General features: G+C 36.5%; 1 long non-coding RNA gene and 1 pseudogene across 1 annotated transcript; one reads left to right on the top strand and one right to left on the bottom strand.

Moving 5' to 3' along the window:
• The first annotated feature begins 42,971 nt into the window (after nt 1-42,971).
• LOC132298824 (uncharacterized) lies at nt 42,972-48,034 on the top strand. The gene is made up of 2 exons (XR_009479970.1): nt 42,972-43,451; nt 47,126-48,034. It is a non-coding gene; the product is annotated as an uncharacterized LOC132298824 (long non-coding RNA).
• Nucleotides 48,035-50,088: 2,054 nt separating this feature from the next.
• On the bottom strand, nt 50,089-50,187 carry LOC132302022 (small nucleolar RNA R71; annotated as a pseudogene).
• Nucleotides 50,188-72,089: the final 21,902 nt, after the last annotated feature.

Here is a 72,089-nt window from a genome sequence, read left to right as displayed (position 1 = left end):
AAACTCTATGAATGAAAAAGAACCAAAATGAGAAAAGATGAATAACAAAAGAAACAGCGTCGAAAATTGAGTCCCGAGCAAAGGGATATGCCTTGAACAAGTTCGGCGGTAATTGAGGCCAAAAACCCTACAACAGGGCGAAAACGACCAGAAGGCAATTCTAAGAGTACACGACTCAATGAAAAGTGAAAATGAATCCCGTATGAGGATCCAGGCTCAAAATGAGGGCTTTTTGCTATAACTTTCATTAATTGCACAATGGCCCTTCCAAAAAGTGAAAACTGTACTAATGACCCAGAATGAAAATATCTTCCAAAAATATTTTCTTAAAAACCCCTAAAATAAAATACCTTGAAAATATATTTACGAAAAATACCCTAAGAAAAGAAAAAGATTCTGAAAAATTATGCATCCATGCCCATATGGACACCGGGAGTAACCAGAGTACTTTATTGCAAAAGTAAAGATAAGTATTTTGTGGAAACCACTTAGAATGAAGATACGTGAAGTCAAAAACCAACTCCGAACACAAAAAGTGAGGTTATGCCAACAAAGTGACAAACGGGGAAAAGACAAAATAGGGAAAAGGACGAAAAGTGAATAGTGTCGAAAAAATGAAAATGTGAAAATGACGCGGTCCTCAAAGGAAGTTGTCAATCCAAATAAAAGAGTATTGGAAATCATTCCATTGCACCCGAGACAATACTAAGTGATGAGAAACTGAACTCAAAAAGGAAAAGATCAACGAAAAAAAAATATCCGTGAAAATCTGAGAAAAAGGAAAGGAAGGAAAATGACCGGGTCATTACAAATACACAGTTTATAGACCATCTAGGTCGAGCCTTACCCCAGAAAATCTTGGACTAGTCTAGCTCTGAATAAGTAACTCTGCATTGCTGCCAAGAAGTTTTAAAAGAAAAAGGGTCTCCAGCCCATGTGAATCTGTCTTATCTGGCATGAACATTCAAAGTTTGAATATAATCTCTGATTGGTATAAAAATACGATCCTATAATAGCTCCAAATTCCAACTACCATTATCTATGAGAGCAGACAAGGTAGTATCGCAAGAGAACCCCAACCTTCTAACAATTTTGTTACCAAATCTCGGTAACAAAGTCTGCCCTTCACACCATGGATTTGCTAGAAGATTAAATATAGTCCCAGTACCAATTGAAAAATTATTATTAAGGTGCATTAGATCCGTATAGTTGATCATATTTCTCCACAGAATAGAGTGAGAGCTTTTTAGAATTGCATTCTAATATGTTGAATGAGAGGCATACCTGTTCTTGAACTAAGGGACCCAAATTCTATCTTTACTCGGCAAGAAATAGCCAGAACATATTGAGAGGTTGTCTACAAATCAATCAACTTTCTGATATCCAACCCTCCTTCCAGTTTAGTTCTACACATCAAATCCAAATTCATTAGATGTAACTTCTTCGGATTATCTCTATTGCCCCAAACAAATTCTCTGCACAACTTCTGAATATGATTAATAACATCTACAGGCAATAAGAAAACACTACACCAATATAAACAGATAGGAGTGATTACTATCTTAATTAACTCAACCTTACCAACTACTGACAGCAGATTATTACTCCAAGTGTTGAGCTTTTTTGAAATTTTGTCCATGAGAACAATACAATCAGATTTCTTTAAGTCTGTGGAACATAGAGGAATAACCAAATATTTTAAAGGTAAATTCTCCTCTTTGTATTGTAACAGATCAAGTACAGCTCTTCTCCTTCTAACTGCCTTGGAAAAAATAACACTTATTTTCTAAAAATTGACATGCAAACCAGAAGCCTCACCAAATGTTTTAAAAATTCCTTGAAGAGACCTAGCATTGGAAATGGAGGCTTTACATGTAACCAAAAGATCATCTACAAAAAATGTGTGACATGTACTAGAATTGGCTTTCCGAGCTGTGTTTGACAGTTGAACCCTCCCATTAACAACTTCAGTGTTGATAAGTTGAGTAAACTGATCTGTTACTAGTGTGAAAAGAAGAGGGAGAGGATACCCTTGTCTCAGGCCCTTTGTAGGATGAATGAAACCATAAGGTGAACCATTAATTAAAACAGAATATCTGGTAAAGCTCAGCAGAGTTGAAATCCAATTTATCCAAGTGTTACTAAAACTAGTAGTAGTCAAAGTTGTTAAAAGGAAGCTCCAAGAAACTGAATCAAAGGCTTTGGAAATATCTATTTTCAATGCCACGATAGGGTGTTTAGAATTGAACTCACTTTTCGTGCCCCATGATAATAGCATCTTGACCTTTCCTACCTTTTATGAAGGCATTTTGTTTAAAACCAATAAGCTTAGGCAACACCAAAGATAATCTATCAGCCAATATCTTAGTGATAATTTTGTAAATTAAATTATAGAGGGTAATAGGCTTGTATTCTTTTGTTTTAGAAGCATTACCTACTTTGGGGATCAAAGTTAAGAAGGAACTACTAACCCCAATAGGCAAATTACCTTAAACAAAGAAGTGATGAACAACTGCACATACTTCATATTGCACAATGGTCCAAAAGGTTTGAAAAAACCTAGCTGGAAAACCATCTAGGCCTAGGGATTTATCAAGTTTGAAATTCATCACCACAACTTGAATTTCTTCATTGGTTATAGGTGTATTTAACAACATCTTATCTTCTGTTGTCAATTAAGTCACATAGATCACAACACACAAATGCACACAATTTAATTCATACCAACAATTTATTCAAATAAATAATTTAAGCACACGATTCCAATTAAACATGTGACGGCCCTGGTTTTTAGGCCAGTACGTCAGTGATCAACCGAAAGGATGATCCGATAATGGATTCGAATGCGGAAGCGAAAACAGAAAAAAAGACTCTAAGAAGTCAAAGTGACCTTGCATGAGGTCGTGGAACTCAACAAGAACTGATGCGGAAGTAAAAGATCAAAAATATGACAAATAAGCCCCTAGGGGCAAAATAGTCATTTCTAAAAACTATAGATTCGGGTGCCACCGAGCATACCGTTGGAAAGACAATAAAAAAATAATCAGGATGGACTCAAGAATCGCATGATTCGGAGTCTGGACGAAGGAGAAACGGCCTGACGAAGAAAAATGAACACTTAAGGCTAAAAAGGTAAACTGGTAATTATTTAGGAAGATCTGGGTGCAACTGAGCACACCGTTGGAAAGACAATGAAAAATTAGTCAAGTTCAAAAAAAAGTTCACTCGATTTGGAGTCCGGACAAGGGAGAAACGAAGGTTTGAAGTTGAGACGTTGCGGCGGCCTGATGAAGGCTATGGTGCACATGGCGCCCATGCACGAGCCCATCGGCGCCTATGCCGGCGCTTAATGGCATGCACAGGCTGATAGCAAGGAAAAAAAGTGAGATTCCAGAACTGAGGCTTGAAACGGAGGCCAAGACGAGTTTTTCTGGAAAAACACGAAAAAGAAACCCCCCCTAAAATCGAGTTTTCTACCTGACATCATGGACGGAATCGAAAAAAACTCACTGTGAAATCTGCAAAATTCTCTTAGATCAGAACTGGACAAAAGGGCAAAAAGCTGCTACAGGATCTGTCTACATCTGAGATCAAAAGTGGGCAAGAAGATTAATTTTTCTGGAAAAACACAAATAAAGAAACCCCCCTCAAAATTGAATTTTCTAAGTGACTCACAAGATAATTAAAAAAAAAACGCAATGTAGAATGCTCGAAATGCCCCTCCATGAAATCTGGTCATGGAGGTCCAAAAAGCTGCTAAATAAAAAAAACAGAAATCTGAACTTTACGATGGATTTCTGATACCAAGACGATGTTTTCTGGAAAAATACAAAGAAGAAACCCCCCCTAAAATCACGTTTTCTAAGTGACCATTTTAAAAGAAGAAAATAAAACTGATGTAAAAAGTCTATAATCCCCTAGAACAGATTATGCAACAAAATTGAAAAATGATTCTATAGGAGGCTCAAATCACAAAGGAAAGGGTTTTTGCCAAAAACAATCATGAACGCAGACGTAAATGGTGATTTTGAGGGCGCGGGAATGGTCCGCAGCTCCAGGAAATGGCCGAGTCAAAATCTGACCCCCCAACGGCCAAAAAGGCGAAAATAAACTTGAAATGGAAAATATGAAAACCAAAATTAGGAAATGGTTTCAAATGACCGTTTGGCCCTTGGCCACACTTCATACAAGATAAATGAGATCTAGTGGAGGTGCCGGAACACACTTTGCACCACTCGATTTGAAAATGAACCCTTAAAGGCTCGGATTTTACTATTTAGCCCAAAAAATGCAATATGTGAACTAAAATGCAAAAATGAAAACTAAATGGTGTTTGGCCTTTGGCCACACCTCACATATGGCAAATGAATGCTAAAGGATGAATTACATACACAGTGAATGCACCGGTGCGAAAATGACATAATATCTCATGAATTTTCAATATTTCCATAATGAAGTTTATAAGTAAAAGTGCATAACATACATAATATATGATATTGGCCTTCGGCCTCATTACATACACATCAAAAGAGTGTCAAAAGGTGCACTTAAGTGCACATTACATGGCTTAAACAATAAGTACAAGTTTTGTCAAAATAAACAAAAGTAAACATGATATGCTACCATGTGCATATTCAATGTCATAAAAAATACTTCAAGACTTCTAGCATGTCTAAGAGTGTTGTGTATCCCACAACAAAGCTTCTTTACCTGTAAAACACCCAGTAACTTTGGGGTGAATAAACAAGTCTAACAAGTTTATTCGTAGGGGACGAGCATGCATGACTCGATTTCTTTAAGATTTTTAGACAACATGAATCATTTCGAAAAGGGATCATATCACCTAACGTCTATGTCAAAGATTAGACTCAGGGATCATCCTAAGCTATCTTAGATCATTTCTAACATAAATCACATCATCTATGCAATTCAAACAATATGGAAGCACGTTATACAAAGCAACAAGATAAAGGTTCTTAGAGGTATCAACTTGCAATCTAGAATACAGAAATAACTAAAGTGATCATGCCATCTAACGTCTATGTTCTAAATAAGTCTAAGGAATCATCCTAGACCATGTTGAACAATCAAAACATAAATTACAATTTCAATGCAATCTAGCCACATAAAAGCATGTTATACAAGGCAACAAAATACAAATTCTTAAAACTATCAGCTTGAAATCTAAAACACGAAAACAACAGAAGTGGGTCATGCCACCTAACATCTATGTTCCAATTGAATCTATAGGATTATTCCTAAATTACATTAGAATATCAAAACACAAATCACAATATCGATGCTATCTAACCAACATTAGAACTTCTAATACAACGCGTAAAGCATGGTTTCTCAAAGTAAACATCCTGAAACTTAAAACGAGAAAACCAGAAACAACAAGTCATAACATCATCTAGTTATCAACTTGAAATGAAATGCGAAATCAAATAAAGTGGATACTTGGACGTCACGCCGGATCAAACCGATAATGTGGTTACTTTAGGGTTACTAGCCCATAGGTAACCTCCCTATGTGCGCACTAGACTATATAGAGGGACTATCCCCCGTACTAGAACCACGTCCTAGCCGTAGCCAAACAACGACATCCCCAAGTTTCCAAAATCAACAAATTGTGCAACAACGTATATATCACCATGTATATACAAGATAATCAACTATCTACCATGCACAACCAAATTTGGAAACCTATACAATACATGCTCTAAGTCCACAACTAATATGATATGATGAATGTCGAATCTTCAATGTGCGATTCGTTACACGCTATGCATGAAAGATGTTAAATACGAAATGTGCAAATCATTACACAAAGCAACAATATATTCAATAAGGAAAACATATTCTCATGAGTATAAACATAGCAACTATGTTATCCAATACTCAAAACATAACCAAATGAATATACAACAAGTCCATGTCCAAGATTTTTATATAGAAACGACTTTCAAACACAATTAAATCCATGGCTCAATTAGATAGAATTTAATTAAATAAAAATAATTAAATTCCCTAAATTCTAATTCAATTCCAAATAACATCAAATTAATACATATTAATGAACATGGCATGGTCACCACCTATATCCATTCTAAAACTCAATTGGGTTATTGGAACAACAAAGTAGAACTCTAATTAAATCATGCTAATTTAATTACCAAGGTTCTAAAGCAACTTCAAATGGTCCACAATTAATATATATTAGTAAACAAGTCATGTCCAATACAAATATCAAGTTAAAATCTTAATTAACCTAATGGGACCACAAAATAGATTTTAATTAATTCTTTTAAGTAAAATCTCTAGATTTTCAAACTTAACCAAATGCTCTCAATTTAACATATCTTAGAGAACATGCTAAGGACTAATGTAATATCACATTACAAGTTTATTTCATTCAATTTACGACCATGTGAATTAAACTTTCACTAAAGTTAAATATAAAATAAAAGTTGCAATTCTCATGCAATTAATCCCAATTTAATATATGTGGACAATCATACCAAAGCCTAATTTTCTAGCATGCCACAATTCAATTCCAAGTTGTATATCACCATGAGGATTAAATCTTAAACAAGGAAATTAATTAAATAAAAGGGTTCAAAATCTCACCGAATATTCTAAATCAAATATATGTGAAGCTATATAGCATGTAAATCAAGAATATCAAGTCGGAATTCAAATGGAGTGAATAGTGCACTCGGGGCAAATTAATTAATCAAGTTAATTAATAATTACTAATTTTCAAAACACCTCCAATTACTTTCAAATTCAACTATGTTGAAGAGCATGCTAAGGCCAAATATAATATGCTATCATACATTGATTTCAAGCTAGTTAAGGCCACATGAATTAATATTTTATTCAAGATAAATATTAAATAAAATCTTCATTTCTTATCCAAATGCTCCAATTTTAATATATGTTAATCAACATATCAAGGTTTAATATAATGTCAAGCCACAAGTTTAAAACATGCTATAACTCACCGGGAAAATTAAATTTCATACTAGAAAATAAATAATCAAAAATTATAGATTTAATATCCAAGCATGCAATTGAGTTGAATAAGCATCACAAGCATGTAATAGAGCAAGGAAGTAAATTATAACACCCCTTACCTCAATTTGAGATGCAAACCTCAAAGGCCCACCGAAAAAGTTCCGAATCCGCCGAAACCGAAGGGTTTCGTCAGGGACAACACAATCTACATGAATCTGAAGGAAACCCCATGAAAATCACAACTTGACCTCAAACCCAAACTCAAGAAATGGTCAAAAATGAATTCTAATAAGGGGGAATGGTAAAACACGTCGAGGGAAACAAAAAATGTGAAAGTCGAAGACTTTTCACTTAGGAAAAGTAAATTAAAGGAGGAGAGAGAAGGTGGTAGCTCCATGGGCATCCATTGCTGCTTCAGGTCGTGCAAGGGGAGTGGGGAAGATGAAGAATGAAGTATCTTGTGACGGCCCAAGTTTTGTAAACCCGGTGAGTCAATGATGACCAAAAGATGACCCGATAACGGATCCGAAATGCGGAAGCGAAAGGTGAAACAACGGTCTCTAGAGATACAATGCATCTCTAAGACACCAATGTGACCCTCAATGAGGTCATGGAACCCAAAGGAAAACAGATGCGGAAGTGTCGTTTCAAAAACAGACAAAAAGGAACCTAGGGGCAAAATGGTCATTTTGAAAAAAAGTGGATTCAAGTGCTATCAAGTACACCACTAGGAAAACAATGAAAAACTAATCATGATGGACTCAAGAATTTTATTATTCGGATTCCAGACGAAGGAGAAATGACAAAACAAAGAAAAACGAGCAATAAAGCTAAAAGGGGTAAAATGGTAATTATCCAAAAATATCTGGGTGCAACCGAGCACACCGCTGGATAGACAATGAAAAATTAATCAATTTCAAAAATTTTTTTACTTGATTTGGAGTTCAAATGAGGGAGAAAGGTCAAAAACAAAATCGACATCACGGCGGCCCGACGAAGGCCGTGACAGCTACAGTGCCGTCAACCCACTATTGCTGCAACTGAGAGTAAAAACGGGCATCTAAACGGACATTTCTAGAAAAACTCAAAGAAGAAACCCCCCCTAAAATCAAGTTTCCTACCCTAATAGTGGACGAAAACAAAAAAAATGCATTATAAAATGCCCAGAATGCCCCCAAGAAAATCTGGTCAAAGGGGTAAAAATTTCTTCGAGCTGCTGCCCAAAGAAAGGTAATAGGGCTTCCGGAGGTTTTTAAATTGCCTAAATTGAAAATGCAATCTTAAAATACATGCACAAGACCCCCGAAAGTTTCGGATCGGTCATCACACTTTTCAAAAAAAAGTCGATGAATAGTACCAAGTACATTTGCACTAAAAATCTGCAAAATCTGGCAGCAAGGATTTTTCGGATAAATATGGATTTTTGAGGGCCAAGATGGCATTTTCTGGAAAAACATAAAGAAGAAACCCCCCTCAAAATTGAGTTTTCTACTTGACTTTTAAGGAAAAATGAAAAAAAATGCATTGTGAAATACCCGAAATGCCCCTGGAACAGAATAGGGTAAAACTCCCTAAAAATGCTACTTAGAGTTTTTGTTTCATCAAGGATGGTGTTGTTTGCCGAAGTGAGTATGCAAGTGCATGCAATATGATAAAATAGATGTACCAACATGGCCTAAAGTCTCTTTACATTCCATTAACAAGTTTTAGCATACAAAGCCTCCATAGTTGATAAAAATACATTTTCAAGCAAAATATGGCACCAATTGAATACAAGTGCAAATATAAACTTGCTTGGCCCTTGGCCTCACGTCCTACATGTCAAATGCATTAAAAGGAGTGTACTTCTGTACACTTTACATACGTAGAATCAAAGAATACAAGTTTGATACTTAAAGCTACCAAACGATCCAAGGCAATGAAATCTTCAAGTCTTGAGTCCTGTACCTGAAATATACCCCAGTAACGTTGGGGTGAGTAACATAAAGCTACTCGTAGGAGATGAGCATGCATCGACCTAGCGTTTTATAGTTTTATCACCTTTGGGTGAAACATGTTAAAGGGGCTCATGCTACCTAACGTCTATGTCAAGTGAGACTCAGGGATCATCCTAAGCTACCTAGATCATTCCTAGCATAGTCACATTGTTCATGCAATTCAAACAACATGGAAACATGTTAAACAAAGCAAGTAGATATAGATTCTCAAAGTCTTCAACTTGAAATTCAAAATATGAAAACAACAAGAGTAGGTCATGCCACCTAACGTCTATGTTCAAAATGAATCTATAGGATCATTCCTAAACTACATTTGAACATCAAAATACAATTTATGATATCAATGCAATTTAACCGACAATGGAACTTCCAATATAACGCACAAAGCATTCTTTCACAAAGTTACATCTTAAGCTCAAAATAGGAAATCAAATAAGGAACCACAAGTTACGATATCATCTAGTTATCAACTTAAAATGAAATACGAAATCAAACAAAGTGGATACTCGGACGTCACGCCGGATCAGACCGACAACATAGTTACTTTAGGGTTACTAGCCCATGGGTAACCTCCCTATGTGCGCACTAGACTATATAGAGGAACAATCCCCCGTACTAGAACCAAGTCTTAGCCGTAGCCAACAACGACATCCCCAAGTTTCCAAAATCAACAAATTGTGCAACAACGTATGTATATCAACATGTGTATACAAGATATCAACCATTTACTAAGCACAACCCAAATTTTGGAAACATATACAATACATGCTCAAAGTCTATAACTACTATGGCATGAAAGATGTCAAATACAAAGTGTGCAATTCCTTACACATAGCAACAATATATTCAATAAGGAAAAATATATTCTCATGAATATAAAAGTAACAACTATGTTATCCAATATTCAAAAGTAATCAAGTGAACATACACCAAATCCAAATCCATAATTTAAATATAAAAACAACTTCCAAAATGTAATTAAATCCATGGAGTAATAAAATAGAATTTAATTAGACATAAATAGTTAAATTCTCTAAATTCCAAGTTAATCCCAAATAACATCAATTTAATATATATTAAAGGACATGTCATGGTCATCACATATATAACATCAAATGACAATTTAAGTGATTAAAGCACTTAAAACAAAATTAATCAAGCTAATTAATTAATTTCCTTTAGATTTTTAAACAATTCTAAATGCCCTCAATTTAATCTATGTTAGAGAACATACCAAGGCCTATTTAAATACCACATTACAACTTGATTTCATACTTGATACAACCATGTGAATTAAACTTTCACTAAAGATAAATATTAAATAAAAGTTGTAATTCTTAATCAAATGAGCCAAATTTAATATATGTTAACCAACATATCCAAGCATAATTTCCTAGCATGTTACAATTCAATTCCAAGTCATACATATCCTTGAGCATCAAATCCTTTACAAAGAAATTAATTAAAATGCATACAAGTTGTATAAGCATATATAATCATCAATACAACACAAATATAATCCTAAGACACCCCTACCTCAATTTGAGATGAAAATCTTAAAAGCCATCAAAACGAAATGGCTCCGAATCCGACGAAACTCCTAGATTTTGTCGGGGACAACACGATCTATATGAATCTCCAAGAAGCCCCATAAAAATCCAAACTTGGCCTAAATCCCAAACTCAAAATTTGGTCAGAAATGGTTTCTAATAAGGGGTAATGGTAGAGCACGACGAGGCGAGCAACAAATGCAAAGGCCGAAGGATTTTTACTTAGGAAAAGTAGGTTAAAGGAGGAGAGAGAAGATGACAGCTCCATGGGCATCCATGGCTACCTTTGGTCATGCAAGGAAAGGAGGAAGAAGAAGAAAATCTGATTTTTCTTCTTTAAGGCACCTATTTATAATAAATTACAAAAAGTGCCCGGAAAGGGCCCCGCATGTCCGGAAAAGTGGATTTTGAGCAAACGTGCTCAAACGGCAAAACCCCATAAACGAAAAGATTTAAAATGAGAAAATATGAACAACGGAAGAAGCGGCGTCGAAAACCGAGTCCTGAGCAGAAAGTTATGCCCCAAACAAGTTCGGCGGTAACTGGGTCCAGAAACTCTGAAACTGGAGAAAAACGAGCAGAACGGAATTCTATGAATTTACAAGTCAACAAAAAGTGAAAATGAATCTTGTATGAGGATCCAGGCTCCAGACGAGACATTTTGCAATAACTTTCGTTAATTGCACAATGGCCCCTACAAAAAGGGTTAATTGCGAAACTGCCCCAGAATGAAAATATCTTCTTAGATGCACCTGAAATAAAATATCTTCAAAAGATATTTATGAAAAACACCCCAAGAAATGAAATTAATTCCAAAGATTTATGCATCCATACCTCTATGGGCACCGGGAGCAACTAGAGTACTTTCTTGCAAAAGTAAAGACACGTATTTCGTGGAAACCACTCACGATAAGGATACGTGAAGTCAAAAACCAACTTTGAGTACAAGAAATGAGGTTGTGCCAAAAACTGACAAACGGAGATAAGACGAAATAGGGAAAATGACATAATAGGAAAAAGACGGAATAGGGCATAGTGTCCAAAAACAAAAAATGCGAAAATGACTCGGTCCTCAAAAGAAGTTGTCAATTCACATGAAAGAGTCTCAGAAACCAATTCTGAGCACTCGAGATGACACTAAGCGACGAAAAACCATCCACAGAAAAGAAAAGACAACGGAAAAAATTTATCCGCACAATTTAAGGAAAAAGGGAAAAGGAAGAAAATGACCAGGTCATTACATATCTCATCCCCCTTTTATAGAAATCTTAAAAAGTGCCCTGAACGGGCCCCACCGAGTCCGAAAAAGTGGATTTTGAGCAAACGCGCTCAAACGAAAAAACTCTGTGAATGAAAAAGATTCAAAATGAGAAAATATTAACAACGGAAGAAACGGTGTCAAAAATCGAGTCCCAAGCAAAAAGTTATGCCTCAAACAAGTTCGGCGGCAACCGGGTGCAGAAACTCTAAAACTAGAAAAAAACGACCAGAAGGAAATTCTATGAATTTAAGAGTCAACAAAAAGTGAAAATGAATCCCGTACGAGGATCCAGGCTCTAGATGAGATATTTTGCAATAACTTTCGTTAATTGCACAATGGCCCCTACAAAATGGGTTAACTGCGAAACTGCCCCAGAATGAAAATATCTTCCAAAAGATATTTTCTTAGATAACCCTGAAATAAAATATCTTCAAAAGATATTTATAAAAAACACTCCATGAAGTGGAAAAGATTCTGAAGAATTGTGCATCCATGCCCCTATGGGCACCGGGAGCAACCAAAGTACTTTCTTGCAAAAGTAAAGATACGTATTTCGAGAAAACCACTCAAGATGAAGGCACGTGTAGTCAAAAACTAACTCCAAGCATGAGAAGTGAGGTTGTGCCAACAATGTGACAAATGGGGAAAAGACAGAATAGGGAAAGGACGAAATAGTGCATAGTGTCTGAAAAGTGAAAATGCGAAAATGACTCAGTCCTCAAAGGAAGTTGTCAATTCACATGAAAGAGTCTTAGAAACCAATTATGAGCACTCGAGATAACACTAAGCGACACGAAATAGAGCTCAGAAAAGAAAATTAAACGAAAAAAATTCATTCGTAAAATTTCAGGAAAAAGGAAAGAAAGGCAAATGACCGAGTCGTTACAAAACAAGTAGTTCAATTAAACATATAAACAAATAATCAATTAAATAATTAAAAATTTAATTAAAATAAATATATAAATGCTGAAACTATCCTTTTAAAATTAGGAGTATTACAGGATATGGAGCTGGCTCCTTAATGAATTTTTTCGGCTTTCAAAGAAAAGGGCTGGCTCCTTCAAGCCGAGAGCCGGCTCCCACTTAGAGCGAGCCGGCTCCCTCATGGACAGAGCTTGCTCCCTTGAAAAGGTAGCATGCTCACTTGTTGGGTATGAGAAGAAACTGATTTTTAGGTTATATTTAGATGGTTTGAGATGTTTTAGAATTGTTTAGATTAGTTTAGATGGTTTAAATGATTAAAATAAATTGGATTAACTCCCAGAATGCATAATCTACACTAATATGCTATGGACATGAACAATATGAAGTTTTAAATAAATTTGCATATTGTTAATGGGTGATTTAATTGCTTGATATTGTTTTAGCAATTCAAATGGATATTGTATGATTTTAAATAATGTATTTGCAGTATAATATTCTCAATTAATTATTTGATTTTGATTATACTTATCTCTGGATTTTTGATGTATTATTTTAATATGTTGCATCAATTATTAGATTGTATGGATGTAATGCACCAGTATGGGATGGTGGCATTCTAGGAACGGATTAACGGAAAAGTTAAATCCTACCTATTCTTGTATAAGGGAATGGATTAACTAAAATGTTAAATCCTACTTATAATTTATGTCAGGTCAACGAACAGTTGGATGACATATCATGGTTTACTTTTATGATTGGATAGGACGGATTTTATATATGTATAGATATATACCATGATATGAGCTTGAGTCTTAGGATCAGTGGTTAGAGTGTGTATATTACATGGGGTGGTTAGCTGCCTATAGTGGATTATTGTGTGCCTTGGTAGGTCTAGGTACTCATGCCCACTATCGGTACGTTTTGTATGTTGCCTACTATTCAGGTTGAGGCCGCCCTATAGTTTAGTGGGAGCCCTTTAGTGTGTTTCTATATATATACACTGTCAACTAGATATTATTGAGTTGATTAGGATGTATACGTGTATCGGATCTCTGTTTTGACTATAGTAGAGTAGAACTTGTTTGTGGGCCTGACCCACCATTATTTTTCAGGTATTCGTCAGGTGTAGAGATTGTTTGTGCTGAGCAGAGATCAGTCTACTTCACTCTTCCGATTCTACTTAGGAGATTCATTTATGTTTCAGTTTTCCGTTATTGACAGTTATTACTACTACTTGTTCAGTTTGGATTTCTAGGGGTCTACATAGTATGGATTCCCGAGTTGTATTACTGGAGGATTAATTGTATTAAAATGATTTATTAATGGAAATTTATTCTAAAGATTTAATTATTGGATTATCATTTTAGTTTTCATTTAAGCATTTTATCTATTCTTAATTGCTTTTTTTATATTCTGTGTTCATTTATTGCCGATTTGTTTTTAATATCCCCGGGTATTTGGGTGTGGGCCTGGCCAACCCGCATTCAGAAATCTGGGGGTATTACAATGACCCCCTGGGAAGTCTTTGGTCCAGGGGAGCCAAAAGCGGACAATATTGTGTCTAGCTAGGGTGAGGTTCGTTACAAAAGCCGCAATGACCGTGAACCCACTAGAACTCTAGAGTTAAGTGTGTTTAACCTAGAGTAGTACCAGGATGGGTGACCCCCTGGGAAGTCTCTGGTCTGAGGGAGTCAAAAGTGGACAATATTGTGTCTAGGTAGGGTAAGGGTCGTTACACTGTCATTATTTGCTTAGTGATTAAGCATATGATACATTTATATACATATACATTCACAAGGCTATTAATGAGCATGCTTATTGAAGACATTTTCTATAAATATGGTAGGGGTATAATGGTACATTCATAAGGGAATTACAAAGTATTCTGTAGCCAATGATTGGATAATGGTGACACATACATTTTCTCTTTAGAATAGGATTTGTATTGATGAAGTATTATATATATGTTGCTATAAACATTCTAGGGTTTTAAGCCTTTAAGTGAACCCTAAAAATGAGTAGCAGCAAGAGTGAATTGAGAGCTGAATATGAATACACTTTTTTGAGATTACATATAATGATGAAAGCTTGATTTAAGTTCAGAAATTCATTCAAAGAATTCACAAGTGTAGATGATCAAACAGAGGCTTGTTGCTGTGATTTTTGCTGGTGCAGAAGCTATGTTGGAGGCCTAAGTTTGGTTTGAGCTTATTGTGGTGATTGTACAAGGTTGAGGCAAGTGTAACTTCACATTTTACATCTGCAAAAAACATGTTTATGACCATCTTTTAGCTGCATTTGATTTTGATGCCTCAGACTTGTGTATCAACTTATTTTTCTAGTTTAACTTGTTGATCTGAACTTGTTATCACTATATCTTGCTGTGAGTTGCATTATTATCATCTTAGAAAGTTTTTATAGCTGAATTAAGGTTGTTGAAATTGAGGTTTGCACAGTATTAAGGTTAATACAATTTTTGACCTTGTGAAACCTTAGTTTTGAAGAATCCGCAGAACTGAGCCTGTTGTTGAGTAGTATTTGTATACACATGCTATATTTATCTTGATTATCATCAGAGTATGACTGTAATAAAGATACAAGGTTGTGGATTCCATCTCTATGTTTGTGGGACACAAAATTCCAATTTTACCCGTTGTTTTAGCAGAATGAAGATAAGGTACTTGTGTTGATACTTTAAGCTTGTTTCTCACTCTGATCTTATATTAAAGCTCAAGTATTATTGATTGCAAAACTTTTTGTGTATTAGTTGTGAGCTGTGAGTGCTCATTTGGTCCAAGCAAGGGTGATGTGGACAGGGGGAGTGTAGTGTGCCCTTAGTGTTACTAGTGTGTGTTCAGAGGCTGTGAAAGCTAGTGTTTCATCTTGTACAAGGGTGTGTGCAGAGAGTGAGACAGCTGAGTGTGTAACAACTTGTATACAACTAGTGAAGATTTTATTGGCTGAGGCCAAGAACCAAGGTTTTTTTTTCCTATTGAAAGGGTATTCCTTGTAAATGCACTAAGTCTTTTAAATGTATGTTGAAGCTTGTTGAATCTGTTATCATTCTCGTCATATTGCTTTGATCATACAAAGAAGAAAAGTTTAAACTAGAACCAATTCAATCTCCCTCCTCTTGATTCATCATGATATCAATCGGACGTACTAGGTTTGATCTGGCCCAGTTCAAGCCCATTGACATTTCCAACCCTTTCATCTGCCCCCTAATTTTGCCATAATAATTAGGGCGAGATTAATGAGTAATGATAGTGACTAAGACTACAGCTGGATGTGACAACGTGGGAGAGTATGAACTGTTAACGCTTGAACACATGCTCTGGGTTATGTGTTGTCATGATTACTTCGCTCTGATCTTCCTACGTGATCTCAACTTATAAGCCTGATGTGACTTTGTTTCTATTTTTTTCTTGTCACTAATAATCTTGTATCTCTGCCTTTTCTGCCTTTAGTCAATATACTTCCCTCCAGTAAGAGTTTGTGGTTCTCAGCGGTGATATTCTGTTTTATGCCTTTTCTTCTCCACTCTTCAATCTTAGTTCCACATTCCTTCTTCTCTTTCCAAAGAACTTTCTTTTTTCTTTTTTTTTTTTCTCTCTCTCTCTCTCTCTCCTTTTCCCTCTTAGCCTTCATTTTCCCTTTCCGGCCTTTGCATATTTTAGTTTTTAATCATGCTGTTTGACCTCGATACTCTCCCCGTTCGTTGTAATATTCCTGACGATGTCACCACTCATTTTTACTTTGACGAGGAAGGTGCTAGCTCCGATAGGGGTCTTCCCTCCGGTGTGGTCTTATTCATTGCATCCTAGTTATGCGTGTTTGGTTTCCTCTTCACCCTATATTTCATGTCGTTCTTTCCAAATTTGGGACTTGTTGTGATACCCCCGAATTTTCACGTGTAGGTTGGCTAGGCCCACACCTGAAAAACATGGGGATATTAAAAGAATTAAGGGAATAATCAAACTGTAACGACCCGGTCATTTGCCTTCCTTTCCTTTTTCCTGAAATTTTACGAATGAATTTTTTTTGTTTAATTTTCTTTTCTGAGCTCTGTTTCTTGTCGCTTAGTGTCATCTCGAGTGCTCAAAAATGGTTTCTGAGACTATTTTCTGTGGATTGACAACTTCCTTCGAGGACCGAGTCATTTCTGCATTTTAACTTTTCAGACACTATGCGCCTTTCGTCATTTTCCTTATTTCGTCTTTTTCCCTATTCTGTCTTTTCCCCGTTTGTCACTTGTTTGGTAAAACCTCACTTCTCATGCTCGGAGTTGGTTTTTGACTTCACGTGCCTTCATCTTCAGTGGTTTCCTCGAAATACGTATCTTTACTTTTGCAAGAAAGTACTCTAGTTGCTCCCCGTGCCCACAGGGGCATGGATGCACAATTTTTTAGAATCTTTTTCATTTCTTGGGGTGTTTTTAGTAAATACCTTTTGAAGATATTTTATTTCAGGGGTATCTAAGAAAATATCTTTTGAAAGATATTTTCATTCTGGGGTAGTTTCGCAGTTAACCCTTTTTGTAGGGGTCATTGTGCAATTATTGAAAGTTATTGCAAAATGTCTCGTCTGGAGCCTGGATCCTCGTATGAGATTTATTTTCACATTTCGTCGAGTCGTGGAATCTTAGAATTCCGTTCTGGTCGTTTTTCTCCAGTTTCAGAGTTTCTGGACCCAGTTGCCGCCCAACTTGTTCGGGGCATAACTTTCTGCTCGGGATTCGGTTTTTGACTATGTTTCTTCTGTTATTCATATTTTCTCATTTTGAATCTTTTTCATTCACGGAGTTTTGTCGTTTGAGCGCGTTTGCTCAAATTTCACTTTTCCGGACCCGGCGGGGCCCTTTCGGGGCACTTTTTGAGATTTCTATAAATAGGTTGCCCTAATCATTAAAATCAGATTTTCAGCCTCATTCTTCCTCTTTGGCTGGCAGCCATGGGAGCACCTTGAGCTGCCACTTTCTCTCTCCTTCTTTGATCCACTTTTCTTTGATGAAAATTCTTCGGCCTTAACGTTTAATGCTTGTCTTGACGCCGCGCACCTTTCACCCTTACTAGAAATCATTTTCGACCATTTTTTGAGTTTGGTGTTGAGGTCAAGTTGTGATTTTCATGGGGCTTCTTGGAGATTCATGTAGATCGTGTTGTCCCCGACAAAACTTAGGAGTTTCGTCGGATTCGGAGCCGTTTCAATTCGGTGGGGATTTGAGATTTTCCTCTCAAATTGAGGTAGGGGGTGTTTTAGGTTATATTCTTGCTATCTTGTATGCTATTGATGTTTATACAACCCATATGCTCACTTTTGGTTCAAGATCTAGAAATTGATTTAAATTCTACTTAATTGTACCATGCTTGTTTTCCAAGTTTGACTTGATATATGGCATGACTATGACTTAATCCTTGATATATATTAATTTGAGATCATTTGAATAACCTTTGAAATCTAGAGATTTAGTAAATTTTAAATTAATTAAATTATACATGATGATAGCTTGCTCACTTTGTGAAATTGATATGATATTTGCAATCACCATGAAATGGACATTCACATATATTATTTTGAGAATTTTTGAACATCTTTGATTTCTAGATAAATTAATTAATTAGCTTAATTAATTTCTACTTAGTATTCTAAAGAATTAGACTTGTATTGTGTTCTTAAATTAAGTTATGACATGTTGTATAACATATATTAAATTGAGATTAATTGCATGAGAATTGCAACTTTTAATTTATATTTAACTTTAGTGAAAGTTTAATTCACATGGTCTTAAATTGAATGAAATAAACTTGTAATGTGATATTACATTAGTTCTTGGCATGTTTTCCAACATAGGTTAATTTGAGAGTATTTGGTTAAGTTTGAAAATCAAGAGATTTTAATTAAAAGAATTAATTAAAATCTATTTTATAGTCCCATTAGCTTAATTAAGGTTTTAACTTGATATTTGTATTGGCCATGACTTGTTTACTAGTATTTATTAATTTGGGACTATCTGAAGTTGTTTTAGAACCTTGGGATTTAAATTAGCATGATTTAATTAGAGTTCTACTTTATTGTTCTAACAACCTAATTGAGTTTTAGAATGGATATAGGTGATGACCTTGCCATGCCCTTTAATATGTATTAAATTGAGGTTAATTGAAATTGAATCAGAAATCTAGAGAATTTAATTGTGTTTATCTATTTAAATTCTATCAATTTGCTCCATGATCTAGTTGTGTTTTAGAAGCGGTTTCTATATTCAAATCATGGACTTAGACTTGTCGTATATTCATTTGGTTATGTTTTGAACATTGGATAACATAGTTGCTATGTTTGTATTCATGAGAATATGTTTTCCTTATTGAATATATTGTTGCCTTGTGTAATGATTTGCACACTTCGTGTTTAACATCTTTCATGTATAGCGTGTAACGAATCGCACATTGAAGATTCGACATTCATCATATCATATTAGTTGTGGATTTAGAGCATGTATTGTATAGGTTTCCAAATTTGGTTGTGCTTAGTAGATAATTGATTATCTTGCATATTCCTGTTGATATATGCGTTGTTGCACAACTTGTTGATTTTGGAAACTTGGGGATGTCGTTGTTTGACTATAGCTAGGACGTGGTTCTAGTACGGGGGATAGTCCCTCTATATAGTCTAGTGCGCACAAAGGGAGGTTACCCATGGGCTAGTAACCCTAAAGTAACTATGTTGTCGGTCTGATCCAGCGTGACGTCCGAGTATCCACTTTGTTTAATTTCACATTTCATTTTCAAGTTGATAACTAGATGATGTTGTAACTTGTTGTTCCTTATTTGTTGTTTCATTTTAATTTACATAATGTTAACTTTGCGAAATTGTGCTTTATGCGTTGTATTGGAAGTTCCAATGTTGGTTAAATTATTGAAAATTGTGTTTTAACGTTCTAACAAAGCTTAGGATTGATCCTATTGATTCATTTATAACTTAGATGTTGGGTGGCATGACCCACTTCTATTGTTTTCGTGCTTTAGATTTAAAGCTGATAGCTTTAAGAAATTGTATTTTGTTGCCTTGTATAATATGCTTTTATGTGTTTAGATTGCATTGAAGTTGTAAATTGCGTTTTGATTATTCAGCATGGCTTAGGATGATTCCTTAGACTTATTTAGAACATAGACGTTAGGTGACATGATCACTTTATTTGTTTCTGTATTCGAGATTGCAAGTTAATACCTTTAAGAACTTATATCTTGTTGCTTTATATAACATGCTTCCATATTGTTTAAATGGCATAGATGATGTGATTTATGCTAGAAACACTCTAAGGTAGCTTAGGATGCTCCCTGAGTCTCATTTCGATATAGATGTTAGGTGACATGAACCCCTTTAACATGCTTCACCTTAAGGTGATAAAGTTGTAAAATGCTAGGTCGATGCATGCTCATCTCCTATGAGTAGCTTTATGTTACTCACACCTACGATACTGGGGCATATTTCAGGTACGAAGACTTGGTTCGTGACGCCTAGCATTCCTTGGATGTCGTGTAGCTTTCAAGTTTCCATTTCATGCAAATGTTGTCATGAAATGTCATTTTGTAGACTTATATGTCAAAATATGTATATTTGATTCCATGTATGTAATGTGTACTTAAGTACACTCCTTTCAATGTATTTGATATGTATGAGATGAGGCCGGAGGCCAATGACTATTATATTGTATTCTATGCAACTTTTTAACTTCATGAAATGTTATGAAAACCTTAAAAAATCGCAAGTCATTGCTTCACCATGGTTGCATCGGGTGTGGGAATTCCATTCTCATTCTTTCATAGGGTCTCATTAATCTTGTATGAAGTGTGGCCAAGGGCCAAACGGTCAATTGACTCCATTTTGTATTTTTGGATTCTATGTTTTCCATTCCAAGTCCATTTTTGCCTTTTTGCCCGTTGGGGGGTCGGATTTTGCATCGGCTATGTTTTTAAGCCATGGACCACTGTAGCACGTCTAAATAGGTAAGTTACATTTGCGTGCATAGTCGTTTCCGGGCAAAACCTCATCGTTTGTGTTTTGAGCCTCCAACAGACTCATTTTGCGTTTTTGTTGCATATTCTGATCTAGGGGTATTCTAGACTTTTCAATTCATTTTTATTTCCTTCTATCAATATGGTTGAATAGAAAACATGATTTTAGGGGAGGTTTCTTTTTTGTATTTTTCCAGAAAATGTCGTCTTGGCATCAGAAATCGCTTACGAAGTTTAGCTCTTAGTTTTTCAATTTAGCAACTTTTTGGACCTCCATTACCGGATTTCATAGAGGGGCATTTTGGGCATTTCACAGTGCGTATTTTTTGGTTTTCCTCATGAGTCACGTAGAAAACTCGATTTTAAGGAGGGTTTCTTCTTTGTGTTTTTCTAGAAATGTCATCTAGGGCCTCAAAATCCCATTTTTTCCGAAAAAACCCCTGCTGCCAGAATTTCTTGCTGCCCATTCTGCCCCCTTCACATCTAAACGGTTACGAGGGGTTTCGTAACCGGTTACATGTGCATGGGCAGTGTTTTGGTCGAAATTTTTTGTCTCCTAACTGGTTAGGAAGGCTTGGTAACCGGTTAGATGTTCTTGGTTGTCACCTTTTTGACCGTTTTGCCCCTTCATCTTCCGTTAGCCATATTTTCTTCATCCGGACTCTGAATAAAGTGATTCTTGAGTCTAAATTCATTAATTTTTCGTTGTCTTTGCAATGGTGTGCTCGGTGGTACCAACTTTTAAGCTGGAAATGATGATTTTGTCCCTAGGTTCATTCTTGTTCGTTTTTGAAACGTTGCTTCTGCATTTGATTCCTTTGGGTTCCATGACCTCGTTGAGGGTCATAATGGTGTATTAGAGCCTTGTTGTATCTCTAGATGCCGTTGTTTTGTCTTTTGCTTCCGCATTTCGGATCCGTTATCAGGTCATCTTTCGGTTCATCACTGACGCACCGGGTTGAAAAACCTGGGCCGTCACACAAACACAGAATACAAAAAGGATAAATAATGAATAAATAAAATGTTGAAAGGAATACTAAAATAATAATTAAATCCTCAAAGTAAATTTCATTAAATAATAAATTCCTCTAATACAAGAATCATACTTTAATACAACTCGGGAATCTGTGGACCACTATAAATCCCAAAATGAATTAAACAACTATCTACATAAGAATACTGAAGACATAAACTAGTATCCTATGTATGTGACTAGAAGAGTGATGATAACAGGTCTCTGCTCCGCACGAACAACATCTATATCTGATACCACTATGGACCTGAAAAATAAATAGTGGGCCAGGTTCACAAACAAGTTCTTTATACGATAACCTAAATAGAGACTAGAGAAACTATACATCTATATCTAACTCATGCAATAGCTACATATTCGATAAGTATATAAGTATACACACTAAAGACTCCTACTAAATTAAGACAGCCTCAACCATGTAGTGGGTATCTCATGCAAATTGCACACAAAGGTGGTCACAAGTCCTCCTTCTACTAGGGCACACATATCCCTAATTTAGCTACCCATCTCAATTGGCAGTATACGCCTCCATCCTAACCACTGATCCTGAGACCTCAAACTCATGCCATAGCATATATCCATACCTATCGAAATCTATATCCTATCTATAACAATAAAATAAACTATCCACCATAGTCTTTTAATGGCATGTCATCCACATGGTTCCATGACTAGACACGAATAAAATAAACTATCCGCTATAGTATTTAAATGGCATGTCATCCACATGGTTCCGTGACTTGACACGAAGAAATGAGACTAAGCTTATTAGCCAGCCTAACCACATAATCCAAAACAAAGCCATATCCTAGCAATGGCACACATAGAACCAAATCCTGACATTGGTCCTCAAGTAAATCCCAACGTATATATATATATATATATATATATATATATATATATATATATCATGTCTCAAGATTATAAAATACAGATATGCAATTAATTGCAATCATAACAACATATAACAAAATATCAAGTTATCAAATTATAGGAATGACTTATAATTTATTTAACCTTCCTATATCATGTATCTCACATAAACTGAATCTTAAGCATGTTGATAATTTATTTTACAGCCAGGTAAGCATTCTCCAAATACATCTCATGCTAAACATTTAATCTCAATTGTTTAAACAAATTAAAAAATTAAATCCATCTATTCTTTAAATAATTTCAAATAGCATGCATCATTGTGTTTAAACCTATTTAAAAATTCATTTTAAATCATCCATAGTCCCTATTTAATGTTCAGGATCCTTAATAGTCAATTTGGGGTCAATTTAAGACTTTCTGTCAAAATTCACTAGAGGGTGATCTATCATTCTGTCGTCCTGAGGGTGATCGATCCCCCTCCCATGGGTGATCGATCACTGTTTTGTGAAACAGCCCGAAAACTCCGTTTTAAGCCATGTTCTCCATTGTTAAGGGTCCTAAAGCATGTTATTAAGTCCCATCAACACACAAGCACGAAAATACATCATTATAACATATAGAAATTCATTAAAAATAAGATCTAAGTCATGAATTTATCAATTCATACAACAAGAACAACCATGAACATAAACTCATAAAAACCTATGTTCTAGATTAATTTAAACATGGATTCCAATTTTAATTATCCTTTAAACATCCCTAAAGTTATGCTAGAAGCACATAGATCACAAATCTAAGGGCGAAGTGTAGAACATGGAACTTGCCTTAAACTTTCAGATCGAAAGTTAAACTCCTTCTTCTTTGTTCTTCTTCTCTAATAGTCCTTCTTCTTCCTTCTCTCTCTTCCTCTTTTTCTCTTTCTCTTTCTAGATCTATTATCTATGTATATATATAAATAAATATATACTACATATTCTAAACCTAACATACGTCTAATAAACTCTAACTTGGTAACTAATTTAATAAAACATTAATTTAATGAAAATAATATATATATATATATATATACCTCATTATATATATATAGTTACTAATCCCCATGGGTCACTATCCAACCCATTTAGGATCTCACTCAAATAGTCCAAGACTCATCTAGTTGGTCCATGCGCTTTAACCAAATTCTTCATCTTTTAAAATAAAATAAAACTAAAACTAAGCAAATCATTTAACTATACAAATAATCACTTAAAATAATTTAATTACACAAACACATCACATATAATTAACCAAAATAAATTAAATTAAATCAAACCAATTATCAATTAAATAAAACAAATAATCAAATAAACACTCAAACAAATAATCAAATAGCCATATAATTAAATAAAAATGCAATTAAAATATTTAAATAATTCTCCAAAATTTAGGGGTATTACATTCTCCCCCCCCCCCCCCCCCTAACAAAGTAATTTCATCCTCAGAATTCACGAAAACTCTGAATTATTTATTTAAATTCATTTTACATTTCCAAGTGGACTCTGCCTCTGTGTATGGGCTCCACTGAACAACGCATCCATCATTCACTTAACACTATACTTAATTCTTATTATCAAGCACCTTTAAACCATACTACACATAGATTGCATCTAATAGTAACTAGATTTACCTAATATGTATTCATGGGTGACTACTCACATTACTATAGGTTTTCATGGCATATAAGCACGAATAACTTCTATACACACAACGCTAATGATTTGGTAACCCTTAACTATAAGCTGTTGCCTCAATTGATAAACAACACCGTGAAGGGTTAGTGCAACAAATAGAAACCACCCTTCTTCCGAAATCGTATCTCTCCCTAAATGGAAGACATCCTAAGTAAACTAATACGCAATACGCAAAATCTAATATACGAGTTCAACAATATACCAAAAATTCTCTACCCCTCTAAAAAGCACACATAAAATCACAAATAGGAATGATTTTTCCAACGTGTCATTAATGAAGTCAAATTTTGATTATTCAGCTCTTGCTCATTTTCAAATCAACAAATGAGAGGTCTACATAGTTTTATTATACAAAACCTCAAATGTTACACACCAGTAATCTTATGCCAACATCATTACACACAATTCAACAAAGCAAAATAGTTAATTCTAATCATCCACAATTCTCTAGGATATATATTAAGTATATCATCCATAACCTGATTAAATCTTTCGATTAATTTCCTCCTTTAAGGATATAAGATAATGCATATTGTATTCCGCACCCAAGATCTTCGAGAAACCTTCTCGAAATAAAACTTCTCATCCCTTATGATGAACAATGCCCTACGTTAGCGCATTGTTGCCTCCATAATGTAAAGCTAATATGAAGCTCCAAACATTACTCTAATTAAATGTCAATAAGTGAACTTAATCCATGCTTCCCTCACAACCCTTTATGGAATTATAACTCCAATTCGATGTGGATAATCTCTCCACCTCATCCACGCATGCTTATTCCTATATTCCCTATTGATACAGGAAGTGACAACAAGCCTTCAATGATCTCTGGTGATCAACCTTTCACCTTTCAAACTGGTGCTATGCTTAGAAACAATTATAATTATGCCCCTGCCCGAACCAGTTCACCAAAATCTATGTTTGAAGCCCAGTTGTACCTTGGAGTCTTTGGGTGTACTGAAAATCATGACTTGGACAACTTAGTCACCCCAACCCTATCACGCCATTTACAGGACTTATCAGTCGTCCCTTCTACTTTAAACTTTATATGCATAAAGTATTACATTCCTTTAAGGTCAGATCCAAAAATTTAAAGTTAACCTCCTTAATTACCTCAATAATAGCGGGTGATCTTATTACACGCCCTATAAAAAAAAACCAACTGAAAACTCAACAACTAATCTGAAAAATATTGATTGCTGAAAGTATCTACTTCCATATTTATTTGCCCCAAGTGATACTTGATGTAAAACGTGAGTCTTTCACCACTTCCCTCCATCTATTTTGCCACGTTATCAGTTTTTTTGTATGAACTAGCATTAACAACGATGGTGGATGCTATTCAACTGCAAGCATTTCTTTACAAACAACGCTTATCACTACATAAGACAATACTATTATTGCAAGCTTTAAAATTGCGTGCCATTTCGTTGAGCTGATGAATCACAAACTTATGAGTAAATGGACCATGGTATGCTATTTTCTACATAAAGTTTTGCCAACTTAAATAGAATTTGTCAAGCATAACTTAAATAGAATTGTGACCCTTGTGCTAAGTCAGCAATCTCTCATATCTACAAAAAATCTGACAGTCCCCAATGATTAATCTTAACCATCGTGGTATATATTACACTTAGAGCTAGGAAAAGGACTACGTACCTCTTTATGTTTGCCTGTCCACATTGTCGCTTCATATTTTGATACATCGTATCTCCACCTGGATAAGTAAAGAAATGGGGAATTGTGACACTCACTCCTCACATCCTCTGTCAAATCCTCTATAAAAAGGTACCATTAGTCATTCTCAGTGATAAGTGCTAAAATATTGCACATTTTAGCCCTAATCTAGGGTATTTTAGACCTTGCATCTCTCTTTATTTTCCCGTTTTAGTCTTAATTTGTGTTTTTGTCTATTTCAGGTCAATAAAGTTCAAACGGGCTAAAGACTGTTCATGTGACAGCCCAAGTTTTGCAACCCGGTACGTCAGTAATGATCCAAAAGTTAACCCGATAATGGATCCGAAATGCTGAAGCAAGAGAAGTAAAATGATCATTTCAAACTGAAATGGGTGCCACCGTGCACACCATTGGAAAAACAACGAAAAATGAACAAAGTTAGACTTAAGAATCACCTGATTTGGAGTCTGGACGGAAAAGATATGAAAATAGAACAAGGAAACATCTTCCAATTAAGAGATACCACAACCCTACAAAAAGGTTCAAATGCGTAAGTCAGTGAGGAAGGGTCGGTCTGCTGATAGCCCTTGGTCGGTCGGCTGACGGGGCATGGTTGGTCGTGTTGACCTACAAGGTTGGTCGTTCTGACCTACATGGTCAATCGTTCTAACTTACAAGGTTGGTCGTTCTGACCTACAAGGTCGGTCATTCTGACCTACATGGTCTGTCGTTCTGACTTACAAGGTCGGTCGGCTGGAGGAAGGGTTAAGGCCTAAACTGAACTTTAGCTACTAGAATCGAGTTTTTAAACAAAATATGGCACCAAATGAGTACAAGTGCAAATATAAACATACTTGGCCCTTGGCCTCATGTCATACACATAAAATGAATGTCAAAAGGTGTGCATAGACACACATTACATACCCGAAATTGAAAATGACATGTTAAACCAAACATTACATAACAACTTCAAAAGAGAAGATAAACATGATAACATTTGCATGTGAACAAGAATATAGTTAAAAGAACTTCAATTCTACATATCACCCAAGGCAATTGCAAATCCCCAAATCTTGAATTATGTACCTGAAAAATGTCCTCGGTAACTTTGGGGTGAGTAACATAAAGCTACTCGTAGGAGATGAGCATACAAAGACCTAACGTTTTACAAGATTATCACATTAATGTAAAACAATTCAAAAGGTTATGCCACCTAACGTCTATGTCAAAGGTGAGACTCAAGGAGTATCCTAAGCCACCTTAGAACATTTCTAGTATAAACCATATTTTTATGCAATTCAAACAATATAGAAGCATGTTATACAAAACAACAAGATATAGATTCTCAAAGCCATCCATTTGAAATCTAACACATGAAAACAACTAAAGTGGATCATGCCACCTAACGTCTATATTCCAAATGAATCTATAGGATCATTCCTAAGCTACATTTGAACATTTAAAGCATAAATGTACATAACAATATTAAAACCTGCGATAATTCATTAAAAATCATAATGTATAAATGTACTTAACAACATTAAATCGCCAATAACCAAAACTACAAGTCACAATTAAACATTAGTTGTCAACTTGGAATTGAATGCGAAATCAAATAGTAAGAGACTTGGACATCAAATCTCGGAGTAAACTAAGACCTAAACGGTTATTCCGGGTACTAACCCACTGGGAATACCACCCTAGTGCACACTATAAAATAGGGAGAACTCGTACCTCCTGTACTAGAGCCAAACTTTAGCCATGTCTTTGTAATAATGTCCCAAGTGACTCCAAAATCAATAAATAAGTTCATAACTTATACACAAATTAATGAATGCACGAAACCACCTTCCATGTACAAGTAGGTTGAAACTACACAATCCATGCCTTAGTTTTCCAAGTCTAAAATGGCATATATAATGTCAAGTCTTTACTACGATACAATGTACAAAACAATATCATCTACTTAACAATTTGAATCATGCCTTCAAGGTAAACTTTAAACACTAATTCCACAACATTGTAGCAAGAAGTTTACAAGGCTAATAACATCAGTAATTCACAAGAATCTCATATTACTACTACATAGTAACAAGTTAGCAATTTAACTCCCAATAATGCACAATAAGCATTCCATATTCATAATACTATGAAATCACAAGAATTTAGTAATCCACTAAATTAAATAACTTCTCGACACAAGTTATATCTACTCAATTACTTGATTATATCAAAGGAACTATTAAATAGATTTTAATTAATTCATTTAAATAAAATCTCTAGATTTCAAAACAATTCCAAATAACCTCAATTTAATATATGTTAAGGAACATAGCATGGTCATCAACAATATCAAGTTACAAATCCAATTAAATGACTAAAACACTTAAAATAAAATTAATTAAACTAATTAATTAATTTTCTCTAGATTTTAAAACAATTCCAAATGCTCCCAAATTTACATATGTTAAAGAACATACTAAGGCCTAATTTAATATCACCTTATAAGTTGATTTCATGCTAGTTACAACCATGTGAATTAAATCTTCATAAAAGTGAAAGATTAAATAAAACTTTCAATACTTATTCAAATACTCCCAATTTAATATATATTAATGAACATATCAAGGCTTAATTTAATAGCATACCACAATTTGATTCCATCACATATACAACCATGTGAATTAAATCTTACCCAAAGAAAATAATTAAATTAAATTCTAGATTATGAACAAAAGCATGCATAGAAGTTGTATAAGCATCAATAGCATGCAAGACAACAAAAATATAAGCCTATAACATCCCTACCTTAATTTGAGAAGAAAATCTCAAAAGCCACCAAAATGAAACCACTCCGAATCTGACGATACTTCGGGGATTTATCGGGGACAACACGGTAAACATTAAACCCCAAGGAAGTCCTACCAAAATCATAACTTGGCTTCAAACCCAAACTCAAAAAATGGCCAAAACAAAATTCCAAAAAGGAGGAAAGGAAGATCTCACCAAGGCCTACAATAAATGCTAAAGCCCTACGATAATTACCATGAGGGAAGAGGCCGGAAAAAGAAGAAGGGTGGTAGCCCCTTGGGCTACCATGGCTGCCGGCCAAGAGAGGGAGAAGATGATGAAAAATCTGATTTTTCATTTACTAACCCCTTATTCATAGAAAAACCCTAAAAGTGCCTTGAACGGGCCCCGCCAGGTCCGAAATAATGAAATTTGAGCAGACGCGCACAAACGAAAAAACTCTGTGAATGAAAAAAATACCAAAATGAGAAAATATGAACAACGAAAGAAACGGTGTCAAAAATCGAGTCTCGACCAGAAAGATATGCCCCGAATAAATTTAGCTGCAATCGGGACCAGAAACCCTAAAACTGGGAAAAATGACTGGAAGGAAATTCTAAGAGTACGCGACTCGATGAAAAGTGAAAATGAATCCCGTACGAGGATCCAGGCTCAAAATGAGGCATTTTGCAGTAACTTTCGTTAATTACATAATGGCCCTTATAAAAAGTGATAACTGCACTAATGACGCAAATTGAAAATATCTTCCAAAAATATTTTCTTAAAAACCCTTGAAATAAAATCTCTTCAAAAAATATTTACGAAAAACACCCCAAGAAAAGAAAGTGTTTCTGAAGAACTATGCATCCATGCCCCTATGGACATCGGGAGCAACCAGAGAGCTTTTCTACAAAAGTAAAGATACGTATTTCGTAGAAACCACTTAGAATGAAGGTACATGAAGTCAAAAACTAACTCTGAACATGAAAAGTGAGGTTGTGCCAAAAACTGACCAACGGGGAAAAAGACAAAAAGTGAATAGTGTTAAAAAACGAAAAAAATAGAAATGACGCGGTCCTTTAAGGAAGTTGTCAATCCAAAGGAAAGAGTCTCAGAAACCATTCCTGAGCACTCAAGATGACACTAAGTGACAATAAACCAAACTCAGAAAAGAAAAGATCAACGGAAAAAAAATATCCGTAAAATTTGAGGAAAAAGGAAATGAATGAAAATGATCGGGTCATTACAGTTCATTAAAGCCCTTTTGGAGTCAAACAAATGCACCGAGAAATCCCAAAAAAGCTTAGAAAAATGCCAAGTTAGGGGCCTACGATCAATCGCAACTTCCTTGTGATTGATCGCAATGCCACGTCAACAATGATAAGCTAAGGCAATAGGACCGTTTGCAAATTCACGATCGATTACAACAGAAGTACGATCGATCGCATTACCACACCAGCAGCTGAGTCAGTGGTAGGTTCAAAAGTGGTTAAGGTCAAAGACAGCTTAGCAGATAAGATCAAGCATGTTAGCATGATCGATTGTAGGGAACTTACGATCGATCGTAAATCCCTGCGATCAATCGTAACTTGCTAGCAATAGCTTGTTTTTTGCTTGATTTCACCCAATTTTCACCTACCAATTGGCCACAGGATTAAATGATTTTGGGGCTTATTTCTGGTTCATTTTGGGCTCCAAGGGGCTTATATAAAAAGGGGGATTGAACCATTCTTAAAAATGATTCATCTTATTATTTTTGTATTCAGTTTTAGAAATCTATAGATAGAGATTAAGGTTTTAAGGAAAAAAGGAGAATGAAGGCACAAGGAAGAATACTTCTAGATCTACACACACTCTCTTTAGAATTCAACAAAGAAAAATAAAAAGAAGATAAAGTCATGTTTGGAGATTGCCCTTGAGGGTTCCATGACCACATCCACCTCCTCCATGATTCGCTAGACTTATTCTTGGGGCTTGGATGAGCCCCCAGCTTGTAATCTAAACCCTTTGTCTTTTATCTTTTTGGGGATTTATATCTTGTGATTAGTGCTATAGCCTTATGTTTATAATGAATCTTGGGTTCTCCTTTGATTTCTAATTCGGTTGCATGTCTATGTGTGATTAATTGAGGATTTAGTGATGGCTATGCATGGTTTTTATTGAATGGATTTGTCAATTAATTTGATGGATTATGCTTAGACTTGATGGGTTGTGCTATACATTAGTTTACTTGTTGTTAGGTAGACAATCTATGCTTGAATTTGATATTCCATGGCTTATTATTAAAAATTACATTATTCTCTAGATTAATGTGTGATACAATTGTCAATCAATTTGGTGGGCTATGGTTTAGTCTTGATAGGTTGTTCTACACCTTAATTTATGTTTGTAGTTAGGTAGACAATTTATACCTGATTTTGACAACCCATGCTTATTATTGAGATTAGTATTATCATTTTGATTAATGTGTGCTCTTATTAGATACACTTGGTTAATTAGTTTGATGGGTTATACCTCTAACTTGATGAGTTGTACTACACCCTAGTTTAGTTATTGTTAAGTAGACAATTCATACTTGAATTGGATAGTCCCATGCTTATAATTGCAAGTTATACTATTGATTATAGCTACATTTTGTTCACAAGAATGTTTTTCCCAATTACTTGAAAGCATATGGTTTGGTGAATGCGCTTGGTGGTGATTCCATTACCCTAAGACCTCTCTTCCTATCATTCAAACCCTATCTCACTTTAGTTTACTTTAATTGCATTTTCATTTAATTGAACCTTAGTGTAATAAACCAAACCAACCCTCTATTTACAATCTTGTGAAACACTAGAGTCTAAGTTAGATTCCAACTACGTGTTTAATCCCTGCGGACGATCCCTACTCATTATACTTCATTAGTAGTAGTAAAGATTTATAAATGTAAATTTGACTGTTTTTAAAACTTCCGAAACCACATTCATATTTTTAACTCATGAAGCGACCTCTCATGAGAGATGTGTCAAATTTTGGCGTCATTGCTAGGGATTAACAGTTTTGTTGGAATTAAACTAGACAATAGTGTTCATTTGATTGCTTCGTATTTTTATTTTTATTTTTATTTCTTTCTCAGTTTCTCTTCTATGTTCAATTTGGTACTTGACTACAAGGAAACCGAGCTTTGGATTCCGACGTTGTTGCTTGGGACCTTTCTGAGCAATTCTTGAAACTCTCGCACCTTAATTGTTCATTACTTTATATGCTTGAGAGATAGCCCTTGTCGAGGCTAATTACATTGTTATATTTTCATCCAAGCATAGGTCCTTATTGACGCCACTTACTTAATTCTTATTGATAGGTGCTCAAATGTTGCACATTTTAGCACCTAAGTTAGGGTATTTTAGTCTATTTATCTATATTATTTTCCTATTTTAATTCTAATTTGTGTTTTTGTCTATTTCAGATCAATAAGGTTCAATTAGGCTAAAAACAGCCTATTAAGCCCTTTTTAGAGTCAAGAAAAAATTTCAGAAAATCGCCCTGTAGCAGTGGCGATCGATCGCAAATTCATCCACGATCGATCGCAGGCAACGCGATCCATTGTAGCCACCTCAACAAGGGATAAGACTGCCACTTCATCATTTCCTCAAAGTGGCGATCGATCGCAAACATTAGTGATCCATCGCAGTGCCACGTCAGCTCCAGCTAAGAGGATAAGGTTGCCAGTTGTCAAGATAAACATGCCACGTCATCTACGATTGATTGTTGAGGTTGGCGATCCATCGAAGAACCTTGGTGAATGATCGCCATCCTGCTTGCAGTGAGCTGTTTAAGTCCCGAGCTCGCTCGAACTCTACCTTCCAAAGGGGCTGCGAGATTAGACTAATTAGAAAGCCATTTTCTGACTTGTTCACTACACAAAGGGGCTTGTATTTAAATAAAAAATGGACCATTATATAGGGGTTAGCTAGTTTAAAAATTAAATCAATTTTTAGACATAGTTTCTCTCTCTAGAGATTAGGGTTCTTGAGCAAGAAAAGAGGAAGAAGATCGAGCTTAATTTGAAGATAGCCCTTGAGGGTTTCATTTCTACATCCATGAGTGGCTAAATCATCCTCTTAGGGCTTGGAAAAGCCCTAGGCTAGTCCTTTAAACCCTAGACCTTTGACATTTTTGGGGATTCTATGTTGTAATAAATATTTTAACATTATGATTATATAAATCTTGACTTTGTCTATGATTTGTATGGATCAATTCTTTCAATTAATTCTCTAATTTATTTACATGTCTATGTGTGATTAAATTGAGGGTTATGTCTCTACACTAGTTTTTATAGATATGATGCATGTCTATGTGTGATTAAATTAAGAATCTAGTGATGGTTATGCTTGATTGTTATTATTTGATACTCTTGTGAATTGATTTGATGGACTATGCTTATACTTGATAGATTATTCTACACCCCTAGTTAATTAGCTTAATTTCCTTGTTTTAGTGTAATTGTAGTGTAATTGCATTTCAATTCCTAGATTAGGTAGACAATCCATGCTTGTGTTTGATAATCCATGCTTTTTGTTGCAAGATGTATATTTCTCTAGATTAAGGTGTGCTACAATTGTGGGTTTATTGAATGATTCATGCCTTAACTTGATGAGTTGTACTACATTCTAGCTTAAGTAAACAATTCATGCTTGTTTTTGTCACCCATGCTCATTATTTCAATTGGTAGCACACACACACTTTAGTTACAACATTGAATTCCCCTAAATTGTTAAAGGCTAGATGTTTAGAGGAAGAGCTTAGTGGTAATTCCTATGCCCTAAGACCTCACTCTCATTCTCTATACCATACTCTATTTAGATTGTTTTCTATTACATTACTTAATTTAGTTAATTATAGCTTAATTAAACAAACCAAACCACTCTTTTGATCCCTTGACCTACTAATCTGACTTTTATTCCAAATACCCTTACAATCTCTTGGGACGATCCCTTCATACTACTTTTGACGCACTTTTAAATTGACACATTTTTGTGAGCACGACCAGATCCACACCACGTTTTTAGCGCCGTTGCCGGGAATTGTCAACGGTCGTATTTGGAATCAAAATAGGAATTAGTACTCTTTTGATCCCTTGTCTTTACTTTTATTTTTGTTTTCTCACTTGTTACTTTTGCAATTAGGTACTTGAAAGAAAGGAAAGCATGCATTAGACCTTAAAGCAAGAATTGAATCTTGAAGTTGCTATTATTGCTTGGGAACTTTGTGAGCGTATCTTGAACTCATTTACCTTAATTGTACTTCAATCCTTGTCATGGCCGCTTATTTTAAATGTTGAAAGCAACAATGTATATGGAGGTTAATTATTGATTGATTGTTGTTGTGGATGAGAAGTTGTTGATATTTGTTGATTATTTTTTGTGTGTTAACTTGTTTTGTGTATGCATGGTTAGCTGTCACTTAATCCACCTTTTGTTCCTTTGAATTTAAATCTTGAATCCACCGTTCGTAATCCAAGGGGTAGAGGTAGTTCTAGTCGAATTCTTCTGATTTTTTATCACTCCATTATATTAGTGGAAGATCATGTTGAAGACTTTGGTTATGTAGACCAACAAGGAAATTATCATCCAAATGTTGGGCCACAACCCAACAATGTGCAAGTTCCTTTGGGAATACCAAGACCACTTCTTATTCCACAACCACCAATTGGCCAAATTCCTTTTGGAATGCCAAGGCCAATCTTTGTACCACTTCCTCTCGTAGGTCAAGTTCCTCTTGGAGCTCAAGTAGAGCAACAAGTTCCCAATCCTCCAATGGTTTTGAAAGGCCATTATGTGACTAATGAGTATAATGCCCCGACATGTATCCGATTTCTGAATTTTAGGGTGCATTACTATGAGATCAAACCTACAACCATTCAAATGTGTCCAAATTTCTATGGATTAAGCAATAAAAAAACCCTACAAACATTTGGATGAGTTTCTTGTGGTATGCTCCATCGTGAAATACACGGACATGTCGAAGGAAGTCCTTAGATTAAAGCTTTTCCTATTCACCCCTAAGGATAAAGCCAAATATTGGTTCGCCAATTTAAGGCCTAATACCATCACTTCTTGGGCAGAGATGCAACAAGAGTTCTTAAGGATGTATTATCCCTCCTCTCGAACCAATGTCATGCGAACCTCAATTCATGAATTTTCACAAGGGGATAGGGAGCTTCTACATGAAGCGTGGGAGAGATTGAATGATTTGCTTAGGAAGTGTCCACACCATGACATTCCAAAATGGCAATTAGTGCAATACTTCTACGAAAGCTTGTCTGAAACCTATAAGCGCATGGTAGATGCCTCGTGTGGAGGATCATACTTAGACAAGCATAAGGATGACATTTGGCGATTATTTGAATGTATGAGTGAAAACTCTATGCATCGATCGCTATCTTCTAACCGTGGTCGAAATTCTAATTTAGGAGGGAAGAAAAACTTTAACTTATGTCAAGGTGAGAGTTCCAATGACATTGTTGCCGAAGTTAAAACCTTAACTCAAAGGTTTGATCAATTCTTGATGAATCAAAACTCGATCAATCAAGTATCTTCCTCTCCTCATAATTCTCAAGAGACGTGCATGACATATTCTAGTGGGCTTCACAATACTTCCAATTGTCCCTATGGACATGTTCAAAGTGAGCAACATGAACAAGTAAATGTCGCTTTCACTAATCAATGGAACAATCCTTTTTCAAGTCATTATAATCCGGGTTGGAGAAATCACCCAAACTTTTCTTGGAAAAACCAAAGAGATGGTGCGAACCCTCCTCAAAATCAAGGTTACCAGGCTAAGTATATTTCCCCTCATTTGCAAAATTAAAATTCTCAAGGGTATCGTCCATCTTAATCTCCTTTTAATGTGAACCAATTATCTAATCCTCAAGCGTCTAACTCTCATTCCTATTCTCAAGGTCCTTTTAGGAGTTCCACTTTTGAAGAAAAAGTCTTGCCGGATTTGGGAAGCTTAGAGGCTAATACTTAATTGCTGCATTCCCATTCTCAATCCATTGCTAAGCTATAAACCCAAATAGGGTAATAGCTAGTACTAAGAATGCTAGAGAGAAAGGGAAATTGCCTCTTCATCCCGAGCCCAAACCTCAATATATGGTGGAAGTAACTCCCCCATCATGAGGCCCCATACATGAACAAGTGAACTACATTACCACTTTAAGGAGTGGGAGAATGATTGACAACTAAGTGGATGTCCCTAGCAAAGAGAGTAAACTAGTGCAACCAAGTGTTGACACCCGTCCCGTTTTCAATCCTATTCTTCCTTCACCTAGGCAAAAAGATCACATTGAAGAGAAGTCATCATCTAGTGCTTTTGAAAATCCTTGTGAGCCAAAAGCTTCTTTTCCGTAAGCCTTACAAAAATCTACATCTTTTGAGAAACAATAAGGTAAAGTCAATGCAATGATTGAGGTGTTTAGGCAAGTTAAAGTGAATCTTCCTTTACTTGACGCCATTCATCAAATCTCCGCTTATGCAAAGTTCTTGAAGGACTTGTGCACACAAAAGAGGAAATCAAATAGCCAAGCACTTAGGAAAGTCTTGCCCACCGAGCAAGTGAGTTCAATTTTGCAACATAACACCCTCCCAAAATTCAAAGACCTCAGCTCTCCTACCACTTCATGCACCATCGGTGATTATGTTATCAATAGGGCTCTTTTGGATTTAGAAGTGAGTGTGAACCTTCTTCACTATTCGGTTTATGTTCAATTAGGTATGGGAGACTTGAAACCCACGTCGATAGTTTTGCAACTAGCCGACCGGTCTATAAAAAAGCCCCGTGGGATCATTGAGGATATGTTGATTTAAGTTGATAAGTTCATTTTCCTGGTTAATTTTATTGTCATAGACACGGAACCAGTTGCCAACCTAAAGAATCAAATTCCTGTTATCATTGGCCGTCCTTTCTTGGCCACTGCTAATGCTAATATCAATTGTAGGACAGGGGTAATGAAAATTTCTTTTAGGCATATGAAGGTAAAATTGAACATGTAATGACCCGGTCATTTTTATTCCTTTTCTTTTTCTCAGATTTTAATGGATTTTTTTTTTTTTCGTTGTTTATTCCTTTTTGGGTTCGGTTTTTCATCACTTGATGTCGTCTCGAGTGCTCTGGAATGATTTCCGAGACTCTTTTCCTTGGATTGACAACTTCCTTAGGAGATTGTGTCATTTCCATATTTTATTTTTCCGAACACTATCACATTTTGTCTTTTTCTCGTTTACCCTTTTTCCTTGCACAACCTCACTTTTTATGCTCGGATTTGATTCCGGTTTTGCATGCATTCATGATATTTGATTTCCATGATAGTGGTATTTCTACTTTTCTAGAAAAAGCATGTTGATTGCTTACTTCTTTCATAAAGGGGCATTAATGCATACTTTAGTGTAATTATTCTTAACTTATGGGGTTTTAGTGTAATTAAATAAAGTAATTATTTTTCATCTTGGGGACTATTTTACAATTAAATTTGGAGGATATTTTCAAAAAGGACCTTTTGTAATTTTTGAAAAGTGTGACAAGTGTCCCACTCTCATTGGTCCACTTGTTGACATTTGTGTGGAAATACTTTAATGCATTGGATGATAACATTTGGAGGATGAGGATTCACCCACTTGTTGGCCTAGGATTGGTGCACTTGTTGGCTTGGATGGTTGACAAGTGTAGGTGTGGGATTAAGCCTAGGAAGGAGCCATGGATTGGTGACAAGTGTAGGTTCACAATTTAGTCTTGCAAATATCTTTAGGCCACTTTGGGATTATGTTTTTAAAGGAGGGTTTTTATGCCATTGACCATAGATATGTGTGTTGACCATGGTGTAAGAGCACATAGTGAGTGGAGGATTTCTATTTCCTCCACTCACACTTAACCACATTATTTCATTCTCTTCCTTACAAGAAAACCCTAGCCTCCAGGGATGGAGCTTGAAGCCTTAGGCATTGACCTTGATCTTTGAGGCCCTTCCACTTACTTTAGACCATAAAGCTTGGAATATTTTTTGTTCCCCTCATCCTTCTCTTCAAAACCCTTGAAGGATCTAGCCTAACTCCTAGTTTTGCTTTGGTATCTAGAGATTCAATTCTCTAGTGAGGTATTGATCTATTATTTTGAAGTATTTTTATGTCATTATTGAGTGTTTTACATGCATGGAAGAGAATGACTTGCATTTTGCCCTTAAACTATTTTAACTTGAAAATAATCTTGTCAAATTAAATATAAAATATGAAAAATATACTCAATTAGCTTTCATTTAGTTTTAGTTTCATGTAATTTGGATTTAAAATGAATTAGTTATGAATTTTTGAAGTTGCAAGCTAGTTGTTGGAAATTTGAAGCTTTTCTTTTTTGATCCGGAAATGAATTTTTATATCGAGCTGTAGTGCTTCAATTGCCTTGAAATTTTTACTGGAACTTCCCCCATGGGTTTTACACTACTCAGAATTTGTTCATGATTTTAGAGCATTTCAAAATTTTTTTAAAAATCCGAAACTATCTGCTGTCTAAGTTTTTATTGCAGCTGGAAAACATATTTTTAGATGATTTATTTCACTAACCTTTTGACATTGGATCATGGCTTAAATTTTCAGTTTTACACTCTCATATGTTTACTTCCAAAATAAATTAGGTTTGCCCAATTTGGATGTTTAATGAATTTTTCATGAATTTTCAAATTTGGAAGCTACAATCTGAAAATGTATTTTCTGGGCAGAATTTGTTTCAAAGTTGTGGGTCAAAACTATTTTAATTGGAAAAATATTTTGTTAAACTAAATTGATATTATCAAATTACAGTGTTTAAGCTTTCATTGGGCTTTGGATTCATTCAATTTGGGTTAGAATTGAATTTTTTATGAATTTTACAAGTTGAAGGTAGCAAGCTGAAAAATCTGTTTTGTGGACCGAAAATTTGGGGCGATTTCATTTTGGTGGTAATTGGGATTTTCATTCCAATTGAGGTAGGGTATGTTTTAGGATTATTTGTGTGTTGTATTGTGTGTTTACCATGATTATACAATATATATGTATGCCTTGTATCAAATCTAGAAAGTTAGTAATTTTTATTTCTTTGTATAAGATTTAAAATTTATGATTATGTATAACTTTGATTTAAATTGTAACATGCTAGGAAATTATACTTAGATATGTTGGTTAACATATATTAAATTTGGATCATTTGATTAAGAATTACAACTTTTATTTAATATTTATCTTTAGTGAAAGTTTAATTCACATGGTTGTATCAAGCATTAAATCAAGTTGTAATGTGGTATTTAAATAGGTCTTGGCATGTTCTCTAACATAGATTAAATTGAGGGCATTTGGAATTGTTTAAAAATCTAAAAGAAATTAATTAATTAGGATTAATTTTGTTTTAAGTGTTTTAATCACTTAACTTGTCATTTGATGTTATATATATGATGACCATGACATGTCTTTTAATATATATTAAATTGAGGTTATTTGGATTTACTTGGAATTTAGAGAATTTAACTATTTATGTTTAATTAAATTCTACTTTATTACTCCATGGATTTAATTGCATTTTGGAAGTTGTTTCTATATTTAAATCATGGATTTGGATTTGATGTATGTTCACTTGATTACTTTTGAGCATTGGATAACATAGTTTTTACTTTTATATTTATGAGAATATGTTTTTCCTTATTGAATATATTGTTGCTATGTGTAAGGAATTGCACACTTTGTATTTGACATCTTACATGCCATAGTAGTTGTGAATTTTGAGCATGTTTTGTATAAGTTTCCAAAATTTGGATTGTGCTTGGTAAATAGTTGATATCTTGTATATACATGTTGATATATATACGTTGTTGCACAATTTGTTGATTTTGGAAACTTGGGGATGTCGTTGTTTGGCTACGGCTAAGACTTGGTTCTAGTACAGGGGATTGTCCCTCTATATAGTCTAGTGCGCACATAGGGAGGTTACCCATGGGCTAGTAACCCTAAAACAACTATGTTGTCGGTCTGATTCGGCGTGACGTCCGAGTATCCACTTTGTTTGATTTCGTATTTTATTTCAAGTTGATAACTAAATGATATCGTAACTTGTTGTTCCTTATTTGATTTCCTATTTTGAGCTTAAGATGTAGCTTTGTGAAAGCATGCTTCATGCATTGTATTGGAAGTTCCATTGTTGGTTAAATTGCATCGATATCATAATTTGTGTTTTGATGTTCAAATGTAGTTTAGGAATGACCTTATAGATTCATTTTGAACATAGACGTTAGGTGGCATAACCCACACTTGTTGTTTTCGTATTTTGGATTTAAAGTTGAAGACTTTGAGAATCTATATCTTGTTGCCTTGTATAACATGTTTTCATGTTGTTTGAATTGCATGAACAATGTGATTATGATATAAATGATCAAAGTAGCTTAGGATGCTCCCTGGGTCTCATCTTGACATAGACGTTAGGTGGCATGAGCTCCTTTAACATGTTTCACCATAAGGTGATAAAATTGTAAAATGCTAGGTCGATGCATGCTCATCTCCTACGAGTAGCTTTATATTACTCACCCCTACGATACTGGGGCATATTTCAAGTACAGGACTCAGGATTTGAAGATTCCATTGCTCCTTGGAAAGCTTACAGTTTCTAAGTTTCTATTTTATGCAAGTGTTAGCATAAGATGCCTCTTTGTAGCCCTATTTGTTTAAACTTGTATTCGTTGATTCGTATATGTAAAGTGTACGTAAGTGCACTCTTTTCAATGTATTTAACATGTATGAGATAAGGCCGGAGGCCAATGACATGTATTTCGTTTTCTATGCACTTTTGTTTTCAAAGTTTATTATGAAAATATTGGAAAATGTTAAGTCATTGCTTCATAACTTTCGCATCGGGTGTTGGAATTTCATATCTTTTCTGCCCGAACTCAGAATCAGACGATTCTTGAGTCTAATTTTGTTCATTTTTCGTTGTCCTTCCAATGGTGTGCACGGTGGCACCCTTTTCAGTGAGAAATGACCATTTTGCCCTTAGTTCATCTCTTTTCGGGTTAGGCATTCTTGCTTCATTGCTTGGCTCATTTAAGTTCCATGGCTTCATGGAGAGTCATTTTGGGGCCTTAGGGATGACGTACATTTCTTGAGGTCATTTGGCTTCTTTTGCTTCCGCATTTCGGGTCCGTTATCAGGTCAACTTTCGGTTCATCACTAACACACCGGATTGAGAAATCCGGGTCATTACAGAACATCTTTAATCCGACCCCAAACTCTTTTGACAAGCATGAAGAGGTCAACGTTGCTGAGAAAATTGTTGAAAAAGTGGTTGAAAGTCCACCAATTGTTGAGTCACCAAAGTCAAGTGTACTCCTCTCTAATGATTCTTCCCAAGATTCTACTTTAAAATCCAAGTTTGGAAAGGTATGAAAGCCTAAAAGTTCATCTTTGGGTGTCGATAGAAGTCCACCCCACACCATTGATTTAAATCTAACAAATTTCTTAGGGAATAGTTTGTTGGGTGGGATTCGAAGTGCCTTGCATCCCATTGGAAGGGGATGTCAAATAAGATTTTTGATCTGGGCTAAGTAGGCTCATGTCTTGGTAGAGACGTTAAACACTAACATTTGTAGGGTTTTTAAATCATATTCCTCCCTCCTTTCTTCTTTTGTTATCTTTTGCATTGTCTAGATAAGTTTCAAAGTGCTTCATTCGAGTTTCCGGGCATTTTTCAGCATTTGCTGCACTTTATGTGTCATTGACGATCGATTGCAGAACCCTGACAAACGATCGCCATCTGTAGAGTTCATTTTTGCCTGAAAATCATCTCTCGGTATCTATCCTTCGTGAGTGCTCACGACTGATCGTTGACCTTGGCGATCAATCGCCCTTGTGCTTCAAAATTTTTAATCTTCCAGAGTATCGTTTGTCAACTTGACAATTGATTGCCAACATTAGCGATCGATCGCACTTGCTCTTTTCATCCTTTGTAAATGTTCACGATCGATCGCTAAGGTTAAGCGATCGATTGCTCTGGAATCGAAAATTCCTTATTCAAAAATCAATTCTTGGGTCATAATGGGTCGTGCCTAATCAGCGATCGATTGCCACCCCACGATCAATCGAACAGTGACTGATCAAATTTTAAATTCGGGCCCCACTTTTTGCTTTGGTCGTTCATTTCCCAAACACTATTTTTTATTTATTTTTCTCTCTCCTCTCTCTTCCCTTACTATACGTTTGGTGTGCAGGAATGGAATGGAATGGAATGCTTATTCCAAGCATTCATTTGTTTGGTGTGCATGAATGGAATGGAATAGCCATTCCATTGGAATGAAAATCCATTCCATTACTAAACCTATGGAATGGCCATTCCATTCAATAGTAAGATTAAATATTTTTATAATATTCCTAATAAGCCCTTCATCACATTCCAATAAGGCAAAAATCTTTCGTATAGACAAAAAAATATTTCACATTCCATTTTTCAACTTCTTTATTAGACGTGGTAAATGTCTTTTGACTTCCATCTCTTCTGAATATACCCAGGCTACCATTGACAAAAAGTTACAGGATCTTCAACCAAATTGCAAGTATTAGTCTCTTTATCTAATAAGTATATCACTTTTTTTTTTTTTTTTTTTTTTTTTTTCGTATCTTTGTGTTGAAACGTTTGTGTGATTTCTCCATCTTTCTCTCTTTGAATATTTATATATGGAGCAATGATAATATAAAATAAAAATTAATAATCATCTGGAGTCAAAAATAAAATTTTATTTTATTTTAAGGTTTTTCTTTATTTTTTTCAATGGCAGTATTAGACATCTTATAATATTCCATAATTTATAATATTAATTAGATTTTTATTAAAAAGTAATGAAAGCCATTGAAAAGGGTATTTTTGACAAAAAATCATTCCATTCGAGATTTAATAATGGTCAACCAAACAATATAATGGTAATAATCATTCTATTCCATAACGATTCACCTCGTCACACCAAACAATGGAATAATGTTCTCATTCCATTCCATTCTTATTCTCATTTCATTCCATTATTGCAAACCAAAAGTAGCCTTAGTTCTTTCGTTCTTTTCTTCCTTTTTTTCTTTCTTCCTCCTTCACTTTCTCTTTCAACACCTCCGGTTTCTCTCTCAATCTCAAGTTCTCAATCTCCCTCACCGAAAACACACTTCTCCCTCACCCAAATCAATCCCCAGCACCATACCCCTATCACCTCACACCCAACCACCCTCATCTCTCAATTCTCACCACCGAGAAGCCCCCCGCCATCGCCGTCTCTTTGTTCCGGTGAAACTCCAAGCTTCGCCGCTGCCATCATCACCAGCAGCGAGCTCTAAGCCAAAGGCCGAGCTCTCTTCTTCTCCTCTCGGTTCATCCCTCTCTTCTTGGAGTTCTCTATTTCCCTCATCTCCAGCTAATTTAGGCCAAGGAGATTCGGATCCACCACCGGCGACATTCCGGCGAGTTTCCAGTCACCTTTTCCGGCCATGGTTTCACCGAAAATTCTTGGAAATCTCCCAAGCTCTTTGCCATTTCTCTCTCTCTCACTTGGGTATGTGAGTTTTCCTAATTTTGTTTTTCATTTTTATTTTATTGTATATTTCATATATGTATATATTTGCATCTTTTGTGATTAATAAAAACTAAAAAATTAAAAAATTAAAAAGTTGAAAAACCAAAAAAAAATTGAAATTAAAAATTGAAAAAAAAAAAAAAAAACACTTGGACTAAAATTGAGAAATGGACTGTGGGACTTAAAATGGACTGTGATTTGTTGATGATGGAGGTTGGACATAATTTGAATGGATTGTTTTTTGTTTGTTGTTGAGGACTATGGGCTTTTGTGAATTAGATTTGTTTGGGCAATGTTGTTAGTTTGTCTGTTGATAGAGGATGGGACTTAAATGAAGTGGATTTGTTGTTATGATTCTTGAAAATGGACTGTGACTTGATAATATATACATGTATGCATCTTTGTTGAACTTATGTGACCTATAATGGAAACTAAATGCATGTATACAATTTTTGGGAAAGTTTTGCCATATAGTTATGCCATTTTAAGATATTGAATGTAATATGATATTTGTACAAATGAGTTAATAAAATGTGCATATGTGTTGTGAAGTTTAGAAATTGAGAAAAAGATTTAACACTTGTGTTGTGGTTTTAAAATCTTAAATGGAAGTTTGTTGGAAAGAATTGGATTGTTGTGTTTTAAAGCATGAAATTGAATTTTGAAAGGTTAAATTGTGATGTTATTGTTTAGAGAGAAACTCTATGAAGCATGAATGAAAAATGGAAAGTAGACTTGTATATTGTTATTTGAAGTTCACTTTTTGAAGCATGATTGTTTAACATGAAAATTGGGATTGTTGGAAAGTTGTGATTGAATTGAATGAGATTGTTTAGGAAAAGAAAAATGTAGAAGCTTTGAACTTGAAAAACTCTTGGAATTGTTTGATGTGACCCCTTTGAATTGACAATTTGCTAGCATGCTCCCTAACTTAATTTCATTTGTTAAACCTAAATGTGGAATTGTGACAGCCCTGGTTTTTAGGCAAGTGCGTCCTAAGATGAATGGAACGTAAATCCAATGATGAATCTCGAATGTACTAGCAAAAGGTATAATAATGGTTTTAAGAGATATTACACATTCATAGAACACCAATGTGACCCTCAAAGAAGTCACGAAACCCAAAGAAAACAAATGCGGAAACGACGTCTTAAAAATAAACAAGAATGAACCTAGGGGAAAAATGGTCATTTCATAGATAAATGGATGCTACCAAGCATACCATTAGAAAGAAAATGAAAAATTAATGAATTTAGACTCAAGAATCACCTGATTCGGAGTTCGGACGGAAAAGATATGAATTTAGAACGAAGTGGCATCCCCCGTTTAAAAGATAACACGACCCTATCTTACCAAAACTGCTATAACTCTCTCTACGGTTGGATTTTTTAAGTAAATTTAGTATCATTGGAAAGCTGACTTTAAGATCTTGAGTTTAGGCTTAATAATGACCTGATTTGGATTAGAAATGAAAGAGTTATGGCCCTCTGAAGTTGACCCAAGAAATCTGTCCAAGATGCTGAAAGTAAACCAAGCTTCAGGGAGGATCAGCCGGCTGAACCCCATCATCAGCCAATCGAAACTCAATGATCAGCTGGCCGAACCCAATCATCAGCTGGCTGAAACTCCAATTTTCACAAAAATGGCTACTGGAATGATGCGAGACAATCATCAGCCGACTAATGGGCATAACAGCAACATAAAAAGCTGCTGAAACCTACTGTGATCCATGGGAAAGATGCTTGGCTTGGTTCTAAGGCTAAGCATGCTTCCTAAATGATCCAAACAAGTCTCAAAACACTTCCTAGTCTCATGAAAGCATCTAAAACATGCTAAATCAAAATGAAGCTTTGAATGCTACCTTAATGCATGCATTTTTGCTTAAATTTGCATAATTCATCCATTAATAGTTCAAAAGTTAGAGTTTAAAAGTTTTGTGAAATTTAAACATGCACGCATATGAATATAGGCCATAATTGCAAATCATGAAATATAGTAATTTACCTACAAGTAATTATAAGTGCCACACACAAGATTTTCATGCTAAGCTTTCATTGAAATCTATATTACTTAACATCATAAGTGTACTCTTAAGATATCCATAATAAAACCTCAATGATATCATAAATATTACACAATTTATTAGACAATAACCTACTTATACAATTTAATAGTCACATACATGCTTTAATCCACAAATCCTAAGTCAAGTATATAAAATCTTTATTTACATGCTAGTACCAGAATTTAAAAAGGCATGTAATCAATATATATTAAGCTCCAATATATATAAAACCCAAAGAGGATAAACATACAACCACCTCTACCTCAATAGAGAATTGAATCTCTATAATCCAAAGCAACCAAGCTTAAAATGACAAACCAAAGTAGGGTTTTGTAGAGGAGAGCGAGAGAAAGATAATGTATTCCAAGCTTAATGGTCTAACAGAGTCAAGAAGTGCACTTAAGTGCACACTACATAGTTTGAACATTAGATACATGTTTTGTCAAAATAAACAAAAATAGAGCATGATATGCTAACAAGTGCATATCCTAACATAACAAAAATGCTCCAAGTAGACTAGCAATCCTAAGAGTGTTGTGCATCCCACAACAAAGCTTCTTTACCTGAAAAACAACCCAAACAACTAGGGTGAGTAATCAAGTTACTCGTAGGATGTGGTGCATGCGCATACCCTATAGTTTCAAGTACAATATAACCTACTTATACAATTTAATAGTCACATACATGCTTTAATCCACAAATCTTAAGTCAAGTATATAAAATCTTTATTTACATGCTAGTACCAGAATTTAAAAAGGCATGTAATCAATATATATTAAGCTCCAATATATATAAAACCCAAAGAGGATAAACATACAACCACCTCTACCTCAATAGAGAATTGAATCTCTATAATCCAAAGCAACCAAGTTTAAATTAACAAACCAAAGTAGGGTTTTGTAGAGGAGAGCGAGAAGAAGATAATGTATTCCAAGCTTAATGGTCTAAGGTGAGTGGAAGGAGGCCAAAATGAAGAAGAAAGCTATTAACCAAGCTTTTCTCCAATGGTGGCTCAAGTTAGGGTTCTTGAGAGGAAAGAGCAAAAATGAAACAAAGGTGTAAACTCTAAGTTAAATGGTGGGATTCTCCACTCACTAGGTACTCTTGCACTACCTCACACACACACACAATTGCAAGACCAATTGTGAAGCCTACACTTGTCACCATCTTATGTAAACTTCCAAGACTTAACATCGAGCCTACACTTGTCAACCATCCATGCAACCAAGTGCTCCAATCCTAGGCCAACAAATGGGTAAATCTCCACCCTTCATGTGTCATAAGATTAAGCCCCTAAGTGGTTCCACCACAAAACCAACAAGTGGCACCTTAGGAATGTGACACTTGTCACATTTTTTAGAAATTGCAAAAAGGTTCTTTTTGAAAATATCTTCTAAATTAAATTACAAAATAGTCCCTAAGATGAAAAATAATTACTTTATTTAATTACACAAAAAACCCCTCAAGTTTAGAGTAATGATGAGCGCTGAAAAGTACATATTTAAACCTCTTAAGCTTAGGTATTCTAGGACCTTTACCTATCTTATTTTACCATTTTGTATTGATTTCGTGCTATTTTCATTTTCAGGTACTTATCCTTAAAATAAGCTAACTCCGCCAAATAAGAGTATAATTGAAGTAATTCTGGGATGAATCAAAGAAAGGAGCAAAGTAGAGCAAAAGGAAGCAAATGGTGGAATTTCAGCAACTTCGATCGATCTCAAGAAAAGTTCGATCGATCCAACATTCATCGATCTCAGCACTTCAAGATAGATCTGAGCCATGTTTGTCCCTGTTCAAAGATCTCAAAAGTTCGATCGATCCAACTTCCTTCTTCGATCGATCAAACATTCTTGTCCTTATCCAAATGATTGATTTTATCCAATTGTACCACCCTACCAACTGCTTTTGTCCTTTTCCCAAAAATATCTTCAAAATATCTTAGATTTATTTTTATCCAAAAAGGCGCCGCCATTGAAGATCGATCCAGCTTCAGTTCGATAGATCTCAACCATGTTCGATCGATCCAAGTCCAAGGTTCGATCGATCGAACTTCCTCTAGTGCGAAAAAGTTAAATTTCTAGCTCACAAAAAGTTTTCCTTTATCCAATCATTGGGGAATATTTGTTGTATGACCCCATCTCATTTTGGGTGTCATTTGACCTACCTATATAAGGATAAGGATTACTTTTTGTATAAGAATATATTGCATCACATCATATCATACGATACCTTAGAGAACTCTTAGTGAGGAAGAAAAGAAGAGAAGGAGGCTAGAGACACCATTGGAGACTCTTCATCAACCAAGGAGCAGATTTCTTCCATGGAGCTTGCCCTTGAGGGTTGGAGGACATCATCCATGAGTGGCTAAACATCCTCTTGGGGCTAGAGTTAGCCCTAAACATGCTTTCTACTTCTTGATTTATATATTTTTGAGGGTATTTGTATTGTAATTCATGTCTTGACACTTATATATATATAGATCTTGTTTATTCAATAGTTTATATGGTTTAATGCTTCCAATTGATCATTTCATTCTATCCATATGTCTATGTATGCTAGAATAGATGTTCATGTGTTTGTCTTTATTTCTTGTGTTATTGATACGTGTCTATGTGTGTTAATGCTATAGATCTAGAGATTGTCAAGACATAGTACTTAATGTCATGTTCTTGTGGTTTATTTGATAGTTCATACTTATTGCTTGATGGATTGTGCCTCTCCCTTAGTTTAATTAGCTTAATTTCATGTCATTAGCTTAGTTGTAGTGTAGTTGTTAAATGGGAGGATAATCCATGCTTGTTGTTGATGTTCCATACTTATGAAAAGCAAGTAACATGTATCTCTAACCTTGTGATGTGTTTGGATTGTGAGCTTAAAGAAAGGATTAATGGCTTAATTTGATATGTTATGCAATCCACCATGTTGTTTAGACAATATATGCTTAATTTTCTATCCATGCTTGTTGAAACAACCACACACACACACTTTATTGCAATACATGTTCTCCCCAGCATTAATCATTCATTAAAGGTGTAGAAAAGCTATGCTTAGTGGTGATCTCTAAACCCCAAGATCTCTCTCTCTCTTTTATTCTCTCTATTGCATTATTGCTTACTTTAGTTCGATTTGCGTCTAGTATAATTCAACCAACCAACCACTATTTTAATCACTCGGCCTACTAACCCTAATTTTGATTCCTCAACCTAGTTCGACACTCAATCCCTTGAGACGATCCCTACTCACCCTAGCTATATTTTTAGTGAAAGGTAGTAGTGGCAATTTATAAATGTAAAACTTGGCCACATAAGCACAAACTTTGGATTTGAATTGACGACACACCAAGTTTTTTGGCGTCGTTGCCAAGGATTGATTGACTGGCAACGTCGTATTTGTGGAATCAATTAGGAATTAGTACTCTTTTGATTGTGTCTTTACTTTGTTTTCAATTTTTGTTACTTATTGCGTTTGTTCTTGATTGACAAGGGGCATTGAGCTAGGAAGCAAGCAAAGGATATTCCAAGCAAAGGAGCTAAGCACGCAAGGAAAAATGCTAAAAATCTAAAAGTTGCTAAGCTAAACTAAAAATTTGGAGTTGAAGTGCTAAAGAACCTTTGTGAGCTTTCTTTACTCATCCCTTAGTTAAATCGTCAGCCCGCGTGGAGGCTAGTATTTTTAATTTTTAGATAAATCGTGAGCCCGCGTGAAGGCAATTTACTTTTCTTGCTTTTTGTTAAAGCATGGGAGTATGAGAACATTGAATGTGGATGAAGTTTGCTGATTGTTGACTTGTTGTGAAGGTGAAGTGTTTATTGTTTGTTGTGTTACATTGTGCATGGATGGTCGTAGATCATTGAGACCTACTCTTTTCCCTTTAAATTTCATCTTGAATCGATTATTTAACCCTAGGGGAAGAGGTAGTTCTAGTCAATCTATTGCATCAATGGAAGGACACAATGAGGACCATGTGGAGGACCTCGGTTACATAGACCAACAAGGTATCCTCCATCCCAATGTGCATTATGATAACATGTAAGTTCCATTAGGCATGCCAAGACCATATGTTCATCCACCACAACAACAAGGCCAAGTTCCATTGGGAATGCCAAGGCCAATCTATGCTCCACCATCTCCCATCATTCAAGGCAACCAAGGTGCCCATGTTGCACCTCCAATTGCTAATCCTTTCCTTGTTTTAAGAGATCACTATGTGCCTAATGAATATAATGCACCCACATGCATTCAATTGCCACCATTTAGAGCACACCACTATGAAATCAAGCCACAATCCATTCAAATGCTTCCTAATTGTCATGGACTTCGAAGTGAAGAACCTTGCAAACATTTGGATGGGTTTCTTGAAGTTTGTTCCACCATAAAATATACGGACATGCCGGAAGAGGTCTTAAGGGTTAAACTTTTTCCATTCACTCTTAAAGACAAGACAAAATATTGGTTTAATAATCTTAGGCCTTTTTCAATAACTTTTTGGGCAGTGCAACAAAAGTTCTTGAAAAAGTACTATCTAGTTTCTAAGACCAATGCCATGAGAACCTCAATTCGAGAATTTTCACATGGGGATGGAGAAACATTTCATGAGACATGGGAATGCTTTAATGAATTGCTTAAGAAGTGTCCACATCATGAAATGCCTAAATGGTAATTAGTTTAATATTTCTTTGAGAGCTTATCGGATAATTGCAAAGGCATGGTTGATGTTTCCATGGGTGGCTCTTACATTGATAGGCATGAGTATGACGTGTGGCGTCTTTATGAGAGAATGAGTGAAAATTCTTTGCATCGTACTTTATCTTCAAAGAATGGTAGAAATTCTAGTGGTAGGAAAAGTGTTGGCTTACATCAAGTTGACCACTCCAATGAAATTGCCGCCGAAATGAAATCATTATCTCAAAGGTTTGATCAATTTTTGATCAACCAAAACTCGGTGAATCAAGTATCTTCCTTCCCTAACCATTCTCATCATGTATCTAATGAGACATGTATGACTTGTTCAATTGTTTTACATTCTACTTTCAATTGTCCCCATGGACATTTCCAAAGTAAGCATCATGAACAAGCAAATGCTGTTTTTACTAATCAAGGGAACAATCCTTATGGAAATCATTATAATCCTAGTTGGAGGAATCACCCGAATTTCTCTTAGAAAAACCAAGGGAAGGGCTCAAACCTTTCCCAAGGCGGTTTTCAAGGAAAGTACATTCCACCTTCAATGCAAAGCTAAGGTTCCCAAGGTTTTAGATCATCATATCAATCACAAGGAAACCAATTTTCAAATTCTCATTTTCTTAATCAACCATCATATTCCCAAGGAAATGTTAGAAGTCCCGCTTTTGAAGAAAAAGTTTTGACCGCTTTGGGCACTTTAGAGGTAAACACACAATTACATCATTCTCACTCTCAATCCATTGCAAAGCTAGAAACCCAAGTAGGGCAAATAGCTAGTACTTTGAACGCAAGAGAGAAGGGAAAAATGTCTTTGAATGCCCCACAAAAGCAACAATGTGTTATGGAGACTCATTCTTCATCGGAAGGTCACACAATAGAGCATGTCAATGAGGTGACTACCTTGAGAAGTGGAAAGATTGTGGATAACCAAGTGGGTATGTCCAATGAAGAGAGTGAACCGGTGCAACCACAAGTTGACGCCCGTCCCGTTTCATATCATATTCCTCCTTCATTGCATGTGCATGACCATATAAATGAGAATGTGTTAAAAAGTGATTTGCAAAGTGATTTTGAAAAGAAAGATGTGCAAAATGATTTGAAAACTTCTTGTGTTGAAGAGACTTAAAAGAAAAAATTCTGAAAAGGTTTTTGAACCAAAAGCTCAATTTCTGGATGCCTTAAAAGGATCCCTTTCAAATGATAAACAAAAGGCCAAAATTAATGAAATCATGGACGTGTTTAGGCAAGTGAAATTCAATCTTCTACTTTTGGATGCAATCAAGCGAATTCCAGCTTATGCCAAATTCTTGAAAGACTTGTGCACCTAAAAGCGGAAGAACAAAAGCCAAGCACCTAGAAAAGTGGTCTTAACCGAGCAAGTGAGCTCAATTTTTTAGCATAACACTCTCCCCAAGTTTAAGGACCTCGGTTCACCTACTACTTCATGCATCATTGGTGATCATATCATTAATCGGGCTCTTCTTGACCTAGGAGCTAGTGCTAATCTTCTTCCATACTCGGTATATGTCAAATTAGGCTTAGGAGACTTGAAACCAACGTCGGTAGTTTTACAACTTGCCGACCGATTAATCAAAAAGCCTAGGGGTATCATTGAGGATGTCTTGATTAAAATTGATAAATTCTTCTTTCCCGTTGATTTCGTTGTCATTGACACGGAATCGGTCCCAATTCCTAAGAGCCAAATTCCTGTTATCCTTGGCCGTCCTTTCTTGGCAACCGCGAATGCCAACATCAATTGTAAGATGGGGATAATGAAGATATCATTTGGCCACATGAAGGTAAAGTTGAATATTTTTAATCCAACCCCCAATTGATTTGACAAACATGAAGAGATTAATGTTGTAAAAAAATGTCATGACCTTAAAAGTGAAGGAATTGACCTTTTGTGTGAGACCAAGGTTTCAAAAAGTCCATCTTCAACCTTCAAACCGAAGAAAGTTATTTCAAAATCTTGTTTTGAAAGGGCGTGGAAGCCCAAAGATTGCATTGACCAAGGACCGAAAATGTCTTTTGAGCTTAATGCAACAAGTTCCTTAAAGAACCATTTGTTGGGTGGAGTTCAAAGCATTTATCACCCCATTGAGGAGGGGATGCACTACAAGATGTTTGATCCGGGCTAAAAGAGCCCAACGTCTTACTAGAGATGTTAAAGAGTAGCACGACATATCGTAGGGTGTCAAAACCCTATTCCTCTCTCATTTCTATCTTTATTTTCATTTCTTGCGAGGTCTAGATACTTGTTTTTGGTGCATATGCATTGCTTGGAACTGTGATTAGGATTACTTGCACTTTTGTGTGGAAACTAAGCATTTTGCACAAGTTCGATCGATCTCTAATTCGAGTTCGATCGATTGAACTTCGACCTGCATCCAACACTTAGAAAATTTTTGACCTGCACCCACTTGCATCCAAATCACCTTTTTGTCCCATCGTTCGAACTTATTCTCAGATCGATCATAACTTTTTCGATCGATCCAAACTTCAAGTTTGATCGATCCTAAGTTCCAACACTTAGAAAAAATTTTGAATCCAAAACCTGCATATTTTTGCTCTCTGTCAGATCGATCGAACATTTTGTTCTTATCGATCTCTGTTTTTCATCTCATTGCTTTGACTTTGTTTTGACTTTTTAATTTTTAAAATTCCAAAAATATTTTTATTTTATTTTATTTCCAAAAATCCCAAAAAGATTTTATTTTATTTTAATTCTTCAAAAATCCAAAAAACTTTTATTTTCAATTCTTAATTTTTAATTTTTAATTTTAAAATATATATATATATATATATATTTTCAAAGAGAGATCATTTCAGTTCGATCGATCGAACTGATTCGGGAAAGTTTTTAAAAAATGAAACCAAGGGTTTCAAGATCGATTTCAACGATCGATCTAACCCTCTTCCAAACCCTATCCCTCATCGCCGCTGCACCCATCTTCCCCATTTTCAGCAGATCTCCGGTGAGCATCTAGAGCATCGTTTCTCTCTCTCTCTCTCCTCTTGGATCTCGGATCTCATCTCATCTTCACCTCACCCCTTTTCTCTCATTTTTGGTAAGATCAGAATCCCTTTTGAGATTTCAAGCTTCGATTTGATTTATGCATGCTTTAAATGATAGATCCATGCTCTTTAATGTTCAAAATCTCCATTGATGAAGTTTGAAGTTTTATGTATATATGTGTGTATATATTTTATTAGATTTTGTATTTTCGATTTGATTTTGGGAGTATGGGCTTCATTAGGTGAATAGGGTTGATGATTTATGTGTTGATGGGCCCACGAACTTATTCGTGAAGGCCCCGTGTCATCCACGTCACAGATCTATGACTGTCTACGTTCTTCACAGAGTTCGATCGATCGAACTTAGTTTCTTAATTTCTTAGATTGATCATGAGAGATTGATCTAAAATTTTTTATGATCGATCAAACTTCACAGATTTCATATACACATTTCATGCATCTTATCTTGTGTCTATGCTATCTCATTCATGCCCAATGCCTGAGATTTTCCACATTGGATGCATTTAACACTTATACTGCTTAGCATATTCACATCCTATCACTTCCATAGATTAATGTCATTTAGCTGTTTTGTCTATCTTACTTGACATATATGATTCTATTTTGTACTTTAAATCCTTTATTTTGGCACTGACTTCCCTTGTAAGCTTTCAATTATTTGTACAGGCCATGGCTAAGCGCAAGACTGTAGCCCACGGACACTATCACCGCCGAGGCAGGCCGTGTTTCGATGATGAGGCCGGTCCATCTCATGCTCAGGACCCCATACAAGCGGAGCCGGCTGAGCCCACACAGTTTCCCCATTCTGACAGCAGATTACATTCTGATACTGGCGCATCTCCTTCACACGGTGATGCTGAGGTTGAGCATATACCATCTTCACTACCACAGCCAGCTCAACCAGGCCGGGAGTTAGACCAGCCATTACGCAGATACTCACGCCTTCTAGTGGCGCATGAGTCAATCTTCGATACAGATTTCTTTTCCAGATCGGTACTTACCCGATCAGCTTATGAGGATATACTCCGGAGGGGCCTTACAGCCATTCTTGCCCCTGTCACATACCCAGTGTACCTGAGGCTTGTACAGATGTTCTTCCAGAACCTTCGGCCTGCCCCGTGTAATACAGCGGAGCTGAGGACCTCCATTGATGGCCATCTGATTTCTATTACTGTGGACACCTTATCCAAATCATGCCATTGTCCACATGACTGCCCTCCCGAGCTACAGGAGATATATCCCAGGCTATACAAGCCTTCATATGCAGATATTGCCGTTCTTCTCACAGGTTATTACGCCGATGGCGAGACCTTTGCCACCTTCACCTATTTTCCAGATGACTTGTGGTTCTTTAACTCAGTTTTGTTTCACAATGTTTTCATGGCTGGCCATAAGATTCAGCGGAGAGGCGACTACCTGACAACTCTGTACGCTTTCTATACAGGGCAATTGCTGTCTATCCTTGCGTTCATCTGGAGCGTGATGAGGAAGCTCTATGATAAGCACATTAGCAGGAGAGGCCCAAAAGGGTTAAGTCTCTCCTATTTGGCCACCTCATCACCCAGATCTTGTTAGACCAACGCTATCATTTCCATCCTCGAGAGCACCCTGAGCGAGGATCCTATCACTTCCTGAAAAAGGGCTGGGATAAGAGCTATTATCAAGAGACTACAGGAGGACGCAGCAGAGGCGGCAGAGGAGTTAGAGGCTGAGGAGGCAGCAGTAGTAGCAGACCCAGTAGCGGACGACTTAGGAATCAATCCGGCTGCTGTACACATGGATATTAATTTAGAGCAGCTTGCCGAGGATGCAAAGCAACACTCTCTAGTTGGATCACCCATTCATGATGCGGAGCAGGCTCAGGATCATCCTTCTCCAGATCCAGCCACACCTGAGGCTCCACCACAAACACCCAGCTTTAGAAAGCGACTCCAGGATTTGGAGGATGCTGTCATATCTATCCACTCGATACGGTCTCTCTCCGAGAGGATGCTATCTCCATTAGAGCTGATATTGCTACCCTCCGTACGGATGTCATGACCGCATTCCGAGATCTATCCCGAGACATCCGCGGAGCACGACCTGCCCGTCCTACCTCTTCTTCCTAATCTCTCTATCCCTTTCCTCCTGTGATCTCATCATGTTGTTGATACTGTTATACTATTTTTGCAGTCGTGTTTATCGGCTCTGATACTGGATGTACTATACTTTATTTTTATTTATATATGTTTTCTGTATGGATGTCATATTTTCATATTCTTATTACTATCTGTTTAACTCCATCAGGTGGATTCTAATGACTTCAGTAAGAGAGAGTACTGCCCAAAATTTTTAGGACCATCATTTTGCCTCTCTCTAATTTTCAGTTGCTATCCCATTTACACTTGCATGACCACTGTACACTGTTATTATCCCTTTTGTTATCTGATGAGTTTTATTCAAGTGCCAAATTTCAGGACCATAGTTAATCCCAAGTTTGGGGGGGCTATGCCACCCACTTTGGATACTTCAGTCCCAGCCATTCGTTGCCTTAATTGCACTAGTATATTTTTTTCCTTTGTTCTCTTTGCACATTAAGGACATTATGCCATTTAAGTTTAGGGGTAATGGTGCTTTGTAGTGTTTGTTTTTAAATTCAAAATTTTGAGCATGTCTTGTGTATTTGAGAGATTTTCTATGATTGGTCCATGATTAACTATGACTTTGATCTTTTGAGAACTATATTGCTTAAAATTTAAAAATTGCTTGACTTGAGAGTCCAATACTCCTTGTATGCCCTGCAGATGCCATTTAGGAGAAAATTTTTTGAAAGATTGATATCTTGATTGCACTTGTGGTCCACATCATCCTGATTTTGTGATTGTTTTGAGATTCACTCTAATATCTACATTAGCATAAGCGCACACTAGCATTCATTTGTGGGGTACATGCTTTGTTGATTATTGAATTGGTTATATCCCAATTGGGCTAGTAGTGCATTGAAAGCTTTCATTCTTGATAAAGATAGATAACAACCCCTTTTCACTAAGTAACCAGGATTCTAGCGTCATCAAGCACTGAACTTCTCGCGTCGAAAGGTGGAGGGCCCGAACTCTAGGTTAATAACTTGAAAAAAAAAAAAAAAAAAAAAAAAAAAAAAAAAAAAAAAAAAAAAAGAGAGAAGAAAAAGTTGCAAAAGTAATAAAAAAGTGAGGACTTTTCCCCAAAAGGTGAGAAGTGGGAAATGATTAGATGGAGGTTGTCTTGATTTGTAGCCTAGTTGATTTGAGCTTGTAAGTCCGTAGGGGTGTTTGAATACCTAATGCCCTAAAGCCGTCTGGTTTGGGAGTCATTGACCTAACGCTCAACCTCATGAATCGCTAGAAAGCTTGATAGATCAACACATTTCGGCGAGCTTCCAGTCACCTCTTCCGGCCACGGTTTAGCCGGAAATTCTTGGAAATCTCCCAACCTCTTTGCCATTTCTCTCTCTCTCACTTGGGTATGTGAGTTTTCCTAATTTTGTTTTTCATTTTTGTCTCATTTTATATTTCATATATGTATATATTTGCATCTTTTGTGGTTAATAAAAACTGAAAAATGAAAAAATTAAAAATTTGAAAAACCAAAAACAAAATTGAAATTGGAAATTGAAAAAAAAAAAAAAAAAAAAAAAAAAAAAAAAAAAAAAAAAAAGACACTTGGACTGAAATTGAGAAATGGATTGTGGGACTTAAAATGGACTGTGATTTGTTGATGATGGAGGTTGGGCATAATTTGAATGGATTGTTTTTTGTTTGTTGTTGAGGACTATGGGCATTTGTGAATTGGATTTGTTTGGGCAGTGATGTTGGTTTGTCTGTTGATAGAGGATGGGACTTAAATGAACTAGATTTGTTGTTATGATCCTTGAAAATGGACTGTGACTTGATAATATATACATGTATGCATCTTTGTTTAACTTATGTGACCTATAATGGAAACTAAATGCATGTATACAATTTTTGGGAAAGTTTTGCCATTTTAAGATATTGAATGTAATATGATATTTGTACAAATGAGTTAATAAAATGTGCATATGTGTTGTGAAGTTTAGAAATTGAGAAAAAGATTTAACACTTGTGTTGTGGTTTTAAAATCTTAAATGGAAGTTTGTTGGAAAGAATTGGATTGTTGTGTTTAGAAGCACGAAATTGAATTTTGAAAGGTTAAATTGTGATGTTATTGTTTAGAGGGAAACTTTGTGAAGCATGAATGAAAAATGGAAAGTAGACTTGTATATTGTTATTTGAAGTTCAATTTTTGAAGCATGATTGTTTAACATGGAAATTGGGATTGTTGGAAAGTTGTGATTGAATTGAATGAGATTGTTTAGGAAAAGAAAAATGTAGAAGCTTTGAAATTGAAAAATTCTTGGAATTGTTTGATGTGCACCCTTTGAATTTTCAATTTGCTAGCATGCTCCCTAACTTAATTTCATTTGTTAAACCTAAATGTGGAATTGTGATGGCCCTAGTTTTTAGGCCAGTGCGTCTTAAGATGAACGGAACGTAAATCCAATGATGAAACTCAAATGAGGAAGCAAAATCAATGGTTTTAAGAGATATTACACATCCATAGAATACCAATGTGACCCTCAAAGAAGTCACAAAACCTAGAGAAAACGAATGCGGAAACGACGTCTTAAAAATAAACAAGAATGGACCTAGGGGAAAAATGGTCATTTCACAGAGAAATAGATGCTACCAAGTATACCATTAGAAAGAAAATGAAAAATTAATGAATTTAGACTCAAGAATCACCTGATTAGGAGTCTGGACAGAAAAGATATGAATTTAGAACGAAGTGGCATCCCCCGTTTAAGGGACAGCACGACCCTATCTTACTAAAAGTACTATAACTCTCTCTACGATTGGAATTTTCGAGTACAATTGGTATCATTGGGAAGATGACTTCAAGATCTTGAGTTTAGGCTTAAGAATGACCTGATTTGGATTAGAAATGAAGGAGTTATGGCCACTGAAGTTGACCCAAGAAATCTGTCTGAGATGCTGAAAGTAAACCAAGCTTCAGGGAGGATTAGTCGGCTGAACCCCATCATCAACCGACTGAAACTCAATGATCAGCTGGCCGAACCCAATCATCAGCCGGCTGAAACTCCAATTTTCACAAAAATGGCTACTAGAATGATGCGAGACAATCATCAGCCGGCTGATGATTGCCATTAGCCGACTGATGGGCTTAGCAGCAGCATAAAAAGCTATTAAAACCTACTGTGATCCATGGGAAAGATGCCTGGCTTGGTTAAAAAGATAAGCAGGCTTCCTAAATGATCCAAACAAGTTTCAAAATACTTCCTAGTCTCATGCAATCATCTAAAACATGCTAAATCAAAACGAAGCTTTGAATGATACCTCAATGCATGCATTTTTGCTTAAATTTGCATAATTCATCCATAAATAGTTCAAAAGTTAGACTTTAAGAGTGTCGTGAAATTTAAACATGCACGCATACATAAAATGGTGAAGTAGATGCGCTACATTGACCTATGGCCTCATGGGACGTCATATGCAAAATATGACCCTTCAATGGATGAAATCCTTTAAATTCCACATACAAACTATAAAGATAAAGTAGCATACATGGCAAATATGTGTCTTTAGCCATTCGCCTCATTACATACATATCAAAAGAGAGTTAAAAAGTGCACTTAAGTGTACACTACATAGTTTGAACATTAGATACATGTTTTGTCAAAATAAACAAAAATAGAGCATGATATGCTAACAATTGCATATCCCAACATAACAAAAATGCTCCAAGTAAACTAGCAACCCTAAGACTGTTGTGCATCCCACAACAAAGCTTCTTTACCTGAAAAACAACCCAAACAACTAGGGTGAGTAATCAAGTTACTCGTAGGATGTGGTGCATGCACATACCCTATAGTTTCAAGTATAATGTGAGCCAAACATAGACCATCACAAGGGTGCATTCCATCTAACGTCTATGTTTTCAAGGCACTCTAAGAGGTCATCTCAAGTTATACCAATGTTTGAAATGATAAACACATGGCATCCAAGTATACATTAAACAAGTACACTAATGCATTTAAAACTAAGATTACCAAATCACATGCTATGAGAAATCCATGATTTACAACTTGGAAAGCAATGCGAAATCAAATAACGGAAAGACTAGGATATGTGGCCACAAGACCATACAAGTTATTTTGGGTAATTATGACCCATAAGGTACTACCTAGTGCGCACTATGACTTAGGAGAATTTATATCCTCTGTACTAGAGCCAAACCCTAGCCATCAACATCTCATATCCTTACAAGCTTCCAAAAATCAACAAGTTCATGACATTTACGCAATCTCAATGCATGAAACTACCTACCAAGCACAAGTAGGGTAAAACCACACAACACATGTCTTAGGGTTATATGTCTATATTGGCAAGTTAATGATATTACACATCATGTTATATCAATTTACTATCAATATAGGCCATAATTGCAAATCATGAAATATAGTAATCTACCTACAAGTAATTATAAGTGCCACACACAAGATTTTCATATTAAGCTTTCAATGAAATCTATATTACTTAACATCATAAGTGTACTCTTAAGATATCCATAATAAAACCTCAATGGAATCATAAATATTAGGCAATTTATTAGACAATAACCTACATATACAATTTAATAGTCACATACATGCTTTAATCCACAAATCCTAAGTCAAGCATATAAAATCTTTATTTACATACTAGTACCAGAATTTAAAAGGAATGTAATCAATATATATTAAGCTCCAATATATATAAAACCCAAAGAGGATAAACATACAACCACCTCTACCTCAATAGAGAATTGAATCTCTATAATCCAAAGCAACCAAGCTTAAAATGACAAACCAAAGTAGGGTTTTGTAGAGGAGAGCGAGAGGAAGATAATGTATTCCAAGCTTAATGGTCTAAGGTGAGTGGAAGGAGGCCAAAATGAAGTAGAAAGCTATTAACCAAGCTTTTCTCCAATGGTGGCTCAAGTTAGGGTTCTTGAGAGGAAAAAGATAAAATGAAACAAAGGTGTAATCCCTAAGCTAAATGGTGGGATTCTCCACTCACTAGGTGCTCTTGCACTACCTCTCACATACACACAATTGCAAGACCAACTGTGAAGCCTACACTTGTCACCATCTTATGTAAACTTCTAAGACTTAACATTGAGCCTATACTTGTCAACCATCCATGCAACCAAGTGCTCCAATCCTAGGCCAACAAATGGGTGAATCTCCACCCTTCATGTGTTATGAGATTAAGCCCCCAAGTGGTTCCACCACAAAACCAACAAGTGTCACCTTAGGAATGTGACACTTGTCATATTTTTCAAAAATTGCAAAAAGGTCCTTTTTAAAAATATCTTCCAAATTTAATTGCAAAGAAGTCCCTAAGATGAAAAATAATTACTTTATTTAATTACACAAAACCCCTCAAGTTTAGAGTAATGACGAGTGCTGAAAAGTGCGTATTTAAACCTCTTAAGCTTAGGTATTCTAGGACCTTTACCTATCTTATTTTACCATTTTGTATTGATTTCGTGTTATTTCTATTTTCAGGTACTTATCCTCAAAATAAGCTAACTCAGCCAAATAAGAGTATAATTGAAGCAATTCTGGGATGAATCAAAGAAAGGAGCAAAGTAGAGCAAAAGGAAGCAAAGGGTGGAATTTTAGCAACTTCGATCGATCTCAAGAAAAATTCGATCGATCCAACTTTCATCGATCTCAGCATTTCAAGATAGATCTGAGCCATGTTTGTCCCTGTTCAAAGATCTCAAAAGTTCGATCGATCCAACTTTTTTCTTCGATCGATTGAACATTCTTGTCCTTATCCAAATGATTGATCTTTTCCAGTTGTACCACCCTACCAACCGCTTTTATCCTTTTCCTAAAAATATCTTCAAAATATCTCAGATTTGTTTTTATCCAAAAAGGCACCACCATTGAAGATCGATCCAGCTTCAATTCGATAGATCTCAGCCATGTTCGATCGATCCAAGTCTAAGGTTCGATCGATCAAACTTCCTCCAGTGCGAAAAAGTTAAATTTCTAGCTCACAAAAAGTTGTCCTTTATCTAATTATTGGGGAATATTTGCTGTACGACCCCAGCTCATTTTAGGTATCATTTGACCTACCTATATAAGTATAAGGATTACTTTTTGTATAAGAATATATTGCATCACATCATATCATATGATACCTTAGAGAACTCTTAGTGAGGAAGAAAAGAAGAGGAGGAGGCTAGAGACACCATTGGAGTATCTTCATCAACCAAGGAGCAGATTTCTTCCATGGAGCTTACCCTTGAGGGTTGGAGGACATCATCCATGAGTGGCTAGACATCCTCTTGGGGCTAGAGTTAACCCTAAGCATGCTTTTTACTTCTTGATTTATATATTTTTGAGGGGATTTGTATTGTGATTAATGTCGTGACACTTTTATATATATAGATCTTATTTATTCAATGATTTATGTGGTTTAATGCTTCCAATTGATCATTTCATTCTATCCATATGTCTATGTATGCTAGAATAGATGTTCGTGTGTTTGTCTCTATTTCTTGTGTTATTGATGCGTGTCTATGTATGTTGATGCTATAGATCTAGAGATTGTCAAGACATAGTGCTTAATGTCATGTTCTTGTAGTTTATTTGATAGTTCATACTCATTGCTTGATGGATTGTGTCTCTCCCTTAGTTTAATTAGCTTAATTTCATGTCATTAGCTTAGTTGTTGTGTAGTTGTTAAATGGGAAGATAATCCATGCTTGTTGTTGATGTTCCATACTTACGAAAAGCAAGTAACATGTATCTCTAACATTGTGATGTGTTTGGATTGTGAGCTTAAAGAAAAGATTAATGGCTTAATTTGATATGTTGTGCTATCCACCATGTTGTTTAGACAATATATGCTTAATTTTCCATCCATGCTTGTTGAAACAACCACACACACACACTTTGTTGCAATACATGTTCTTCCCCTCATTAATCATTCATTAAAGGTGTAGAAAAGCTATGCTTAGTGGTGATATCTAAACCCCAAGATCTCTCTCTATTTTATTCTCTCTATTGCATTATTGCTTACTTTAGTTCAATTTGCATCTAGTATAATTCAACCAACCAACCACTATTTTAATCACTCGACCTACTAACCCTAATTTTGATTCCTCAACCTAGTACGACACTCAATCCCTTGGGACGATCCCTACTCACCCTAGCTATATTTTTAGTGAAAGGTAGTAGTGGCAATTTATAAATGTAAAACTTGGCCACATAAGCATAAACTTTGGATTTGAATTGACGACACACTAAGCTTTTTGGCGTCGTTACCGGGGATTGATTGATTGGCAACGTCGTATTTGTGGAATCAATTAGGAATTAGTACTCTTTTTATCGTGTCTTTACTTTGTTTTCAATTTTTGTTACTTATTGCGTTTGTTCTTGATTGACAAGGAGCATTGAGCTAGGAAGCAAGCAAAGGATATTTCAAGGAATGGAGCTAAGCACACAAGGAAAAATGCTAAAAATCTAAAAGTTGCTAAGCTTAGCTAAAAATTTGGAGCTGAAGTGCTAAAGAACCTTTGTGAGCATTTCTTTACTCATCCCTTAGTTAAATCATCGGCCCGCGTGGAGGCTAGTATTTTTAATTCTTAGATAAATCTTGAGCCCGTGTGGAGGCAATTTACTTTTCTTGCATTTTGTTAAAGCATGGGAGAATGAGAACATTGAATGTGGAAGAAGTTTGTTAATTGTTGACTTGTTGTGAAGGTGAAGTGTTTATTACTTGTTGTGTTACATTGTGCATGCATGGTCGTAGATCATTGGGACCCACTCTTGTCCCTTTAAATTTCATCTTAAATCGATTATTCGAAACCCTTGGGGAAGAGGTAGTTCTAGTGAACCCATTGCATCAATGGAAGGACACAATGAGGACCATGTGGAGGACCTCGGTCACATAGAGCAACAAGGTATCCTCCATCCCAATGTGCATCATGATAACATACAAGTTCCATTAGGCATGCCAAAACCATTTGTTCATCTACCACAACAACAAGGCCAAGTTCCATTGGGAATGCCAAGGCCAATCTATACTCCACCACCTCCCATCATTCAAGGCAACCAAGGTGCCCATGTTGCACCTCCAATTGCTAATCCTCCCCTTGCTTTAAGAGATCACTATGTGCCTAATGAATATAATGCACTCACATGTATTTAATTGCCACCATTTAGAGCACACCACTATGAAATCAAGTGATTCTTGAGTCTATCTTTATTAATTTTTTGTTTTCCTTTTAATGGTATGTACGGTGGCACCCATTTTAGTGTGGAATGACCATTTTGCCCCTAGGTTCATTCTTATCCATTTTTTGAAACATCGCTTCCGCATTTACTTCCTTTGGGTTTCGTGACCTCATTGAGGGTCACATTGGTGTCCTAGAGATGTGTTGTATCTTTGGAGACTGTTATTCTATCCTTTACTTCAGCATTTTAGATCCGTTTCAGGTCATCACAGAACACACTGGGTTAAAAAATCTAGGGTCGACACAGTTCTTGTGGTTTATTTGATGGTTCATACTCATTGCTTGATGGATTGTGCCTCTCTCTTAGTTTAATTAGCTTAATATCATGTCATTAGCTTAGTTGTAGTGTAGTTGTTAAATAGGAGGACAATCCATGCTTGTTGTTGATGTTCCATACTTATGAAAAGCAAGTAACATGTATCTCTAACCTTATGATGTGTTTGGATTGTGAGCTTAAAGAAAAGATTAATGGCTTAATTTGATATGTTGTGCTATCCACTATGTTGTTTAAACAATATATGCTTAATTTGTCATCCATGCTTGTTGAAACAACCACACACACACACTTTGTTGCAATACATGTTTTTCCCCTCATTAATCATTCATTAAAGGTGTAGAAAAGCTATGCTTAGTGGTGATCTCTAAACCCCAAGATCTCTCTCTCTTTTATTCTCTCTATTGCATTATTGCTTACTTTAGCTCAATTTGCATCTAGTATAATTCAATCAACCAACCACTATTTTGATCACTCAACCTACTAACCCTAATTTTGATTCCTCAACCTAGTACGACACTCAATCCCTTGGGATGATCCCTACTCACCCTAGCTATATTTTTAGTGAAAGGTAGTAGTGGCAATTTATAAATGTAAAACTTGGCCACATAAGCATAAACTTTGGATTTGAATCGACGACACACCAAGTAATTACCAAAAGTTATATATTCATGCCCTTTACAAGGAAAGTAAACAATTAACGTGCTTTTCTACAAAAGTGAAAATGTAGATATCATGGAATTTAAATATCATGAGTGTATGCAAAGCCGGAATCAAATCCGAGTATAAAAAGTGAGGTTATGCAAGAAAAAATGAAAAACGACAAAAGGACGAAATAGGCAAAAGACAAAAAAAGAAATTTACCGAAAAAAGGAAAGAAGGGAAATGACTGGGTCATTACAACCTACCCTCCTTAAAGGGATTTCATGCCCAAAATTGAATCATACCTAAAAGAGAGAACAAATGGGGGTACCGAGAGTGAACCTCTTGTTTAAGCTCCCAGGTAGCCTCCTCAATGCCATGGTGTCTCCACAAGACCTTAGCCAATGGAATGGTCTTGGTCCGCAAGACCTACTCTCGTGAATTAAGAATTTGAACTAGACCTTCCTCATAGGTCACGTCCTCATCACCACCCACATCCGTCTATCGCAGAACATGCGATGGGTTCGGCTCGTACTTCCTCAACATAGAGACATAAAAGATGTCGTGAACCCTATCCAAGTTTAGCGGCAATGCCAAACGATAAGCAACCTCACCGATGCACTCCAAAATCTCAAATGGTCCAATGAATCTAGGAGATAACTTGTCAGTCTGTCGAAATCTCAGAAGCCCCTTACGCGGAGAAATCTTAAGAAAGATATGGTCCCCTATCTCAAAAAATAAGGATCGTCTCCTCTTGTCAGTGTAACTCTTCTATCTACTTTGTGCGGTAACCAATTGCTGCCGGATCAACTTGATTTTCTCTGTAGTCTCAATGACAATGTCAGAACCCAAGGCAATAGTATCACTGACCTCGGTCCAACAAACTGGAGATCTACAAGGTCTGCCATTCAACGCCTCAAAAGGTGCCATTCCAATACTGGTCTAGTAACTGTTGTTGTAGGCAAACTCAACCAAAGGCAAGTAGTCCTCCCAACTACCCCCAAAATCCAAGATGCAAGCCCATAACATATCCTCCAATATTTGAATGGTGCGCTCCGACTGACCATCAGTCTGAGGATGGAATGCTGTGCTAAAATGAAGCCCCGTATCAAGAGCCTCCTAAAAACTCTGCCAAAAGTGAGACATTAACCGTGGATCCCTATCCGAAACGATGGATATAGGAACTCTGTGAAGCCTGACAATCTTTCTCACATACAGTCTACTTAGTCTCTCTGCACTATCTGTCACCGCCATGGGCAAGAAGTGTGTCGTCTTAGTCAACCTGTCAACTATGACCCAAACGGCATCATTCCCTACCTGAGACCTTGGAAGTCCCGTTACGAAATCCATAGTGATATGCCCCCCATTTCCACTCAGCTACTGGTAATGGTTGCAATAATCCTGCCGGTCTCTGATGCTCTGCCTTCCCTTGCTGACAAGTAAGGCATCGAGCCACAAACTGTGAAATATCCCATTTTATGCCCTGCCACCAAAACTATTGCCGCAGATTATGATACATCTTTGTACCACCAGGGTGAACTGCGAGCCGAGAGTGGTGAAAATCCCGAAGAACATCTTCACAACAAGACAAAGGAACAAACATCATCCCCTTGTACCTAAGACCACCGTCTGAAGGTAAGGTCCAACCCTCTACATCCTCACCGCCTAAAATTCGATCATGGATGGCCTTGATCTCCCCATCCTCCAACTGTGCCTCAATAACTCTACTAACAAGTGCCGATTGATCCACAAGGCTAAACAAAATAGCCAGTGAAACATCCTTATAACACTGTAAACCAAGATCTGCAAGCTCTTCTAGCATCTTCCATCTGTGAATGGAAATGCTAGCAAGAGGTCCCCGCGACTTCCTACTCAATGCATCGGCCACCACTTTGGCTTTACCCGAATGATACTATAATTCAAAGTCGTAATCCTCCATGAACTCAACCCATCTGCACTGTCTCAAGTTCAAATCCTTCTGAGAGAAGAGATACTTGAGACTCTTGTGGTCGGAGAAAAATTCAAACTTTTCCCCGTACAAATAGTGTCTCCACCCCTACAGGGCAAAGATAACTGCTGCCAACTCCAAATCATGTGTAGGATAGTTCAACTCGTGAGTCTTCAACTATCGAGACCCATAAGCAACCACCCGCTCTGTCTGCATCAAGACACAACCCAAACCTTCTCGCGAAGCATCACAAAAGATCACATAACCTAAACCACATTTAGAAATGATCAAAACTGGAACCGACGTCAACCTGACCTTCAACTTCTGAAAAGCAAACTCACATGCCTCATTCCATATGAACTTGACCCCCTTATAGGTAAGTCAAGTCATAGGTGCCACTAAACAAAAGAAATCCCGAACAAATCTCCGGTAGTAGCTAGCTAGGTCAAGAAAACTCCGAATCTCAAGCACTGTCTTTAGACGCTCCCAATCCATCACTGACTCAATCTTCGTTGGATCCACTGCAACACCACCCCTTAACACAACATGTCTAAGGAACTTCACTTCCGGTAGCCAAAATTCACATTTCTCGAACTTAGCATACAACTGATTATCCCTAAGGATCTGTGACACTGTCCTTAAATGATACTCATGCTCCTCTACCATAGCTAAGTATACGAGAATGTCATCAACAAAAACCACAACGAACTGATCAAGATGGTCACTAAATACACGGTTCATTAAGTCCATGAAAGCTTCTGGAGCATTGGTCAGACCAAATGGCATCACCAGAAACTCGTAATGTCCATACCGTGTACGGAAAGTAGTCTTAGATATATCCTTATCCTTAACCCTCAACTGATAGTAACCCAATCTCAAATCAATCTTCAAAAAACAAGTGGCTCCCTTCAACTGATCAAACAAGTCATCAATCCTAGGCAAAGGATACCTGTTCTTGATCGTAGCGTGGTTCAGCTTGCGATAATTAATGCAAAGTCTTAAAGACCTATCCTTCTTCTTCGCAAAAAGAATTGATACTCCCCAAGGCAAAGTACTAGGACAAATAAAGCCCTTAGCTTTCAAATCATCCAATTGAGCTTTCAGCTCATCAAGCTCTACCGGTGCCATACGGTACGGTGCCATAGAGATAGGTGCAGTATCAGGAATGACATCAATGGCAAAGACAACCTCCCAAAAAGGAGGAAGTTTCATCAACTCCTCTGGAAAGACATCCTGAAACTCGTCTACAACTGTCAAAAAAATACGGCCCAAGCTACTGTCCTCCTCAGCTAACAGGCTAGCCAAGTAAGACTTGTGGCGACTCCAATAACTAATACTGAAAATCATCGTCGAGTGGGAATCGCTCCGATCTCCCATGAAGTGAAAACAGTCTCCCTCGGGAGTACATATAGTCACCCTCCCACGGAAGCAATTGATCGTAGCACGAAAGAAGGATAGTCAATCCATCCCGAGAATGACGTCAAAGCCCGTCATGTCAAAAACAACAAAATCGAACTCTAAAGTCAGCCCAGGTATCTCAATAGCACAACCCTAACAGACATGGTCCAAAAAAATTGGACCCCAACTGGTGTGTCAACACAAAGGAAACCATCCCGCTGTGTAACCTCCAGACCTAATGAATTTATAAATGAAGCAGATATGAATGAATGCGATGCACCTGTATCAATAAGAACTCTAGCTTAAGAACTGAAAACTGGAAAGATACTCGAACTGTAGAAGTCCTTACAGACGTATCAGCCTGTGGCAGCGCGTAAGCTCGTCCCTGAGCCCCCGACTGCTATGAACTGCCCTGGTGGCCCGACTGATGTCCGGAAGTAGTAGGCGTAGAGCCTCTGACCGGATAAGAACCAACTGGTGGCGCCACTGATTGCGGTGCCTGAGGCACCTTAAAACCTGATTGTGCAACTGCTGACTATGCCGGTGTGGCCTGTGAGCCTATGCCACTCTACGTTCCCCTTTGCAATTTCGGACACTCTCTCCTGAAGTGACCTGGTTGCTAGCAATAATGACAAGCTCTGCGAACCCCCTTCGTCGAAGTTGTAGGCTTACTAGCTTATGACTGACTGGCCTGTGGCTGAAGATGTGGGCAGCGAGGCTTGATATGCCCCGGCTGCTGACAGTGGTGACAAATCACTCCCCGGGCTGACCTCGAAGATACTGGAACTGCTGGTACAGAAAGAGCCTGCTGTGACTGTCCCTGAGTATGTGAACTGTCCCCAGCCTTAGCCTTCTTCCACTGGCCCCCAACAGATACAGATGAAACCTCCCCACGAGATTGCTTATATGAACCCTTTATCCTGAGTTGATCTCGATCCTCTACCTTAACCAACATAGCTTTTTGTACTACCTCCCCGTAAGTCCTCAATTCCAACACTGAAATCCGTGGCCTAATATCAAGGTGTAACCCATCTTGAAACTTCCTCGCCCTGAGCTCTTCGATAGCTACCATCTTCAGTGCATAGCGGGAAAGAGAAGTGAAGCGTGTCTCATACTCAATGACACTCATCCTGCCCTGATAGAGACCTATGAACTGTACTCTCATGTCCTGCCTCATAGCCCTCGGAAAGAAACGGTCGAAGAACAATGTCCTGAACTCCTCCCATGTCATCACCTCCACATCATGGATATTGGTGATGGACTATCCCCCATGAATATAGAAGTTGTCAAGGAGATCCTTAATTGGTCTGTAGGTACTGCCATGCTATCGAGCTTATGTACCATGAGATCAAGCCATACCTCTGAAGCAAGCAGATCCATACTTCCAGCAAACTGGTCGATCTTAACCCGTTGTAACTTCATGAAGTAGTCTAATGCCTCATTAGCAACTGGTGCTGGTGCTGGTGCCGATACCGGAATCTGCATCCCTGCCATGTGCTGGCGAAACATCGCCTAAATGGACTCTGACTTCCCCAGAGCCACTCCCTGTGCAATCTGCTCCTCATAAGTTGGCGCTCATAGTGGATTAGGGTCCACGCCACGAGGTCGAGCCCTGGGCCTCCCTGGACCCTATGCGAGCCCAGTGTCCGCAACCTGCTCCTCAACCTGCTCATCCACTCCAATGTGACGAGAAGACTCTCCGAGAGTCAAAACCATGGTGCTACACACATAAGGGATAAGGTCAACAACAATGCAAGTCGTTAAAACCCAATGCAACTCACGCCATGAATGCACGAAGCAAGTAGCACATTATACAGTCAAGAAATGTATGCAACATACAATCATACTAAATATACAAGCATATACAACATGCTAACACCCAACAAGCATATACAACATGCTAACACCCAACAAGCATATACAACATACTAAAACAGTTAAGGAACACTCATAAACATGCTACCACATAAGTACGTAACATGTTATTAAATCAAAATATGTTATCAAGAAAGACGTACACATATCAAAGCAAGTCAATGAAAACATGATATGCACTCAAACCTGTCGTCCTAAGGTTTTCAAACCTAGGACCTCTGATACGACCTGTGACGGCCCTGGTTTTTAAGCCAGTGCGTCCTAAGATGAACAGAACGTAAATCCAATGATGAATCTCGAATGTGGAAGCAAAAGGTACAATAATGATTTTAAGAGATATTACACATCCATAGAACACCAATGTAACCCTCAAAGAAGTCACGAAACCCAAAGAAAACGAATGCGGAAACGACGTCTCAAAAATAAACAAGAATGAACCTAGGGGAAAAATAGTCATTTCATAGAGAAATGGATGTTACCAAGCATACCATTAGAAAGAAAATGAAAAATTAATGAATTTAGACTCAAGAATCACCTGATTCGGAGTCCGGACGGAACAGATATGAATTTAGAACGAAGTGGCATCTCCCGTTTAAGAGACAACACGACCCTATCTTACTAAAACTCCTATAACTCTCTCTCTATAGTTGGATTTTTAGAGTGAAATTGATATCATTGGAAATTTGACTTCAAGATCTTGAGTTTAGGCTCAAGAATGACCTGATTTGGATTATAAATGAAGGAGTTATGGCCCTCTAAAGTTGACCCAAGAAATCTATCCGAGATGCTGAAAGTAAACCAAGCTTCAGGGGGGATCAGCCGGCTGAACCCCATCATCAGCCGACCAAAACTAAATGATCAACCGGCTGAACCCAATCATCAGGCGGCTGAAACTCTAATTTTCAAAAAAATGGCTACTGGAATGATGCGAGACAATCATCAGCCGGCTGATGATTGCCATCAGCCGACTGATGGGCTTAGCAATAGCATAAAAAGATGCTGAAACTTACTGTGATCCATAGGAAAGATGCTTGGCTTGGTTCTAAGGCTAAGCATGCTTCCTAAATGATCCAAACAAGTCTCAAACACTTCCTAGTCTCATGCAAGCATCTAAAACATGCTAAATCAAAATGAAGCTTTGAATGCTACCTCAATGCATGCATTTTTACTTAAATTTGCATAATTCATCCATAAATAGTTCAAAAGTTAGTTTAAGAGTTTTGTGAAATTTAAACATGCATGCATACGTAAAATGGTGAAGTAGACGCGCTACATTGGCCTACGGCCTCATGGGACGTCATATGCAAAATATGACCCTTCAATGGATGAAATCCCTTAAATTCCACATACAAACAATAAAGATAAAGTAGCATACATGGCATATATGTGTCTTTGGCCATTGGCCTCATTACATACATATCAAAAGAGAGTCAAAAAGTGCACTTAAGTACACACTACATAGTTTGAACATTAGATACATGTTTTGTCAAAATAAGCAAAAATAGAGCATGATATGCTAACAAGTGCATATCCCAACATAACAAAAATGCTCCAAGTAGACTAGCAATCCTAAGAGTGTTGTGCATCCCACAACAAAGCTTCTTTACCTGAAAAACAACCCAAACAACTAAGGTGAGTAATCAAGTTACTCGTAGGATGTGGTGCATGCGCATACCCTATAGTTTCAAGTATAATGTGAACCAAGCATAGACCATCACAAGGGTGCATTCCACCTAACGTCTATGTTTTCAAGGCACTCTAAGGGATCATCTCAAGCTATACTAATGTTTGAAATGATAAACACATGGCATCCAAGTATACATTAAACAAGTACACTAATGCATTTAAAACTAAGATTACCAAATCACAAGCTACAAGAAATTCATAATTTACAACTTGGAAAGTAATGCGAAATCAAATAATGGAAAGACTAGGATATGTGACCACGAGACCATACAAGTTATTTTAGGTAATTACGACCCACAAGGTACTACCTAGTGTGCACTATGACTTAGGAGAATTCCTATCCTCCGTACTAGAGCCAAACCCTAGCCATCAACATCTCATATTCTTACAAGCTTCCAAAAATCAACAAGTTGATGACATTTATGCAATCTCAATGCATGAAACTACCTACCAAGCACAAGTAGGGTAAAACCACACAACCTATGTCATCGTGTCTAAAGTGGCAAGTTAATGATATTACACATCATGTTATATCAATTTACTATCAATATAGGCCATAATTGCAAATCATGAAATATAGTAATCTACCTACAAATAAATATAAGTGCCACATATAAGATTTTCATACTAAGCTTTCAATGAAATCTATATTAC

This window comes from Cornus florida, unplaced genomic scaffold (assembly GCF_030987335.1).
Source record: "Cornus florida cultivar Cherokee Brave unplaced genomic scaffold, ASM3098733v1 CherokeeBrave_3.0.0_Hap2_Chr03, whole genome shotgun sequence".
Lineage (NCBI taxonomy): Eukaryota > Viridiplantae > Streptophyta > Magnoliopsida > Cornales > Cornaceae > Cornus > Cornus florida.
The sequence above is the reverse complement of the archived record's forward strand: the minus strand, read 5'-3'. Positions and strand labels throughout refer to the sequence as shown.